This window comes from Silene latifolia, chromosome 2 (genome assembly GCF_048544455.1).
Source record: "Silene latifolia isolate original U9 population chromosome 2, ASM4854445v1, whole genome shotgun sequence".
Taxonomy (NCBI): Eukaryota; Viridiplantae; Streptophyta; class Magnoliopsida; order Caryophyllales; family Caryophyllaceae; genus Silene; species Silene latifolia.
The window spans coordinates 99,168,160-99,240,248 of NC_133527.1; the positions used below are offsets into that span (position 1 = coordinate 99,168,160).

Below are 72,089 nucleotides of genomic sequence, written 5' to 3' on the forward strand. Positions count from 1 at the left end.
CCGACCCCACTCACCCCGGGCCGAGGGTATGGATGAGGCCGACGTGACAAAGCGGCTCGTCTTGAAGGACGATCTGCGTCGGGGGCATCCATCCCTTCGGCGTGCCATCCTTCTCAGCCTCGAACATGTTCATTGCCCGCACTTCGTCGTCCTTAAGATAGACCTTCTTAGCGTCCATCTTAATCTTATTACGGGAGACATATCTTTCATGCTCCCCCTGACTCTCACAGAGCAAATTGACGCGGCGCTGGAAGGACCGGGGCAGTGGATAGTCCTCCGGAACCTCGACATATACCCACCGCCCCTTCCAGTCTTTGCAGGATGTCAGCTTGGAGACGGTCACGTAACCCGGCTCGGTCTGAACGCTGTACCACCTCATGACGCCTTGGGTAGACAGCCGAAGATGGTGGAGCCGGCGGAAAAGGTTCACCGTTGGGGCCACCCCCTTAAAGAGACAAAACCATACGAAACCAATAATCGTCCTAACGGCCAACGGGTGCAGTTGTGCCACGGCGACATTCATGGCTTTGATTATGGCCGAGACATGTTCATTAAGAGGAAAACGGAGCCCATACTCCAGATGTCTAATATACACACCGATACAACCTTCGGGAGGGCAACAGACTGCCTGATCACCCACGGGGAAAATAATTCTATACCCCCTGCCGAAGTTGTAGTGGTCTTCAAAAAGTTCAGGCCCGGAGACAGAAGCGAACTTGTTCGTCCAAACGCGATCAGGTTTAATCGAGCAGGCTTCGCCGTGCCACAAGTAATGCGGCCTCTCTGAATCAGATTGGGTCTTTTCCTCATCATCATCATCAAAATCCTCGAGATATTTCTCGTCGATTTCAGGGGAAGACGACTTGCGACCCCCGAACCCTACCGGGGTGACAACCAGTGGCTCCTGTTCATCGGGACGCGACGGTTCGTCCCCCGGGGTTGAGGTACTAGGCGGAGCATCATCAGCAGACATGGTGGCAACAAATACTTAAAAAATAAAAGTTGGGGAAGAATTTGTTTGTTTACCTTGAAAGAAAGTGTTACGCCGAGTAACGCTCCAAAAATTAGAGAGAGAAAACTCTTCGAAAACTAGAGAGAGGAATTTTTTTTTTTTTTAAGAAAAAGAAGTTTGCACATCAAAATGAGGGGCATACTGCTCTATTTATAGAGCAAAGCCCATTCAGTGGATCAATCAGAGCAAAGCCCATGAAGCGTCCACCAATCAACACCAGGCCACGTGTCAAGCATGCAGCCACGGAATGTCAATCGACATACAGTGACCCATATTCTTCGACACGCTTCTTGGTATCTACTTGCCAACGGCCAGCTGATCAACCAAGCTTGGCAGCACCGGCCGGGGGCAATCAAAAGCACACGGCACTCCCAACCTTGGTCTCGGCCAGCGCCATTTTATTTTCCACATTCGATGTCCATTACACAACCATGTGGAGAGGGGATATGGTACGGCCTGAACAGGACCAAGCCGAGGAAGAAGTTCGACATGCGCAGAATACGCTCAAAACGCATCGAAGGTCCATACCACGGCATAGACTACGCTGGGGGCAAATTGATGGGGCATATTCTGCACCCGCTGACCAAGTCAACATATTGACCAAAGTCAAGGCTAAAAGACAACAAGTCAAAAGAAAAGCGACCTAACCGACGAAGCCTGTCGGCCTGTCACTTGGGTCTCGGCTCGTCAACTAGCCGGCCGAAAGGCATATCCGTATACTCACATCCGGTCCTCTCGGCATGGAGTCAACCAGGCCTGCCGGCCTGTCATGGGTCCCTCGGCCGAGGGTAAGATAGTCTTTCCACCTGCTATGCCACTTGGCCACTACGTGACAAAAGGTGAAAGTCTATAAATACTCCACATCTCTCATTGAGAAACTAACTGGAAATCTGGTATAAAACTCCCTTATCTCTCTACAATATACTTTGCCAAGTTAACATACAACTTATCTCTCTAAGTTTACTGACTTGAGCATCGGAGTGAGTACGTTCGGCCTCAAGCCGAGCCCTAAGTTTGTTTCATCTTTACAGGAAAGAGTGAAAGGAAGAGACGAGCAACGACATCATTCTACAAGCTTAAGTGGTCACAATCCTGCTCCGGAATTACACCCGGAACATATGTGTATATATATATATATATATATATATATATATATATATATATATATATATATATATATATATATATATATATATATATATATATATATAGAGAGAGAGAGAGAGGCCGGATTCGGTGAGGCCGTTAATTATGGCGAGGCGGCCGGCCTCACCAAATTCCTTCATTAAACTTGGGGCCGACTGAATGTGGACTGATATTAAACGGGCTCATTCAATGTGGGCTGTCAATTCATCTTTTCCTAATTCTTCATGTGGCCTAAATATTTTATCAATCTAAACTTTTCTACGCAAAACATCTAAACAAATTTTCTTCATCAACGATTAATATCGTGATTGTAGTGATTGTTCATAGATTCCAAACCCAAACTCCATAAATGAATCAACGATCCATCAATTGCAGCGATTGTTCATAGATGATTCCAATTGATGAATTCCGTGAGGGTTGTGAAGCGATTAATATCGTGATTCCAATTGCAGCGATTTGCCGATCAACAAGCTACAACAATAATATCGTGATTTGATCAATTTCAGAAGACTTTATTCGATTAATTTGAAGGTAATTTCATCAAAATAACATACAACAACGTGATTTCAGCAATTTCAGAAGAAGATTTCGAGGTAATTTCATAATTTTGATCAAAATTGAGCTCGATTAATTTGTGTTTCAGTTTTAGTTTGTAAAATATTGTGATTTTAGTGGAATCGAAGGATCGATTTTGTGTAATATAAGGCTCAATTTCGTATTTCGAGGTAATTTCATATGCTGAAAGCTGTGAGATATTTCTAGCCTCCCTGCCTGTCTGACTTAAAATCAAATCATTACTTAGACTGGTTCTGAATTAGCTGATAAGAGAATTCCTGAGGGTGAGCATACAGATTGTTTTAATTTTTTTCCTTCAAACTATGTTCTGAATTAGCTGATAAGAGAATTTGCGTCTGCAAGAAACAGATGAAATGTGGAATCGACTGAATCAAGCCGTATTAATTCTTGTGATATTTAAAATTTGGGAGTAAGTTGATTGAAAGTGATACTATTGGAATTATATGGTACATCACCCACATAAACACACCTGGTTATGCCTGCTACAGTTGTTACTATTATTAAAAATCCTCCCTTGCTAGTTGGCAGTTGCTACTATTATTAATTGATATGAAGCTTTCAACTTTCCATTTTGGCGATCGGAAGTACTACTGATGCTTAAAGCCGTATCCATCAGTTTTTCTTTTGTTCAGAAATATGTCAATTCTTTAGTGTTATATTCTTTCCATTGTAGGATCCGCTCCTCCTCCTCAAGCTGAAGCTTATGATGCCTGTGTTGTTCACTCTAAAGCCTTTCAAGACGTAATTGCTCTTTCGACATTAAAGTTTCATAATGTTTGTTTGAATGTGTTCCGCGGTGTCTCACTAATCAAGCTGCTATCTTATATATATGTTGCAGTGTCTAAACAGCTGCGGAAGTGAGATCGGCAAGTACCAATTCTACATGGATATGGTGTCTAATTGCCGACACAACTCCGGCTCAGCCATCAGTGCCTAGTTTATAATTACAATGTTGAAGCAGTGGAGCTCTTCTTTGTGTTTTCTTGCATATGGAGCTTGTTCCGAGTTAATTTTCTCATAACGACTTCGAAATTATGTTTAAGGCTGCTGAATCATGCACTTTAAAACTTTTTATTAGTGGTTTTTTGTTTAATCTAGGACCCGTTTGAGTGAATCTTAGACATTATCTTGTGAACCTCACAATAGTGAACAAACCCGAGTGCTTGGTTCGGGTGATCGTGCCTAAGAAACGCCATACAAATAATCAATAGTTAGTACTCTCTGTTTTAGCCGTCTATATGCATTTATTCTTCAATATGATTTTATCTTAAATAACTAAAACACTCAAAATATGTTACTAATGACAAAAATTTATCATCTGATTTTGAGGATTTTTTTTTGTTTTTGAGGATCAATTTTTGACAAGTTTTACCTTGTTTGGTGAATCTTAGAGCTTATAATGTGAAACTAAATGATAATATTGTGAAACGTGGTCATAAATGGTTGAAATTATTTATTTTGCTCTTGTTCTTATTTTGTGAAGCCTAGACGTTGTTTTGTGAATCCTACGGCTTGTTTCGTGAAATTAGAAGGTAATATTGTGAAACTTGGTCATAAATTGGTTGAAATCACCTATTTTGCTCTTGTTCTTATTTTGTGAATCCTGGAGCCTGTTTTGTGAATCTTAGACCTTGTTTTGTGAAATTGGAAGGTAATATTGTGAAACTTGGTTATAAATTGGTTGAAATCACCTATTTTGCTATTGTTCTTATTTTGTGAATCCTAGAGCCTGTTTAGAGAATCTTAGACCTTGTTTTGTGAATCTTAGAGCTTATATTGTGAAACTACAAGGTAATATTGGGAAACGTGGTCATAAATGGTTGAAATTATCTATTTTGCTCTTGTTCTTATTTTGTGAAGCCTAGACCTTATTTTGTGAATCTTAGAACTTATATTGTGAAACTAAAAGACAATATTGTGAAACGTGGTCATAAATGGTTGAAATTATCTATTTTGCTCTTGTTCTTTTTTTGTGAAGCCTAGACCTTGTTTTGTTAATCTTACGGCTTGTTTTGTGAAATTAGAAGGTAATATTGTGAAACTTGATCATAATTGGTTGAAATCACCTATTTTGCTCTTGTTCTTATTTTGTGAATCCTAGAGCCTGTTTTGTGAATCTTAAACCTTATTTTGTGAATCATAGAGCTTATAGTGTGAAACTAAAAGGTAATATTGTGAACTGTGGTCATAAATGGTTGAAATTATCTATTTTGCTCTTGTTCTTATTTTGTGAAGCCTAGACCTTGTTTTGTGAATCTTAGAGCTTATATTGTGAAACTAAAAGACAATATTGTGAAACGTGGTCATAAATGGTTGAAATTATCTATTTTGCTCTTGTTCTTTTTTTTTGTGAAGCCTAGACCTTGTTTTGTTAATCTTACGGCTTGTTTTGTGAAATTAGAAGGTAATATTGTGAAACTTGGTCATAATTGGTTGAAATCACCTATTTTGCTCTTGTTCTTATTTTGTGAATCCTAGAGCCTGTTTTGTGAATCTTAAACCTTATTTTGTGAATCATAGAGCTTATAGTGTGAAACTAAAAGGTAATATTGTGAACTGTGGTCATAAATGGTTGAAATTATCTATTTTGCTCTTGTTCTTATTTTGTGAAGCCTAGACCTTGTTTTGTGAATCTTAGAGCTTATATTGTGAAACTAAAAGACAATATTGTGAAACGTGGTCATAAATGGTTGAAATTATCTATTTTGCTCTTGTTCTTATTTCGTGAAGCCTAGACCTTGTTTTGTGAATCTTAGAGCTTATATTGTGAAACTAAAAGACAATATTGTGAATGGCTTGTTTTGTGAAATTAGAAGGTAATATTGTGAAACTTGGTCATAAATTGGTTGAAATCACCTATTTTGCTATTGTTCTTATTTTGTGAATCCTAGAGCCCGTTTTGTGAATCTTAGATCTTGTTTTGTGAATCTTAGAGCTTATAGTGTGAAACTAAAAGGTAATATTGTGAACTGTGGTCATAAATGGTTGAAATTATCTATTTTGCTCTTGTTCTTATTTTGTGAAGCCTAGACCTTATTTTGTGAATCTTAGAGCTTATATTGTGAAACCAAAAGATAATATTGTGAAACGTGGTTATAAATGGTTGAAATTATCTATTTTGCTCTTGTTCTTATTTTGTGAAGCCTAGACCTTATTTTGTGAATCTTACGACTTGTTTTGTGAAATTAGAAGGTAATATTGTGAAACTTGGTCATAAATTGGTTGAAATCACCTATTTTGCTCTTGTTCTTATTTTGTGAATCCTAGAGCCTGTTTTGTGAATCTTGATCTTGTTTTGTAAATCTTAGAGCTTATAGTGTGAAACTAAAAGGTAATATTGTGAACTATGGTCATAAATGGTTGAAATTATCTATTTTGCTCTTGTTCTTATTTTGTGAAGCCTAGACCTTATTTTGTGAATTTTAGAGCTTATATTGTGAAACTAAAAAGACAATATTCTGAAACGTGGTCATAAATGGTTGAAATTATCTATTTTGCTCTTGTTCTTATTTTGTGAAGCATAGACCTTGTTTTGTGAATCATACGGCTTGTTTTGTGAAATTAGAAGGTAATATTGTGAAACTTGATCATAATTGCTTGAAATCACCTATTTTGCTCTTGTTCTTATTTTGTGAATCTTAGACCTTGTTTTGTGAGTCTTAGAGCTTATATTGTGAAACTAAAAGGTAATATTGTGAAAAGTAGTCATAACTGGTTGAAATTATCTATTTTGTTCTTGTTCTTATTTTGTGAAGTCTAGACCTTGTTTTGTGAACCTTAACCTTATTTTGTAAATCTAAGAACTTATTGAGTGGCTGTCGACGTATATTAGCATTAACAAAGTAAATAAAAATCCTATATTTATATTTGTTCATCTATATGAGACTCGAACTCACATCTTGCGCTATAGCACAATGCTCTACCTTTTGAGCTAATAGATGATATTACTCAAAAATTATTTATGTTTTAATAAATAACAAACCTATCGAAACACTAGTGATTTGATGTACATTTGAAAACATCTTTGTAAATATTTACAATAACACAAGAAACAAAAATAATCACAAAATAAGGAATACGACAATTTAGATGGCTCAACTCTATGCACAGAACCATCTGATGTAAGTTTCCGTAAATTAGCATAACACAGTTACCACTTATGTATGAGATAAAACATTGGAAGTAAACTTACGTAGAAGTCTGATGGCGTTATCTTGTGGATCGATAATTTTCTTGCTCGTGAGAGATGGACCTATCTAGATGGTGCATATCTTGAAAATGGTCCGAGGTCGCTCTTTCACATTCCGATCCACCACAAGAGCTACCACTAATTGAAGCAAAATTGGTGGAGTTCACTTCGCTTTTTCGCAAATTGCAAATGGTTCTTTACAACACATTTCATTTCCAATGGACCGAAAACGCATTACTTTTAGGCTTTGGAATATGATAAAATAAACCAAAATGAGTTGTGAGGTCAATTTTAGTTTCATTGTCTTTCATTCGTTATTATGGGCTATACATTGAAGATTTTTCAAATTAGACGTACTATATAAACATCTATCTAAAACCCTCCGGGATCAGCAAGCCAAAAGGTGCCTCTGTCCTCTACCACTAACTCGTGTTTCTACAGTTTCTAGGACATGGAGAAGGATGCATACTCTGATCTCCCCTTACCCCTACCACAAGCGGGAGCAGTTGAAATACGGAGTAATGAGTAATGTTGTTATTCTTAGTCATTAGAACCTGATCAGTACCCTTGCACAAAAAAATTACCTTAAAAAATGTACATCTATTGGTCCCATCGCACTTCTGATTATGATGCTACAATGTTTTTCAAGATTACATAAATCCTGCACATAGATGAGGTAACAGTCACAACTCACGAGAGAATGAACTCCCTAATTTTCACTCCAATCACATCATTTCACCAACCTTTTCTGTGTCAGGGTCGGGAACTTCAAAGTAACTGCCTCGGGGAGCTTTAATAGCGAAAACTGTCTTACCCTAACATAAAAAAAAATCATATTGCTAAATGACTCAGGTAATCTATTAAAATAAGGTGGAAGAATTAGTATTTAAAAGTTACAAGTAACACAAACCTTCAAATTAGGGAGCGTCATTATATCTGAAGCTGACAGAAAGAGGTGCCTACAGAATACAAGACGCAGAAATCAATCAACAGTGAGCCAGGTATGAGACAGACTCGCCTGTGAGACTAGCTAAAAATCATTATGTACTCTTCATTAATAAAGAGCTAATGGGTTGGTCTCACATGTAAGACCGACTCCTGTAAGTTTTTGGGATCAAATAGAGAAATTGCTCGCAAAAATCTTGCAAAATCATAAAAATGGGAAGGTACTTTTTATAGCTCGAATCTTCGGATAAAGCTTTCATAAGCTCCTGCTTTTCTCTGTATGGCAAAAAAGTTGTCAGCCAAACGATCTCGAGGAAGTTGATATCAAACAGAAAAATTCTGTGAGGGCAAACCTGATGGATTTATCAATCCTGATGGATTCATAAAAGTAGGTCTAGAGTTCACATAATCATGTCTAGATTTCACAAAATCAGATCTAGGTTTCACAAAATGAAATCCAGGTTTCACAAATCAAGTCGAGATTTCACATAATTAGGACTAGTTCACAGTGAAAGCATGAAGTTGCAAATAGAGAAACAAGAGTTTGCAACTGAGTGCAAAACATAGAGATTCACTATAAAGATTCACCCGAGGGTGTTTCCAGTTCGAACGCATACAACTGCATTTGCATAGTCATGACAATATGCCCAATAACTAAAGAACCCCCACATAAGTTGAGCAATATTTTCTTTATTTGGGACCCCAAAATTGCCAAGTTTCTCAACTTGATCAAAGAAAGAGGAGTCAATGTGATCAAAGAAAGAGCAGTCAATGTGATCTATATGGGACTCGAACCCACACCTTGCGCAATAGCACAATGCTCTACCTTTTGAGCTAATAGCTGATAAGTACAAATAGTGCATCAACAAATAACAAACACATGAAACATGATACATTAACCTCATATAGTTATTTTTTACTAGGAAATTAACCAATTTAATTCCTAAGTTCACATAACCGGGGTCCAAGCTTCACAAAGTCAAGTCTAGATTTCACAAAGTCAAGCCTATGTTTGACAAAATCAAGTTTCACAAAATCAGGTCCAGGGTTCACATAATCTAGTCCAAGCTTCACAAAATCAAGTCCAGGTTTAAATCAGGTCTATGTTTGCCAAAATCAGGTTTCACAGAATTAGGTCTAGGGTTCACATAATATACTCCAAGCTTCACAAAATCAAGTCCAGGTTTCACAAAATAAGGTCTATGTTGAACCTTATTTTGTGAATCTTGGACCTAATATTGTGAATCTTGGAGCTAATTTGTGAATCCTGGACCTAATTTTGTGAACCTTGGACCTAATCTTGTGAATCTTGGATTTGATTCTGTGACGGGGCTCATCTTGTGAATGTTGGCGATTTTGTGAATCTAGGACCCAATTTTGTGAAACTGACTCTTTATTTTGTGAATTTAGGACATGATTTTGTGAATCTCATTGAAAATCAATGTTAAAGAATAGTCACACCAGCCACACTCATTTTTCACCATCATCGAAATGTAAGGACTAGGTGAAGATCAAACCAAGGATTACCTCTTGTGCCTCCATAGTGAGGTTGTTTGTCCCAAAATTCATCACGCAACCTGTTGACTTGTGCTCTAATAATAGGTTCAGTGTGTGCCCATAGCCTTGGCTTGCGGATCCTCGACCTATTACCTGTTGAGGAAAAAAGACTAAAGAGCATTGCCTTCAAAGAATGACTGTTAAACAATAGCATATACAAGTATAATAGTGTCGCATGTGATTTATACATTACTGCACAATGGATTCCTCGTAATAACAAAAATGAATTTGTTATATTCTGTCTAATTATGTTCTGAATAGTGATCCTTACCAGTAGCAGCAGGGGTTTTTTAGGACTCGAGTTCATTACTTCCTTTGCTTTGTCCACTTCAGGTGTCTCATATTGGGGTCTCGTAATTTCAGGTATGCTATCACCTGCATTGTTCACGTCTTCATCGTCAACATCTGAAATTTTTTGACCTCTCGTACGTCTTCTCTTTGACGCAACATGTTTTATCCTAATTACACCCCGACCCTTTTGACTCCCTATAGAAAACAAAATCAAATTAAAAGAGGAGTTATGATCTAAACTGCTAATTTTCACTGACAAAGTAATATCCATAAAAATTTATCGACAATCTCAATGAAAAGACGGAAATCATTTAAGCACAACATATATATATATGATACTGCATACTATAGGAAAAACCACAGACGGAGTCACAAGGTCCTTTTGGACGCTCACGGGTTTCTGAAGGAAATGTAGATTCAAGTACATATTTAACATACTCATATATGTCTAAATAATTTGTCATAAATTAAAACGGATCTTATGCATGCAAACAATAATATATTAGAAGAAGAATAATGTCCTTACATTGTGAATTTCGGCTATATAGGGCACAAAAGAGATCACCTTTCTCTTTTGTTCTTGAGCTTATTCCAATGGAAGAACAAAGATCTAAGAGTAAGATCTCTCCCTATGTATTATACCCAAGGCTCCTCTTAATTTAATTAATATTACAAGACTAGTATAATATTAATTATGGTAGAAAATTGAACCAAAAATATTGTTAACACTTTGAATATTTTCGGTTTTGATGAGAGATAAAGAGAGGATTTTATTTCTCTAGAAAACTTGTATTTTGGATGAATAGAATGAATGGAATAATACTCTAACTTTAGTATATTACTTGGTAAAAATTATAGGAAAAACAATGACATATTGCCTTCCCCAAAACCGTGTAAGAGAGGCTTTATGGGTGAGCCAATGCATGGAGAAATTGTTCTTCACAAGGAACAATAGGTATGCAAGGCTAGGGTTACCTTTAATCATTGTGTTTTCCCACTAATTATAAACAACATATAATTAGCTTAAGACCCTTCTAATTTTCGGCCTATTCAATAATATGGATTCCATATTATTTTGTCAATTTGTCTATATGTTACATGTTACATGTCACATATATTTGTTATGTATTTTTAACATATTAAAAATCAACGTATCAATAAAAATACGTCACATACAAAATCGACTTAGTAATTTCATAATTACTTGTGCCAAAACATTTTACCATTTATAAATTTCAACTGATTGAATTTATAATAATTCATTCATTTTAATTGTTACATTAAACAATTTATTTCATCCGAGTAATTATACAATTTAATTACTCAGACAGTATCTCATTTAATCACATTTCAATATGATACGTAAATTTCACTTCCAAAATCGTCCGTCAATTTTCAAGTAATTTAATTAACTCGTAACATTATACGATTAATTAAATAATCAATTAAGAGTGTCGCCCTTTAGGTATGACCTAGGGGTCAATGATCACCACCGTCACACGACAAGATAATGTCAAACTCTAGTCGACCAATCATTACCGATATATGTTGACCAGATTGACATAAATAAAATTACTTCCCAATTGTATTCTTTAAAATGAGATTTAATAATGATATTTAATCATGTGATCGCACTATTGTTGAGGACACATTTCCCAACAATCTCCCACTTGTCCTCGACAAGTGTGCGTCACCAATTCTCTTGTCCTATTACTATCTCCCACTCAATGCAAGGTGTCTTTCAGGTCGTACTTGCAAGTGATCATATCGAGAGTGGTTTCCTCGATCTGGAGAATAACTGATTGACCGGATTTATCCACACTGGATACCTTCCGAGCGTGGCCACGCATTTCCAGTTCATTACTCCTCGAGTGGCCCTGAGATATTGTTATAACCCTGACTAGGGATGGACAATTCCTATCGCACTCATTCCCTTCGACTAGCCACAGCCATCATAACCCAAAATATGCCCATTTGACCCCATTTACGAAGGTCGTAGTAACACAAATCAAAGTTAATCTGAAACTGTGTCATCTTAGGAGAATAGTCTTTAGTCAAAAGAATCGACTCATTTGAATACTATAGTAGCTCTCGCCACGACCAGGCTATATAAATTTGCCAGAACTCTATAAGCGGTCATAAGGCCCGACAAAATGTTCTTAACAGTCTGCCTATGTGATCGACTAGTCATCTCACATGACTCTATGGCACTTGAACTTGCCATCAATCGCCTCACACTCTAGTCACTTCGAGACGTCACCTCATACAAGTGACTATGGGCAAATACGATGTTAATCCGTGTTCACTTTAACGGGGTTCAATTGTCTCTACAACCCGTTTGGATGTAACAAAGTATAAATTAAAGATAAAAGACAAATGAGATTATGAACATGAACCAAAAACAACACTTTTATTTCATTTCAAAATCTAACAGAAATTTGGTACACGTCTAAGTCCCATGGACGTAACATGCCCATCATGTTTAGCCTGCGATAAAGGCTTGGTGAGCGGATCGGCTATGTTGTCATCCGTCCCAACCTTACAAATCGCAATTTCCTTTCTTTCAATGAAATCTCTTATTACATGATATTTTCTAAGTACATGTCTAGATCTATTACTAGACTTCGGCTCCTTAGCTTGGAAGATCGTCCCACTATTATCACAATAGAGAGTGATGGGATCATCGGCGGTAGGTACTACTTTTAGACCTTCCGTGAATTGCTTGATCCACATAGCTTCCTTGGCGACCTCGATGCTTTGCAATGTACTCACCTCCGTTGTTGAATCCGCGATTCTGACTTCCTTGAAGCTTCTCCAGCTTACGGCACCACCATTGAGCATGAAAACAAAACCAACTTGTGATTTCATGTCATCTCTATCTGTTTGAAAACTTGAGTCCGTGTATCCTGTAACACGCAACTCGGTGTCTCCTCCAAACACAAGGATAGAGTCCTTAGTTCTTCTCAAGTACTTAAGGATGTTCTTGATGCAATCCAGTGACTCTCACCTGGATTTGCTTGATATCTACTCGTCATGCTCAAGGCATACGAGACATCCGGACGTGTGCATATCATGGCATACATGATTGATCCAACAATGGAAGCGTAAGGGATCAACTTCATGCGTTCAACATCATGGGGTTCGGAGGGACATTGAGTCCGCTCAATATCGTTCCGGTTACCATTGGTACCAAACCCCTTTTGGATTTGTCCATGCTGAATCGTCGAAGAATCTTATCAACATAAGACTCTTGACTTAGTGCCAATACCCTCTTGGGTCTATCTCTATAGATCCGGATACCTAATATGCGTTGTGCCTCTCCTAAATCCTTCATTTGGAAGTGGTTACCTAACCACTTCTTAACAGAAGACAACATTGGAATATCATTTCCAATGAGTAGTATGTCATCGACATACAAGATTAGGAACACAACATTGCTCCCACTGAATTTCATGTATAAACATGGTTCCTCAACATTTCGAGTGAAACCATTCTCTTTTATAACATGATTGAATCGATGATTCCAACTTCTAGATGCTTGCTTAAGACCATAAATGGATCTCTTAAGCTTGCACACTTTGTTAGGATTTTTAGAATCAACAAAACCTTCGGGTTGTATCATGTACACCTCCTCCTCTAAATGCCCATTTAGAAAAGCGGTTTTGACATCCATTTGCCATATTTCATAATCATGAAATGCGGCGATCGCTAACAAAATCCGTATGGATCTTAGCATGCCTACGGGGGCGAAGGTCTCATCATAATGGAGACCTTGGACTTGGGTAAATCCTTTTGCTACTAGCCTAGCTTTGTAGACATCGTCATGTCCTTCTATGCCATTTTTGACCTTGAATATCCATTTGCATTGGAGGGGTCTTGCCCCTTTAGGCAAATCTACCAAGTCCCAAACTTGGTTTTCAAGCATAGAATCCATTTCGGACTTCATGGCTTCAAGCCATAAGGTGGAATTAGGACTAGAGATTGCGGCCTTGTAGGTGGCGGGCTCGTCACTTTCCATAAGCAACACATCGAGTGTTCCATCTTCTTCGATAAGTCCCACATATCGATCGGGATGGCGAATTACTCGGCCCGTCCTTCTTAGTGGAGGAGGTACAACCGCGTTAGACGACGAAGGAACATCTTCTTGCGTCTCTATCTCGGTTTGTGGTTCTTGAACTTCATCAAGTTCAAAATTTCTCCCACTCTGTCTTTTAGAAATAAATTCTCTTTCTAAGAAGACAGCCTCGCAAGACACAAACACTTTATGATCTTGAGGTTTGTAGAAGTAATACCCTCGAGAGGTCGAGGGATAACCTACAAAGATGCATTTTTCGGATCTTGGGGCTAGCTTGTTGTCGTTCTTAGTTTTGACGTAAGCATCACATCCCCAAATCTTCATATAGGATATATTTGGGATCTTACCCGTCCACATCTCACATGGAGTCTTTTCGGTGGACTTTGTGGGACTATTATTCAAAGATCGAATTGCGGTTTGTATCGCAAATCCCCAAAACGAGTTCGGTAACTCGGTTTGACTCATCATGGATCGAACCATATCTAGTAAGGTTCGATTTCTCCTTTCGGCAACACCATTAAGTTGTGGTGTTCCGGGTGGAGAAAGTTGTGATATAATACCACGACTTTTCAAGTGTGAATCAAATTCAAGGCTAAGGTATTCTCCACCACGATCGGATCGTAGTGCCTTAATCCTTTTATTCAATTGGTTCTCCACTTCATTTTGAAATTCCTTGAATTTCTCAAACGCTTCACTCTTATGTTTAATTAAATAGATATACCCATATCTACTTAAATCATCGGTGAAGGTTATGAAGTAGTCATAATTACCACGAGCGGTGATAGACAATGGTCCACACACATCGGTGTGTATGAGTCCCAATAGCTCACTAGCTCGTGTCCCTTTACCACTAAAAGGATTACGAGTCATTTTGCCAATTAGGCAATATTCGCATGTGCCATATGATTGATAATCAAATGGTGTAATCACATTAGTTGAAATTAATCTTTTGATGCGACTCTCGTTTATGTGACCTAATCGACAATGCCAAATGAACGCTTCACTTGGGTCACTTGTTTTGAGTTTCTTTGATTGAATGTTATAAATATCTCTTGTAGGATTTGAGGTCTCTAAAATGTAAATGCCATTGATGGAAGTTGCTTGGCCAATAACCAAATCATTCCTAGAAATAGTACAACAATTGTTCTTGATGGCAAAACAAAAACCGTCCATGTCTAGCATGGCGATTGAAATAATATTTTTAGAGAGCGTAGGAACATAAAAACAATTATGCAAATACAACTCAAAACCATTTGGCAAAGCTAGAACATAAGTTCCTTTGGATTCGGCCGCTACCCGAGCTCCATTTCCAAGTCGAAGATCCACATCTCCTTGCTAAGCTTCTCCACATCTCTTAAACCCCGTAAATGATTACAAAGGTGAGAACCACAACCGGGATCAAGTACCCATGTCGTAGTGGAAGTATAATTTATATCAATAACATAAATTTCTTTAGGAATTGTACCTTTTGGAGTAATGAGTCCCTCCCTTATATTTCGCAAATACATAGGGCAATTCCTTAGCCAATGTCCCATGCCATAGCAATAATGGCACTCATCATTAACTTGCTTGAAGTTCTTGATTTTCTTTCCCTTCTTCTTGAACCTCTTGCCCTTTGAAGCAAGAACTTGATTGCTAGAGCTCCCACTAGCTTTGGCATCCTTATCTTCCAGAGATAAAGACCCTATAGATCGTATGAGGTAGTCTTCCCGAGACGGACTCACACGAGGTCTAGTAGTAGTGGGTGGTTTAGAAGTGGTGATGAAATTAAGGTTTCCATCCGATCCTATCCCGAAATGAAGTTCTCTAGTTGTATCGAAATTATTGTTGGAGCATACATTGTCAAGAACATGGTGATATGACTCAATGGTTATCGGTGCGGTAGCATTTGATGGATTCATTGTAATGCACTACAAATATGGAGGAAAGGAAATATTAACATTTGTCTTTTTAAATCATACTTGCAAATTTAACAAGATATGAACATTTATATAGTGACCTCTACCCAACTATAATAAATGATTCCAAGACCCAAATTCATATCGACTTAGGCACGGTGGGGCCGATACATCCTTTATCAATATAACTCGGTGGATTAACGTTTAATCGATTCTACTTTTAGAACTCTTGGTCGATAATATTACATTAACAATTATCTATAGCCCAAAACACATTGACAAGGGCACGGTGGGGCCGATACATCCCTTATCAAATACTTTTGTTGAGTTCAATCCAAATTTCGAATAAATGTGTCCATGATCCAAACCCACATTAACTTGGGCACGGTGGGGCCGATACATCCCTCATCAACATGAATTCGGTGGATTAACATTCATCACCCACTTCCCCTACGTAACAAGGTTTGTACCCGGTGGGGCCGAGCGCACTCCCTCGCGAAATAGGTTTTCATGGTTTCTACTATTTGGTAAGGCTATGTCTCAATTGATAGTTTTAGCGAGAGGTCATGTCAAATTATTATCTATCACGTTTTAAGTGAACTAAAGCGGTGAACTACGATAATTATATTTGACACGGTCGATAAACTCGATAAAATAAGACAATGCATGTTTAGTTATGGCGATTTAGCGATGCATGTGACATAAAATAAAATGCAAGCATAAAAGTAAATAAATCCTAGTATGGCCTTTCCTAAAATAGAAAAACTATTAATCTATTACATATTCGGAAACCAACTCCATTGGTCCCTTGAACTTCGGTTGTGGCACGCATCTCGAGGTAACACCGTCTTTATGTATCGCCATTCTTGAAGAAATCCGTCTTTAGGAACTCCGGAATGAATAAAATTACATAATAAATTACATAATTTCCTATTATACATGTGTAACTAAAATAAAATAAATCTATTAAATTACAAAACGGTGATACGAGATCACAATAAAAATTACAACCGAATCGATATTCCCATACATTTCGGGAAATACCAATTAAAATCTAAGGCCATACTAAGTAAAATTACATAATTCAAAATTACATAAATTAAAATTATGACAATCATAAAGAAAAATGCAGCATTATAATATGTATGAACATGCTCAATTTTATGCTAAATCGCCTTTTAATTAGCCAATATCGTATATTACTCGGTTTTTACGGATTTGCGTGATTTCAACATTTTATAATCACAAAAATACATAAACTCATATTTATGCATAAGTTAATTACCCTAACCTCTTAGGACTCAAAATATAGTCTCCACTAGTAATTTGACCATAATTAACTTTTATTTACAAAAATTGTTCATAAATGGACCAAAATTACAAAAATAAGCTATTAAACTTCAAATAAATCCAAAAATTTCAAATAAATTCAAAATTTGAAATTTAAATTCATGAACATTCTGGAAAAATTCCATGACACTCATAATGTTCAAAATCTTAGGTTAAAAATTTCGAATTTTTTTTTTTTTTTTTTTTTTTTTTTTTTTTTTCCGGAAAAACAATGTTGCGGTTTATCGATATTTAATAAAATAATCATAAAAACATGGAAAAATTATTTTCATTAACTTTTCAATTTTAGATCTGAAAAATATAATAAAATGCAACATTAGACATTTTTCCTTAGTCATAGGTTATGTTTTATTAATTTTTCAACTAATAATGTCACTATTTATGCCATTTTTCTTCAAAAATTCATAAATCATGCTAAAAGACTTCTTTATAGCCAATTATTTTACACACATCTTGTAAAATTGCATGTGACAACATATTAATTTTCTATGACCAGATTCGAAATTTAACTCATATTAACCTATTTTTCTCTTAAATCCGAATTTAATAATGAAAAATTCATTTTTCGAGCATAACAAGTGCAAAAATTATGAAAATTTACAGGTTATCTCAAAATAATATATGTAACAACATATCCAAAAACCAAGTGAAAATTCGAAGTATAGCTAATTTTCGACCAAAAATGACATTTTTACTCATAAAATCACATTTAAATGTCATTATTATTAAATATGAACAATAAAAATCCGAAAAATTTACCAAAAAATCCTAAAACACTTTAGGACCAGAATTATTAACATGCATGTAATTATTTCGTGATATCTCATAATAACACAAATTTTACAAGTTTTATTTTGTTATTCATATAACTCGGAAAAACTTTTAACCAATTTGCATGCAAACAACCGTGGCTCTGATACCAATTTAAGGAAATGTAGATTCAAGTACATATTTAACATACTCATATATGTCTAAATAATTTGTCATAAATTAAAACGGATCTTATGCATGCAAACAATAATATATTAGAAGAAGAATAATGTCCTTACATTGTGAATTTCGGCTATATAGGGCACAAAAGAGATCACCTTTCTCTTTTGTTCTTGAGCTTATTCCAATGGAAGAACAAAGATCTAAGAGTAAGATCTCTCCCTATGTATTATACCCAAGGCTCCTCTTAATTTAATTAATATTACAAGACTAGTATAATATTAATTATGGTAGAAAATTGAACCAAAAATATTGTTAACACTTTGAATATTTTCGGTTTTGATGAGAGATAAAGAGAGGATTTTATTTCTCTAGAAAACTTGTATTTTGGATGAATAGAATGAATGGAATAATACTCTAACTTTAGTATATTACTTGGTAAAAATTATAGGAAAAACAATGACATATTGCCTTCCCCAAAACCGTGTAAGAGAGGCTTTATGGGTGAGCCAATGCATGGAGAAATTGTTCTTCACAAGGAACAATAGGTATGCAAGGCTAGGGTTACCTTTAATCATTGTGTTTTCCCACTAATTATAAACAACATATAATTAGCTTAAGACCCTTCTAATTTTCGGCCTATTCAATAATATGGATTCCATATTATTTTGTCAATTTGTCTATATGTTACATGTTACATGTCACATATATTTGTTATGTATTTTTAACATATTAAAAATCAACGTATCAATAAAAATACGTCACATACAAAATCGACTTAGTAATTTCATAATTACTTGTGCCAAAACATTTTACCATTTATAAATTTCAACTGATTGAATTTATAATAATTCATTCATTTTAATTGTTACATTAAACAATTTATTTCATCCGAGTAATTATACAATTTAATTACTCAGACCGTATCTCATTTAATCACATTTCAATATGATACGTAAATTTCACTTCCAAAATCGTCCGTCAATTTTCAAGTAATTTAATTAACTCGTAACATTATACGATTAATTAAATAATCAATTAAGAGTGTCGCCCTTTAGGTATGACCTAGGGGTCAATGATCACCACCGTCACACGACGAAAGAATGTCAAACTCTAGTCGACCAATCATTACCGATATATGTTGACCATTGACAAACAACAAAATTACTTCCCAATTGTATTCTTTAAAATGAGATTTAATAATGATATTTAATCATGTGATCGCACTATTGTTGAGGACACATTTCCCAACAGTTTCAAATGAGTATCAAATTAAGTGGCTAACAAAAACAGAAACATAAGAAATCTTGACAAAATCCAACTATTAATGCTCCTTCATTCCTGACAGGAAATAAAGGCGATACAACACCAAGTTCACAGTCACTAAAGACTCAGATGTGCAAATAGAAAACCAAAATGATTTCTGTCAACTGAAACTAACATATACATCTGAAACTAACATAAACCTTATATAATTAGTTCCTCGGCAAATCTTCAATTGAATTCTACAAATGCCAAACAAATCCAGAATTACGCATCAGAAACATGAAAACTCACTCAATTACGCATAATTCAACCGTGAAAACCAGAATCATGCATCGCAAAACACGAAAGCTCGCTAAATTACGCATAATACAAAGAGAGCAAACCGAATTGTGCATCGGAAACACCGAAATCAGCTAAATTATGCGTAATTCAAAGTGGAGAAAACCGAATTACGCATTGGAGATACCGAAAATCATTAGAGTGCATAATTCAGAAAGAACACAAGAATTATGCCCCGAAAACACCGAAAATCGCCGAATTAAGCATAATTCAAAGAGAGAAAACCAAAATTACACATCGGAAACACTAGAAATCACTGAATTACGCATAATTCAGGAGAGAAAACCAGATTCACGCATCGGAAACAGTAGAAATCACTTGATTATGCATAATTCAGTTGACATAACTCAAATTACGCACAATTCAGTTCCTAAAAAGTTGAATTATGCTCGAATTAAATGTTCGCTTTGATCAAGCATAACATATGACCTTGGTGCTGTATAAATCAATACGAAAAAAATGAATGGAAGGGCGTCATAATGGATAAAACTCAAAAGTTGTTATTATTTACATCTGAAACTAACATATACACTAGGCTAACAACAATACTACCATAGTCGAGCTTGAAGTCGATTGAAAGTTAGTGTGAAAAATATGGAGTGAAAGGTCAGCGATAATGGCGAATACGAGATTAATCGAAAAGATGGAATGAACGAAGATTTTCACTCAAATCGATCAAAACCTCCATAAACAAGAACGAATTAAACTACTCGATTGAGAATTTAACAAAGTAAATAAATTGATCGAAAATTATTGTGAAGAATGTGGAATAAAATCGGGTTGAATCGAAATAAAAAGTAGGTGATTGAAATTACCTAACTTCCGGATGTTAATGGAGGTCAAAAAGCTTAGTGATAATGGCGGAGTGAAGCTCTGCGATAAAATGGCGACGAAATCTGAGTGAATGGCGAAGACAGAGCTCCGAAGAATGGCGAAAACGGTGCTCAATGAAGACGAGATAGAGAGAGGGAGTGAGAGAGTGAGGGTGAGTAAATGATTTTGTTTGAGAGAAAAGGTGCGGTTAGTTAGGAATTATTAAGGGGACACGTGTCAATATCTGGTGTGTTTGTAATTTTTAGATCTAACGATTTAGAATGGGTACAGCTACCTCACCCTAAGAAGGGTGCCTCACATGATTCAATCTCTCTCTCTCTCTCTCTCTCTCTCTCTCTCTCTCTCTATATATATATATATATATATATATATATATATATATATATATATCAAAATAAGGCTATCAAATTTGAAACACAAATTTTCATTATAGACGAACACTATCCGTCTATACGTATAGATGGATACCATTTTCCCTCACAAAATACTCATTTGTCATAAAGTGGAAAGCACATGGGAGTGCCCCACCTTGTCCCCCTACCCATTTTATTAGAGGTCTTTACCCGTCTGTTCGCCCCACCCGTCTATATCAAGACCTATTGAATTTGAAAAATGGAAAATAATTGTGTTTCTACAATCATAAGAGAGCTACTCACTCTCTTTAACATCAAAACTAAAGCGCCCAAAACTTTAGATATGGAGATATTTCAATCAGTTGTAGTAGAAGACTCCGGAGATAGGAAGACTGCAAATACATTCACGCCAGCTAAAACACGAGCTTGTGTTCAGGAGGAGGTAAACATGAGGAAACTCCTGAGGTGCGCCCTCCTTTTATGCTTCCGATATCTCCAATTCCAGTTTCATTTGAAAATGATATTGCATACCCAAATTATATTGGTTGTGAGAATTATAAAAAAAAGGAAAGTTTGCATGGTTAATAATCATAAAATAGTTGAGGATAAATGTAATAGGAGACTGAAAGCTAAACCATCTATAAGCAAAGGAAAATGGTTGTCTTTGCCACCCTCTAAATGCAACATGAGCAGAACTAAATCCTTGAAGATAATAAATCGTATTGCTTCTGTTCCTTTGTCGTTTCATCACGTTCATTAACATGTAAGACCAAGTAATTGGAGCTTAGTAGGATTGGTATTATTGCCTCTAATCTTAAAATTAAAGGAAGATATATGACGTTTCATTGTCTTTGGAAATGGAAATTGTGTTGCGACATCATAAAGCTTTGAAGTTGGTGGACGGACAATCTCATTTGTGTTCCACTAACGGAATTCTGAATCTAGATGAGGTGGCGACCCAACAACGACCACTATGGAAGCAATGAAACTTTTGAGCTATAATTGTCAAGGACGAGGAGAGGTGGACTCCTTGATAATTCCGTGGTTAGTCCACTAACATCATCCTAGAATAGTATTTCTAAAAGAAACAAAAACCACAGTTACAGCAGCACTAAATTAGACTCATCGTCTCTAGTTCCATAACTTTTGTGGAGTTGCACGCTTGTAGAAAAAGTGTTATTGACATTGGTTTTTTAGGTCCATTTACATTGGTTTTGGGCGATGTTTGTCGGGGCGTTATTTATTGCATTTATAACAAAAACATCGGTTGTAAAACCGATGTTAATGGCATATAATTACATCGGTTTTGGACCAAAATCGATGTAAATAACACCTTTTTTACATCGGTTTTGGACCAAAATCGATGTACATATCACCTTATTTACATCGCTTTTGGACTAAAATCGACGTAAGTATCACCTTGTTTACATCGGTTCTTTTCTAAAAGCGATGTAAATACTTCCTCTCATTTGGGAAATACGAATTCAATAATTTATCCGTAATTAAATGTTACATAAAATACGGCAGCACTCTTCTCTGTAAATTTTATATTCTCACACTATTAAAGATATACAAAATCAACCAATAAAAATACAAACAATAACCCAGCAACAGTCACGGCTTCCAACAATTCAAAGACAACCATCTATATTATTCTACAAAAAAAATATCATATTACAATTCCATCCACCATGCAAGTAGTTCAAAACACTAGCTCTACGATGCAAAACGTTAAATGTTTTCAATTACAATTTCTAGGATATCTAAGCCAATTACATTATTACATTAGATGTTTTTTAAACAATAAATCGGCCAAGCTCTAGAACCTCGTTCAGTTTGTTCAGTTACCTCTATACCTGTACCTAGACCTGGCAAATGGGCCATTCGGGTCGGGTCACTTCGGGTCGGGTAATTTTCAGGTCAACAACTTGTCAGGTCACTTTCGGGTCGGGTCATTTTTGGGTCGGGTCACTTCGGGTCGGGTCATTTTGGGTCGGGTCGTTTGGGTCATTTCGGGTCATTATTTTGCCCTAATTAAGTCATTTCGAGTCATTTTGGTTCAATCGGGTCATTTCGGGTCACACAATTCGGGTCACTTTGGGTCGGATCAATTTCGGGTCGGGTCTATCGGGTCACTTTTAGGTTATACATTTTGGGTCATTTTCGGGTCTCGGGTCGGTTCATTCAGGTCGGGTCAGTTTTACGAGGTCTACCTGTACCTGAAACACGCTACATAAAATTAGACGATAATGGTTATAAAAGGAATGCAAAAGGTACAAGAAACTTATAACACTTACATCCAGTCACTGATGATATGGCCGAATCTTGATGCCCACTCTCCGAATCATCAAAAATAGTCAATGTGCATCTTAGAAATCAATTAAGAAACAACAATTGACAACCGAGAAAGCTTGTAACCCTACCTATACACCAAGATTCAAAGAGTTCATACGCCATAAAATTATCAACCAAGTATAATACGATATAATCAGTTGACATTTACAATTCACTCAAATGCGTCATTTTGCTCAATACATGTACCAAGTTTTTACTGGTTTTATTGCCTTTGAACTAAAATAGTAACATGGTTTGGTAAGAGAAAGACAAACATAAAGTTGCAACTCATACAATTTGCAATTTGTTGTAAACACGCACGTTATAAAATAAATACTCAGGAAAGTAAATTATGAACTGGTTTTATTATAAAGAGTAGATGGTCTTAAGTTAAGACTTATCACAATCCCCTTTTCATTTTGACATTATTTAAATCGGTTGTGAGTACTTCTTAACTTAAGACCGTATGAAACAAAAATTTGTGTACACCAATTCTTTACCTCTTATGAAAAGAAATTCAGTATCTCATCAATTAATATCACCTGTAAAAGAGAGACTCAAGGTGTCGGTATTCTGTCATAATTTTTGTACACAAATCATTTTCTCCAATGTCTTCTGAATAAGGCACGATGTGAACATCAGCATCCTCACCCCATAATATATTTGTTAACTGAAATATATAAGAGAGATTAATGATAGAATGTCGCAACCTAATCAAAGATAAATACCCTAGATACAAATGAATGTAGTAATAGAGGTTGAACACAAGGAGACGGGAGATGCTATACAAGTTATTATGGGGTGAATTCTATCAATGTTGATTATCGATTGATTTGGTTGGGTTTATGAGACAATAATAATAAAGTAAGAGTCTAGGGAGGTCGGGTCACACATGCAAATTATGTAAATGCTCAAGTTAAATATAGAAGTTTTGATAATATCGTTAATTCTCCTTAAAGACAACCACATCTCGGCCTTATTGTCAACCATAGAACGGGTCCTAACGAGTTCTCGCTATGGCTAGGTCATCTAGTAAAACATGCTTAGTCTAATTCAATTTCGTGCCTCTCGACTTATAAAAGTGAATTAACAAATCTAATCTAAGATAGTGGCCAACAATCAAAAACTAATCAAAACAATGCAAACATGTGATTGGAACTTTTAATCGATATAATTACATCCCAATTCAACAATTGCTAGAACTATTTATGCATGGCTTCCCTTAATCCCTAGAGTAGTGAACTACTCTTGCATAATGATGACTAATCTAATGACAAATGATAAAGTAAACATGATAATTAGTGAAAGGAAATGACAAAGGAGTAACAAAATAATACTAGAAATGAGATTACCTTTATAATGGAAATGTAACTTGAACATAGAAAAACAAATACTTGAAATGGAAATTGTTATAAAACTTTGAAATGCTAGAGGAAATTTTTTATAACATAAAGGAAATGCTTAAGGGAAATCTAAACTAAACTAAGAACTGAAATAAGAGTATGAAAGTGGTGTAGAAAGTGTGTAAGAGATGTCGGATCAACACCCTTTATATAAGACCATAAGACGAAACTTAAACATTCAATGAGGGGGGTAACCCCGATCGGGGACACCACACCCCGATCGGGGTCGTGGCATTTCCCATTTTTCTCTTAAATCCGTCTTAACTTTGCACTTAATGTTAATGCGGAATCCGATACTTGTTTCTTTATGCGTCCGTCTAAGGTATCTTAGGCATTATTTGGTATCCAATGCAAGCTCTTATCATGGGCTTTCATTTGGACTTCATTTATTTACATATCCGAAATTGGTTTCCTCTTGCTCGGGTTTTCCAATTTCTTCCCAAAATGCCCCTATGCTTCCCGAAACACCTTTGCATGGTCAAGACTTGCTCTCATTAGCCTCGCGAACTTGGGTGAATGTTAATTTGACGGGAAAAAGCTACCGAGTGCTTTATTTCCTACAAAATGCAATGAATACGAGCAAAAACACTTAGAACACGGAATTAGCTCACAAACGCTAATAGAAGTGCAATAATCAAATAAACCGAGCTAAAAATAGGGGGTTAAACTATATATAAAATTGATCTATCAAACTCCCTCAAGCTAAACCCTTGCTTGTCATCAAGCAAGCACATAATATATAATGTATGACAAAGAAAAGGGTAAGAGCAACAATCATCCCAACCGAATGCAATTTCCGTCAAGTAACTTTAAAGTACAATGAATCAAATCCCGAAACAATATGGGCATAGGGAAAATACAACAACATGGATGAGATTTACATGACGGCGTAGCACAAAGGAATTCACATGGACATTTCGACTCTTGCATGATCTTATATGACATTGGGCTCCTCACGAGAAAACACTCACACTCATATTATGAATATGGCAAATATATGTGAATGTGACACTCTCCTATCTACGACTCAAGAGAATGCGCCCGCAATCTAGTATGGTAGACATTCAAAATCAGCAAGATAATGCTAATCATGATCAAATATGCATAAGAAAAGAAGCCAAGAACAAAGAAGAAGGCTAGGGGAAATAGGTAAGAAGGTGGACAAATGTTTTTGGTCATGTGGAGCTAATGTCAAGCTAGTAACTAACTTAAAAGTGTTAGGATGCTTATTCTGAACCTTAACCTTTCCCAAGAGCAAAAACTAGAGCCAAAAATAGGATGATGACTCATTTATTCATTATAGAACAAGAGACTACTTCTCAAAACAATACATTTCAAACATGGAAGCAACTCTTATTTCTTTTGCTTCTTTGTTTATCATTTTTCTCATGCTTCTTTCTTTTCATTTCTTTTCTTTTTTTCTATCTTTTTTAACTCGCTTTTTTTTCCTTTTCTTCACTACCATTCACCAAATTATGCGAATCAGAAATCCCGTAACAAAAATGCTCACAATAGTGACAAATAACCATATCCCAAATAAGAGAGCACCCTAATCAGTAATCACAAGTAACAAGTCACTAGCTCAACAAAGGTAGGCAATGTTATATGTGGCTAGGAAAAAGGAGTAATTTTTGGACAATATACATGGTCGGTCCGCTTTGAGCTTAGATTTAGGTTACTTGTCGTTAGGAGCACCTAGACCAAAACAATATTTATAACTTCACAAATAACTCTACTACTAGTAAAGAGGCAGGTAAAGGTCGGATCCCAAGGGACGGGTATTGATGTAGGATTTTCGATTGCAAGTAGTGGTGTCTAGGGGTGTCACAATTTGGGTTGAGATAAGAAGATCACTAAACTAAATAACAATAAAAGTAAACAAGCAAGATGGCTAAAATTAGATGTAAACAATTGATTAAAAGCACTAGGGTGTCATGGGTTCATAGGGGATTCATGGGAATTGATCATATAAACATATTCTCAAATTATAAGCAAGCAATTATTGTTGTGATAGGATCGAGTTGCTTTGTATTTTACAATCCTAGAAAGGTTTGGGTCCCGGATCCGAATCGATTAGATTGTACAACACCTACAAGTCGACCTAATCCTCCTCACTCAACTATATGCATGGTCTAATGAGACTCGAGTTGGTTTATGTCTTACAAGTCTCATTGAAAAGGTAAGTGATGGGTAAAAAATGCAAGGATTCATAGGCTCGCATTTCATCAAACATAACATGTGCATAAGTTGAGATCACAACAAGCAAGCAAATAAATTATGTGAACATATTAAATTAAGCATGAATCATCCCCCATGTTGGTTTCCCCTATTTCCCCATTAACCCTAGTTAAGGAAACTACTCACTCATTATCAAGTTTGACATGTTAACAAGGTTGTCAATCATATTAACAAAGCAAAACATGATGAATAAATGAAGATGATTAACAATAATTAAAAAGGGATTAAGAGAATTATACCTAATGATGATTCCAAAATAATAATGCAAAGAATAATAGAAGTACTTGATGATTGATGGAAGGTTGTCAATCTCCCAATAAACGCAAATAATCTTCAATTACCCAAAATAAAAGATGAACAATAGAGAAATTAAGGAAATGAGAATTGTATTAATACTTGATTAGAAGTTGATTACAAGATTAAAGAGAGATTAGAATAATATAAACTACACAAAGATTGATAAGAAGAACATGATAATCTAATTAGACTAATGTGGTATTTATAGTGGGAATTAGGTGCACAAATTAGGGTTACTAAGGGCTTAAATGACGATTAAGTCCTTGAGGAATCGCTCCTCTCAAGAAAAGATGCGGGTCTCCTTTTAGCTAGTCTTCCAAAAATATGCGCATCTCGAATGAAGAAAGAAGGGGACGTGTTGCTCTGGAGGACAATCCAAGCGTCCAAAAGGTCGGGACGAGCGGATTGTATAGCTTCTGGACGAGCGGCCTGGCAGCTTGGACGAGCGGCCTGTGGAGCTTCTGGACGAGCGGCCCGATAGGTGACACGCTCGGATCTTAGTTCAGCTTGCCATTACTTCTTTTCTTCTTTTCTTCTTCCAACAATCCTCCGGGATTTTGTCGGGGATGCAAGGATCTTCTTCATCATTGCCCATCTACTACATTATATACAAAGGCCTTCTAGTCTTGTCTTCTCTTTGATGCTTGGTCATTAGATTCGATCAATTTAGCTCTATTTTGCCATGAAAATGCAAGGTTTGCACTCCTCTCCTACCAAGGAAACAAAACCTCAAAGAATATACAAAACAAAGGACTAAAGATAGTAAATGACCCAAATATGCACTAAAAAGCATAGGAACGAAGCTAATTCGGGGACTAAATATGCTCAAATATTGATCACATCAAATATCTCCAAACCGAACCTTTGCTCGTCCCGAGTAAAGAGGTGACAAAACTAGGACCCTTATTTAAACTATCATACTAATATAGCAGATATGAGACAATTAGCGGGTCTCACTCCGCCCCTTCAACTCACAACAAGACAACCATGAGGTAGGATGCCTTCTCGCAAGGCAAGGTGGGTCTTGCCAAAATGGCGACACATCCAATCATTAAAGCACACAAAATAAGTAATGGATGCATCTACAAAAGAATAGCCACTTTCCTCATCTAAGTGGCGAAAATTATCTAAAGGGGAAGCAATTCAAGGGTACACACTCCTTCATAGATATGGTTTCTTTAAACTACTAAGCCTAGAAGGATACCAATAAATCACCTCCAAGTTGTGTCAAGTTAGGGTACCTTTGTCCTCAATCGTTAAATGCTTTTGTCAAGAATAGACTCTCTATGGTGTTAGAAACACTGGAGGATCGCGGAATTCCCCTTCTTGCCTAGACAAGAAGAAGGGTCGTCCCCTCTCTACCATGCACAAAAATGAATACGATGGATAAAGGGATCAATAGTATTTGAGTTTCATGTGGGAGTTTGCTTTTGTTGTTGTTTTTCCCCCCAATTTCTTGTAGCATTTGACATTTGAGAACGCTTTCTTTTTGCCATTTCTTTTGATTTTTGGCATTTCAATACTTAACAACTTTCAACTTTTGCATTTTCTTTTGAACATTTTCAAAGTCACCCCAATTAGTAACGAGGGTGCCTTATAATTGAAGCAGAGGAGTCTATTTTTGCTCCTCTTTTCTTTTGATGCATTTGCAAACTTTATGGCTTTTCATTTTATTTCTCAAATTTGAAAATTTTTTGTGCCCATTCCCTTTGATGACAAAATGTATGGTAGAACATGGATGAATGATGGTTGCATGGTTTCAAGGGTCACCTTAGAATAAACGGTAGCCAAGGAGTTATCACACCACAAGGTACTCTTGACTAGGCCTTAATCCATGGGTCAAAGGATACTAGCATGACACATCTTAGGGTGTTTTACAAGTATTCTAACAAGCAAAGTTTTAAGAAAAAAAAGCATCTACTAGGGCCTATGTACACTTGTCAAGCTTCCCAAATAGACGGTTTCACAAAATTTTTCCTAAATGCAACTTTATGCCATGATGCAACTAACATATATACATTCTAATGCATATGCTTCTACCAACTAGTATGCCAAATAATTTAAATGCAAGTCCTAAATTCACATTGTTTATACCGCATCAATCAAAATAAAGCCACATAGTCATTAACATAAAGAGGAAAATGGAGATTGAAAAGATCATACCATGCGGTCTTCAATATCCTCATGTCTCGGATGTGGCGTAGTCAATCAATGTGAACAAGGATGAACAAACACAATATATACAAAACAATATATACAAGACTATACTACAAAGGAAATAAACTTGTTTTTGGATTTTCAATTTTTTAAATTTTTTGGATTTTTCGAAATTTTTGATTTTTTTGGATTTTGAATAAAAGTCAAGTTAGAATTTCTCATCCCCACACTAGTATGGGCATTCTCCTCAATGGCCAATACGATAGGAAATTATGCAATGAAAATGCATGATTTCTAAACTAAATGCAAACTATACTAAGCTACACTACATGATGCATGTGTTTTTGTTATGGCGAAGAGCATAATTTAAATTAGCTCCTAATGCATATGCATGGACTTCCCCAAATCAAAATAGACATTATTTCTAATGTCATGAATTTCGGGGGAGTTTATGCACATGGAATGCAATGCATGAAACTAAAGATTGTCATTTTGGATTTTACAAGTCGGGAACAATAATAATGAACACCTTAATGAAGCCAAGGTGTTAGTCCTCCAATGTTGCTAGGACTCCACAAAATGATCAAGATAAAATAAAAAACAAGAGAAGTAGACAAACCATAAGGGAGGTGTAAGAGCCTCCAAAGTTTTCTAATCCTCACCCATCGTATCATCATCATCATCATCATCATCATCATCTCTTGAGGCATCATCAACCTACATATATAGATGTGGAATCATGTCCACTCTCACTTTCACTTGCTTGTTCTTCCTCACTTTCCTCTTCCTCTTCTTGGACTTCTTCTTCTTAAACCTCTTCTTCTACTCCTTCTTGGTCACCACCCTCTTCAACAACCATCTCCTCTCCACCCGGTCTACCACCACTAGGAATGCTAGGAAAGAATACTTCGCTATCCACCCAACTAGGCAAAGGACAAGACGGATCAAGAAGTCCTTTCCTAGCTAGATGTAGGAGGGGCGGATATTGGGCCTTGTAAGCATCTACTCTATCATTGTAAGCTTGCTTATGCATTTCCCTCATGAGTAGAGTCAAGTAATCATTTCTCACTTTGACATCTTTGGGTTTGAACTCGTGGTATTCAAATCGGTAAGGTGGGGTGATAATGGAGGAGGAGGGCTCGGCAATTTCGCCCCTTTGTTGTTGAATGATATACTCGGTCTCTTAAGAAAGTGGGAGAAGGTAGTTCGGTCGGTGAACATTAAATCGGCAAATTTTGGAAGGCAAGGTGAAGGATCTAGCTTCATTTGTTTACCACCCATATTTGTTGTCAAGAGTGTCGTGCTTGACCCACTTAAACTTGTGAATCATGGTGTCCATATCAACAAGATGGCCTCCTTTAACCGGCACATAAGTGTTGTTTTTTGTTGAAATCCCGGTTAAAATGCTTAGCCAAATGGGTAACTAGTCCTCCATTGACAATAAAGGCGGTGCCTTCTTTGCCACAATCGACATTAAGCCATCGTATGGCTTGGTAAATTCCCTCCCAATGTTCAAGGCCGACTCAAGAAGAATACAATCAAGTTTGGTAAGATGATTTGTGCCATTTCTAGCTATCAAAGTATTCCCAATGACCTTATGCCATGCTCTAATGCCCGGATGGTGGACTAAGAGAGCACGACAATCATGAAAGCGTATGAATTTCTTTCCGGAAATTGCCATCCAAAGAGGAGCGGGGTCATACTTGATAAGAGTCTTTTTTATATTTCGGGTTATCACTAAGGCCTAATATCTTACCCAATTCGCCATAAGTTATGCGTCTATCAACATTTTCAAGACGAAACTCGATGTTGGTTCGAGTCTCCACCCTTGTGACTTTCAAAGAACTTAAAAATTCCAAGGTGAGGGAGGGGTATGTCAATTCTTTCATTGTAAACAAATTACCCAACCCCATAGACTCAAAGAAGGTTTTGGTTTGTTCAAGAACACCCAACTTTGACAATGCATTTTCACAAATTAACTTAGTAGGCATGATGGTTTTCTTAGCAAAGAGAATAAATTTCTCCCTATGAGAGTCGGAAGTGAAAATTACCTCCGGATAATTGGATAATTGTTCAATGACCGGAGTTGTTGATGTTGTAGCTTCCATAGGGGGATCTTGTTGTTGAACCTCCAACCTTGCCTCATGGATTACCTAAGCCTTTGACAATTGTTTTGCTTGAAGAGCTAATTGCCTTTTGGAAAGTGTCTTCTTTTGGGGTGCCTTGTTGCCTCCTTTAGTTCTTGTCATTCTCCTTTGCTTGATTACACCAATAAAAGATTGAAAATTTCAATTTTTAGTGATACTCAAATCGATTTAGGATGAAAAGAATGTTGCTTTGTATCCTAAAAATCGACTCAAAACTTGAAGATTTTGGTGTTTGAATCACTTTTTGTTACAAAAGGAGTGGTTAATTTTTGTTTTTAGGAAGTTTGGATTTGATTTGGTTGAGTTTAGTTGAGGAAATTTGATTTTGTTAATGGAGAGGATGAGGGTTTTTGGGTTTTGGGTAGTGTTTGTATGTTTGAAGAAATGAGAATGAATGGGAGAAGAGGGCTTTAAAAGACCCGTTATATTTGAAAATGCAGTGGAAGACAAGCGGACCAGGTGTCGGGACGCTCGGATTCTTCAAAATTTGGCTCAGGAAAAGACGCCACAGGACGAGCGTCTTTCTGGAAAGATGAGCGGATTCTTTGTGGAGGGACGAGCGTCTTTCTGGCTGGACGCTCGGATTCCTTTATAGAGAAAATCCCAAAATTTTTGCAGCAAAAAGACGAGCGTCTTTCTTGAAGGACGACCGTCCATAATAAGACGAGCGGATTCTCTGCTGAGACGCTCGGATTCATTGTCAGACCAGGTTTTTGATTTCTGCTGCTCTACCAGACGAGCGTCTGGTGACTTGGACGCTTGGGTTTCTTCAGGACGAGCGTATTGTCCTTTTGGCCGCTCGGATTCTTCCCTGACCACATGGATTCAGGTCCATCCGTGGGTACTTCGTAACCCGTGTCATTTTCATTCTTCAATTCTCGTGTTCTTCATTGTAGGGGCACTACAAAGGCATGAATAGCCTAGGCAATTTCTATCCCCACATTAAGGTAAAGTACTACACATCAATAAAATCCTAAGTCCCTCCCTCACTTCTCCCAAAATGATAAATATCTTGATCAAGGCACAAAAATATAAATCCAAAAATGACAAAAATGCAATGTAATAATTGAAATTCAAGTTAGGGAGTTATAATATTTACAAATGGTGGTTTAGGGAAGACTCCACCAAACTCTCATCCAATGTGAGATGTCAAGGGGGCATGTTTAAGGTGTTGTTGATGTTACTCAACACCTTGAAGAAGTAGTCGAAAGCTTGCTCATTATCATGATAAAGGTCCTCAATAGATTTTTGCACTTGTTGTTCTCCATGATGGTCTTGGTTCATAGCATTACCAATATAGGGATGGAATATCCCTTCAAACTCATCATCCCAAAAACCGCAAACTTCGTCTACTTGGTCATTAAAAATTTCTTGAGTTGATAGAGACAACTCTCCTTCTTTCTTGTCTTGGCCAATGAGGCCATCTTCTTCACTTGTCATGGGTGAGCTTTTCAAGCTCTCATTGTTGCTATTTCCTTGTTCTTTTGATGAAGCGTCATCCACTTTCTTTTTCCATTGAAATTCCAACTTCTTCCTATCATCCTTCCGGCTATAGTGATCAACCATAAAACATGGCTCATGCAATTGTGGAGCTCTCATGGTCTTGTCAAGATTGAAAGTGATGGTTTCATCTCCCAATTCAAGGGTGAGCTCTCCATGCCTCACATTGATCACCGCTCCCGCGGTGTGCAAGAAAGGTCTTCCTAAGATAATAGGAATGTTGGAGTCTTCTTCCATGTCAACAATAACGAAATCCACCGGGATGAAGAATTTTCCAATTCTCACGGGAACATCTTCCCATACCCCTAAAGGTGTCTTTGTTGATCTATCCGCCATTTGAAGCGTGATGTTGGTACATTTGAGTTCTCCCATTCCTAGCCTCTTGCTAACCGAATATGGCATGACACTAACACTTGCCCCAAGGTCACATAAAGCTTTGTTGATTGTAGTGTCACCAATAGTGCATGGAATGGAGAAACTTCCCGGATCCTTGAGTTTTGGAAGTGAACTTCCTTGAAGGATGGCATTACTCACCTTAGTGAAGGCAATAGTCTTAAGCTTCCTGATTGATTTCTTCTTCGGAAGGATGTCCTTCGTGTACTTTGCATAGGCCGGAACGTGATTGATTAATTCCGTGAAAGGAATCGAGACTTCCAAATTCTTTACAATTTCCATGAATTTTCCAAGTTGGTTATCAAACTTAGGCTTAGCTTGACGACTCGGGAACGGAAGTCTAATCACAATGGGCTCCTTCTCTTTAGCCTTTTCTTCACTTTTCTTTGAAACCTCTTGATTGGTGGGTTCTTCTTCCCTAGAGTTTTGCACAACTCTTTCCTTGTCACTAGCTTCCACAACTTTATCCTCAACTTGCTTCTTTGGCCCTTCATATCTCGTACCACTCCTCAAGTGAATGGCACTAACCGTTTCATGTCTTGGGGGATTACTTTGAGGTGGTAATTGCCCCTTTTGTCTTTGAGAGCTTGAAGATGCTAGTTGGGTCATTTGAGTTTCCAACATTTTTGTATGGGCTAGGATGTTGTTGATGGTGATGTCTTTTGCTTGGCTATCTTTTTGCATTTGAGTGAAAAATTCTTGTTGATTCTTTTGCATTTGGAGGACCGCTTTTTGAACATCAAAACCTTGGTCATTTTGTTGATTGTATGGAGTTTGATTTTGATAACCTTGGTTTTGGTTGTAAAAGGGTCTTTGATTTTGGTTTCTCATGGGAGGTGGGGTGTATGTTGGTTGAGGGTTTTGAATATTTTGGCTTTTGTATGAGAGATTTGGATGGAATTTGGTGTTTTCATTGTAATAGTTGGAATAAGGGGTACCACTTTTGTATGCTTGAAAAGCATTCACTTGCTCATTTGTTCCCCTACATTCACTTTGGTCATGTCCCAAAGTTCCACAATTCTCACATATCCCGCTTGGGATTGATGAAGATGCCACCATGGCATTAACATGATGCTTTGGCGATTTTGAGGCTTCTTCAAGCTTAGCCATAGCCTTCTCAAACTTCAAGTTGATGGTATCAATATGAGCACTAAGTTGAGCACCCAATTGAGTAATAGAGTCCACTTCATGCTTTCCTCCTCTAGTAGCCTTGCGAGGTATACTATATTGTGAATTATGGACCGCCATTTCCTCAATCTTGTTCCAAGTTTGATTATCGTCAACTTTGATGAACATACCATTTGATACCATGTTGAGAATGTTTCTTGAGTCTTCATAAAGACCATTCCAAAATTGTTATACCAAGAACCACTCGCTAAGTCCATGATGAGGACATGAGCGACAAGTTCCTTTGAATCGCTCCCAAGCTTCATACAAAGATTCTTCGTCCCTTTGCTTAAAACCCGTGATTTGAGCTCTTAGCATGTTAGTCTTTTCCGGAGGGTAGAATTTTTTGTAGAAAGCTAGAGCCAACTTCTTCCAAGAGTCAATTCCAAGAGCGGCCTTATCAAGGCTCTTCAATCATTGTTTCGAGGTACCAATTAGAGAAAAAGGAAATAAGACCCATCGAATTTGGTCTTGAGTCACTCCGGTTTGTGAAATCGCATCACAATAGTCACGTCTCCATGTGAGAATGAGGGTCTTCACTAGGCATCCCCCCAAATTGGCTTCTTTCGACTAATTGGATAAATGCGGATTTTGCAATGAAATTTCCGGTTAAGTGTTGTGGTGTGGGAGTTCCATTGGGTAGGTTCTCCTCGGTTGGTACGGAATGTGATGAAAACTTAGGCATTGTAGGGTGATTGTGTGGTTGATTTTGTGTTGGGTTCTCCTCACCTTCTCTTGCAAAAGGGTTGATGAACTCAATAGTATTTGGTTGAATATATACAACCTCACCAATACCTCTCAAAGTATTTCTAGCAAGTCTTCTATTGGTTGTCAAAGTCCTTTCAATTTCGTGATCAATGGGTAACAAGTTACCTTGTGATCTTCTAGACATGCAAAATATCAAACAACTCGAAAACAATTAGAACAAACCTTGAGGAGTTTTACTTCCCCAAGGCAAAGAAAGACACACTAATAACAATCAAAGAAAATCAAATCAAGTTAACACCGTCCCCGGCAACGGCGCCATTTTTGGTCAGTCCGCTTTGAGCTTAGATTTCGGTTACTTGTCGTTAGGAGCACCTAGACCAAAATAATATTTATAACTTCACAAACAACTCTACTACTAGTAAAGAGGCAAGTAAAGGTCGGATCCCAAGGGACGGGTATTGATGTAGGATTTTCGATTGCAAGTAGTGGTGTCTAGGGGTGTCACAATTTGGGTTGAGATAAGAAGATCACTAAACTAAATAACAATAAAAGTAAACAAGCAAGATGGCTAAAATGAGATTTAAACAATTGATTAAAAGCACTAGGGTGTCATGGGTTCATAGGGGATTCATGGGAATTGATCATATAAACATATTCTCAAATTATAAGCAAGCAATTATTGTTGTGATAGGATCGAGTTGGTTTATATTTTACAATCCTAGAAAGGTTTGGGTCCCGGAGCCGAATCGATTAGATTGTACAACACCTACAAGTCGACTTAATCCTCCCTACTCAACTATATGCATGGTCTAATGAGACTCGAGTTGGTTTATCTCTTACAAGTCTCATTGAAAAGCTAAGTGATGGGTAAAAATTACAAGGATTCATAGGCTCGCATTTCATCAAACATAACATGTGCATAAGTTGAGATCACAACAAGCAAGCAAATAAATTATGTGAACATATTAAATTAAGCATGAATCATCCCCCATGTTGGTTTCTCCTATTTCCCCATTAACTCTAGTTAAGGAAACTACTCACTCATTATCAAGTTTGACATGTTAACAAGGTTGTCAATCATATTAACAAAGCAAAACATGATGAATAAATGAAGATGATTAACAATAATTAAAAAGGGATTAAGAGAATTATACCTAATGATGATTCCAAAATAATAATGCAAAGAATAATATAAGTACTTGATGATTGATGGAAGGTTGTCAATCTCCCAATAAACCCAAATAATCTTCAATTACCCAAAATAAAAGATGAACAATAGATAAATTAAGAAAATGAGATTTGTATTAATACTTGATTAGAAGTTGATTACAAGATTAAAGAGAGATTAGAATAATATAAACTACACTAAACATTGATAAGAAGAACATGATAATCTAATTAGACTAATGGGGTATTTATAGTGGGGATTAGGTGTACAAATTAGGGTTACTAAGGGCTTAAATGACGATTAAGACCTTGAGGAATCGCTCCTCTCAAGAAAAGACGCGGGTCTCCTTTTAGCTAGTCTTCCAAAAATATGCGCATCTCGAATGAAGAAAGAAGGGGACGTGTTGCTCTGGAGGACAATCCGAGCGTCCAAAAGGTCGGGACGAGCGGATTGTATAGCTTTTGGACGAGTGGCCTGGCAACTTGGACGAGCGGCCTGTGGAGCTTCTGGACGAGCGTCCCGATAGGTGACACGCTCGGATCTTAGTTCAGCTTGCCATTTCTTCTTTTCTTCTTCCAACAATCCTCCTGGATTTTGTCGGGGATGCAAGGATCTTCTTCATCAATACCCATCTACTACATTATGTACAAAGGCGTTCTAGTCTTGTCTTCTCTTTGATGCTTGGTCATTAGATTCGATCAATTTAGCTCTATTTTGCCATGAAAATGTAAGGTTTGCACTCCTATCCTACCAAGGAAACAAAACCTCAAAGAATATGCAAAACAAAGGACTAAAGATAGTAAATGACCCAAATATGCACTACAAAGCATAGGAACGAAGCTAATTCGGGGACTAAATATGCTCAAATATTGATGACATCAATATATATAAGCAAACAAGTGAATGGCTTCTAAATTCAATCATGATAGCAAAACTCATACACAATGGAACAAAAAACCATACTTGTGCTTATAGATGTAACGTACACCAAGAGGAGAAACTACACAAACCTAGATGAGACCGGATAAAGATGCATCGGCCTTTTGGAAGCTCTACCTTACCATATATGTAGCTTACCAATGTCAAGATCAAGTCTATTTTGTCCAAAATCCATCCCTCACCCACTATGTCAAGACATCCACATACATGCAAACCCGTCAAAAGCGTAACTCATTAGCTTAAAATGTTACAAAATGGTAAATGCAAAGAGAAATGGCATTATGCATAAGACATAAGGGTGAAACATTTTTATGAAATTTTTCAATTTTTTCAATTTTTTTGGATTTTTGAAATATGTGAAAGCAATTAAATATCTAGATTCACTAAATCCCTCCCCCAAGTTAGAACAACACATTGTCCTCAATGTGTGACACAAAGATAGACAAACAAAAACCAACAAGGGGAGATGGGATGACACATGCGAAAATAAAGGAACGAAAGAAAGCATACTAAAGTGTACAAGCCTCCCCCAAGCTAGCTTGAAAATGGGGTAAGGTCCAATCCAAGTAGCAAAGTACCTGCAAAAGACAAGTTACTACAAACTAAAGCAAACTAAATGTCTTATTGTCCTAACTATTACATCAAAACCAAATGGGAATTGCAATTGTCCAAAAACTATAAATTATCTTAAAAAGCATAAATAAAACGAGTTTTCCCAAATGAGCACTCTTTGTTCTCTAAAAAGCATGTCAACGCCCTTAGGAGTTTATCATATTCATGCGCATGAACAATACACAAGCATAGGTAAGCAATTGATAAGACGTAAACATAAAAGAATAATGGCAATAAAGGATAAATGTAATACCCGTCCTTCTAGAGACCTTTTGACCGACGTTGACTGACCTTAGACACCTATCTTAACCTTTAGAAACCTTACGAGTTAAGCCTTGTGACGTTGTGAACCTTTGAGTTTGTGTTACTCGATCTAGCGGAGGCTACTCGATCGAGTAGCTTGGGAACTCGATCGAGTAGAGGTCACTCGATCAAGAAGTGTGTTACTCGATCGAGTAACGTGAGTTCAGCAGGGAATTATAAATCGTAAATCGTGAAACCCAAATCATTTCTCTACCTTTCTTCCTAAACCTAAATGTCGTCATTCCTCTTCTCCTTCACCATGAATCATCTCCTTGAGATCTTTGAGAGTGTTTGCACCATGGGGATGGGATGCTTGAGTCGGGTAGCAGTCTTGACGCCGGATTGCTTTGTATAGGTATGTTGTCATCGTCATCATCGTCTCTCTTGGTTTCAGTTATGGTTATGGTAGTAGTAATAGATGGTTATGGTGGTTGTTATAGGTGGTTTCGATGGTTAATTGTTATCTTGTGATCGGGCGTGGAATCGCTGCGGTTTGCTAAAGGTAGGTTCGCCTACTCAGTTCTGTTTATTTTCTAGAGGGTATATTGTTGTTGTATAGTTGGTTTAGCGTCTTTGTTTTTGGTTGGTTGTGGTTGATTTATCAGTATCGTGTTGGATTTGATAGTTGGTGATGATTGATTGTACAGCTGATTGTGAATGATTGTCTGTGGTTCTCGAGGTGCGCCCTCGGCTGAGTGGAGTCACTTGCGGGAGTGGCTTCACGCCCTTGATTCGCTTTCTGTGGAACCCGCCACAGAAGGGATGTACACATTAAGGAACATGGGTTATCGCTCGGATTGATGAGCGGGGCTTAGGTGGGAACGACTGCGGTCCCCACTGGCAGGACTGGACCTTCGGGCAGTCAGAGGTGTGTGGTTGGTTGAAGGAGGTGGTGTGTGTGTATTGTTGTATTTGTGTTTGAGTCTACTTTTGTACTTATTACCTCAGTTGCTGACCTTGTGTGGTTTTGTTGTGTTGTCTCTTTATTTTGTGTCTGCCGTGATCCACTATGGTGAGCAGTCAGACTTAGCAGGTTGATGTATGGATCTTAGCTGGGTGCTTGGAGGGACGAGTCTATCACGAGTCATGGCAGAGATAGTTTCACCTATTTGATAGTTATCACGAGTTGTATCTTTTGTATCATTTGTTTGGTTAAATCACTTGTAATTAATATAATTGTTCTTTTATCAACATTTGATTCTTACTGACCTCGGGCAACCGAGATGGTAACGCCCTTGTCTACTAGGGAAGGTCTTGTTAAGGCTCCTTGATAGATAGGGTTGTTACAAAGTGGTATCAGAGCGACGATTTTGGAACCTATAATGTGTATGTATGTTGGGAGCCCCAGCTGATGCTTGATTTTGGGTGAGTAGGCGCTCTCATTTCAAAATCACGGCCCCATTATGCTTAAGCCAGTCACTGGGTATGGGAATATTGAGTCGGGAATTATGTGCATAGTATGTATGATAGATAAATTAGAAACAACTGTGATGGAGTATATGTTAATGTTTAGTGCGTGTAATTCGTGATGATGAGCTGTGAAGGTTTGTGATTGAGTGGAAGTGTGTGTGGATGTGGTAAAGATGGTGAAAGTACTGATAGTTGCATGCTATTATTGGATAATGTGGTGATAATAATGAGTTGTAAATCTTTGTATGCGTACTAGTTTATAAAGGGATTTGTAAGTCTTTGTATATGATGATAATAACGAGTTGTAAGTCTTGTACTAGTTGATAGTGTTTGTCAAGTAGTAATTGGAATTGAAATGGGTGAATTGTTGAGTACTTTTGTGCTATGGCATAATTAAGTCGGATATTTGGTTGATGAATTGTTGTGACATGATTGGAATTTTAGCAAACTTGAGTAATATATGATGGTTTATTGATAGGTGGATGCCTAGGGTAGTGTGTACATAGGTTGGATAGTTGAAGTTGCAGACGCGTAAGTAAATGTGACGTAATGTGTTGATTGTGTATGCTATAAGTTGATATTATAGTGAATTGTCTTGCGTAATGTTTGTTTAGAATGGGATGATATGTGTAATGTTCGGACGAAGTAGTTGTGTACCTTTGAGTAGTAATAATGTGTCGTGATTGGATGAAATAATTTGTGACGGTTTCCAAATGTAATTTGGAATCGACACGAGTTGTTGTTTTGCAGAGATCGTTAACTAAACTCGTAACTTTTGGACCATGTACCTAACCTTACTTGACCGAGTACAAGTACCTACTCGACCGAGTAGACCTTACTCGATCTAGTTGAGGAGATATAAGATCGAAAAAGTTGGAACTGCCAGCGGAAACTCGATCGAGTAGCTCCAACTCGATCGAGTAGAGGCCACTCGATCGAGTACCTTACTTACTCGATCGAGTAAGTGCTACAGTGCACGGTTTTATACGGGATTCATATACCTTTCCCGATTTCTTTTCCTCTTCATTCTTTCTTTGACAAAACCCTAATTTCTTCAATCTCTCTCTCTCTCTTTGCTCTCAAAACTTGGTGATTTTTTGCTTGATTTCTTGGTGTTCTTCTTGTTTTATTCGTCCTTTTCACTTGCTAATCATTCAAGGTAAGAATGTTCATCCTTTTTTTTTTGTTTTTAATCAATTAGAACAATATAAAGTGTTGGATTTTTCTAAAAATTCAATTTATACACATGTAAACTTGCTTATAATTGTTGTAACATGGTATAATTGCTTTATATTGTTGATTAATGATGCTAGAAGTAGAAAACCCGAATTAATATGAGGGTATGTGGGAACCGAAATTTCTAGGGTTTGGGATTCAAATTGAATTTTTGTTTGTCTTTTGCATATAAAAGGGGGAAAATTGAGTGATGTATGTTATGGGTATCATGTTTAGTGTTGATTTTAACTAGTTGTACCCAAAATTTTGTCTTAAAACTCCGTCTTAAAACTGCCCCAAACTAAAATTCGCCCCAATTCTTTTGATGAATATCTATTTGTGAAACGCTTTTGAAAAGAGTAATGCTATAATTTGGCAATTGGTTGCTCTTTGATGTAACAAATTTCATATTTTGATAGCTATAAAGACCGTCTGACAAAAATTTTGGAAGTATATGTCTAAATCTTTTGGATTGTTTTGGTGAAAGTGTGTACCTAGTTGTTTCTTCTTCCATGAGCATGCATAAACAGTTTATTTTGTATCTTCAAATAAGTGTTGTTTGTGGGCCTAATGACATGTGTTGAAACAGATGCCGAGACCTGCAGTTGGTACCCGTCAAAGTAAGAGAGGGAGGGCTTCTGAGCCTGAGGTTGGTGAGGGGAGTCAGGAACCCACGGTCCCACCTGTGCTTGAGTACTTCACCGTTGTCTTTGCCGATTTCAAGCAAATAGAGGCTTTTGTCGAGTTACAAAAGCGTCGTATGAAACCAACCCGTTGTATCGGCACCACCATATTAGAGGACCTTAAGGTAGAGACGGATGTGAGGCACATATTTGAGACCTTGGGTTTGACCGGTTTGTACCGTCTTAGGAAACATTCCTATGCCTTATTGACATTGGAGTTCATGAGTTCTTTTCTTTATGATACGGCGGCTAAGACCGTCCAATTTTGACTCATGAACACTAGTTTTATCTTGACCATGGACTTGTTTGCTAGCCACCTTGGCCTTGCCCGACCGGAGAAGGGAGCCCTTCGGGACATCCCGACTGAGTGTAGAGCCAGTAGTTATATGCCTTGCTTTACCGGTAAGAACGCCCCCACCTCTAGCAACATGTTAATTAATGATGTGCAACATATCACCTTGAAGAACTTTCTTCGTGCCTTGACTTGCCTACTCTATGACCGGAGGGATGTGAGTAAGCTTAACTCACATGAGGTGATGTTGCTTGTTGTCTACCTTAACCCCACCCGAGCCCCGAGAGTCTCTTTCAGTGCCCCGGCCATAGTTTCTGCTAGCCTAGCTTTGATGGCCACTTCTGAGACCCGTTTCTTGAGCCGCGGTGCCATTGCCACACGGTTGGCGGAGTGGTTGACCACCTTTGAGGCCTCCTCGGCCTATATACCTTTGGCCCCGTCTGTGCCTTTCTTGGACCGCAAGTACTTTCTCGACTAGAAATGGTTGAGAACCTTGGAGGGTGGTGGGTTGGCCTGGAGAGTTTGGGGGATGAGCTGAATGAGGATACCCGACCCCGAGCACCTTCCTGCGACTGAGCCCTTGACGGCGGCGGTAGTGGCAGCGGATTCCGATGACGAGGAGGAGGCTCCTGCGCGGCAATTTTACCTCATTGGTGATGATCTTTTGGAGGTGATGCCAGAGCCGACAAAAGGGGATCAGGCTAGACCTGAGGATCGGCAACATAGAGTAGGGAGGGGTCCGAGACGGGTGAGGGAGAGAGTCGCGGAGACTCAACCACAGCAGCCAGTGCCTCCACAACATCAATTTCCCAGCTATCCTGCGCTCTTCAGTCCAGAGATTTGGGTGAGTGAGCTCACGGAGAGAGTGTCTGCCACCTTGACATCCGGATGTAATACTACGTATTTATGAGTCTTGGGGTACTCTATCGAGTAGGCCTTACTCTGGCGAGTAAGGGCGAGTTGCGGATTAAAATAGTTTCTGACCTGTTGGGTACTCGATCGAGTAACGTGGGTACTCGATCGAGTAAGGGGGCACTCGATCGAGTACCTTAGCTACTCGATCGAGTAGCCGGTTTACGGGGGTTATTTTTCTCGGGTTTTGTTAATAATGCGATTAGAGTATATAATACTTCCGTCATTGTTCCTAAATCACTTTTCAAAACCTAATCACTGTGAGAAGAGAAAGCAAACTACGTCATTAGCTTTAATCGCATTGTTGGCAAATCCCGGAGCTTGGAAGGTCGGATTTCACTTTCCTTTGTTCCGTTGTGATCCTTGCGTCGAGGGTAAGACCTATATACCATTTTTATGATGTTTCTTTAAAGTTGGTTAAACCCTAGTTTGGGGGATTTGGGGGTTTTGTTGTTTGTATTATTGGTAGTGATTATGTGTTTGTATATTAGGAGGAGGATTCGTAGAGGAAGCTTTTTGATAACAGCTGTGAGGTCGTCTGATTGTTGTGCTTTCCAGGTAGGGTTTCCCTACTCAGTATTACTTACATAACGTGTGGTGATTGTGCTGTAGTTAGTGTTGTTGATTGATTCAGACGGTTGTGATATTGTATTGTGGTTGTGATTGTTTGTCTCTGGTTCTCGAGATGCGTTCTCGGCTGAGTGGAGTCACTTGCGGGAGTGGCTTCACGCCCTAGTTTCGCCCTTCGTGGAACCCGCCACGGAAGGGGATGTGCACATTAATGGGACAGGGTTATCGCTCGGTATGATGAGCGGGGATTTGATGGGTACGGCTGCGGTCCCCCACTGGCAGGGCTGGTCCAGTGGACAGTCGGTGACGGAGATGGAGTGGAGTGGATGATTGTGTATGATTGTTTGAGCTGTATTGGTTACTGTATTGTTGTTTATATAAATTATGTAAATAGTACTGACCCCGTTTATTGTTTTAAAACCTGCGGTGATCCATTCGGGGACGGTGAGCAGATATTGAGCAGGTATGAGTTGAGTACTGGGATAGCTGGGATGTGCCACGGTCTGATGATATAAGTCTTCCGTTGTAGCTTAGTAGTTTTCATAAACATTTCAATTAAATCAGTAGACAGTCAGTTTGGGAACATGTATTCGTACTTTTGGTTTTGGTTTTGAGATTGTAACCTTTCACTAAAGTATTTCTATTTAAACGTTGTTTCATTATTGTTTATTTGATTATCATTGCCTCGGGTAACCGAGATGGTAACATCCTTATACCTGGGTGGTCCTGGTAAGGCACTTGGAGTATGGAGGTGTTACAAAATGGTATCAGAGGGGGGGGGGGGGGGGGGTTCATCCCACTTAACCTTTAAATGAAAATCACTAACTCCTCCATCAATGTCAAATGGGTCAACTACATCCCATGTGAAAATATTTTCAAAGGTTTCAAATGACTCGGGCAAAACCTTATCCTTTTCATGATAATCGGGCTCAACCTCATCCATGGCACGTGTGTCAACTACCTCCTCCACGAAATGGTTAATTGGAACGACAATAGGGGAAATTTCAACCAAGAAAATCGGACTATCGTCATCGTCATACAATAATTCAAAATTGTTAGGGGGAAAAGACTCACATTGGGAGGTTGGGAGAGCATAAGGAGAGGTAATAAGCTCACATTGGCTCGCTTTCTTTTGAGAAAGTTGTTCCAAACGAGCCTGAAGTACTTTGAGCTCCTCTTCGATACGCCACACATTGAATTGGCATGCTACCTCCCGCAATTGACATTGGCTAGCCATGAAATCTAAGAAATTCCAAAGTTCCGACCCGATCATGTAATAGACACCTCCATTACTCAAGTTTAGAGCCAATTCTCGGGTCTCAAAATCCATGTCATCAAGCATAAGATGACCCAAGGAATCCCCATTAAGGACATGTCCAAGGGAGATGAGACCATCGCAAAAATAGTAGAACCGGGAAAGATAGTCATGAAAAGGCTCATCTTTGAGTTGTGGGACGAATCCGTCATTCATTATGAAAGGCCAAGCTTTATTACCTACAAAATAGGCACTAAAACTACAAAGAAACCGTGACAAGAATACAAAGGAACAAGTGTTCCTTGGAACAAATAAAACAAGATAAAATTCAACAACTAATTAATTAGCAAACAAAACCGTAATCCCCGGCAACGGCGCTAAAATTTGATAGGATGTCGCCATCTAATCAAAGATAAATACCCTAGACACAAATGAATGTAGTAATAGGGGTCGAACACAAGGAGACGGGAGATGTTATACAAGTTGTTATGGGATGAATTCTATCAATGACGGTTATCGATTGGTTTGGTTGGGTTTATGAGACAATAATAATGAAGGAAGAGTCTACGGAGGTCGGGTCACACATGCAAATTATGTAAATGCTCAAGTTAAACATAGAAGTTTTGATAATATCGTTAATTGTTTAGGCTTAAAGGCAACCACCTCTCGGCCTTATTGTCAACGATAGAACGGGTCCTAACGAGCTCTCGCTATGGCTAGGTCGTCTACTAAAACATGCTTAGTCTAATTCAATTTCATGCCTCTTGACTTATAAAAATGAATTAACAAATTTAATCTAAGATAGTGGCCAACAATCAAAGACTAATCAAAACAATGCAAACATGTGAGAAAAACTTTTAATCGATATAATAACATCCCAATTCAACAATTGCTAGAACTATTTATGCATGGCTTCCTTAATCCCCAGACTAGTGAACTACTCTTGAATAATGATCACTAATCTAATGACAAATGATAAAGTAAACATAATAATTAGTGAAAGGAAATGACAAAAGGAATAACAAAATAATATTAGAAATGAGATTACCTTTATAATGGAAATATAACTTAGAATATAGAAGAACAAATACTTGAAATGGAAATTGTAATACAACTTTGAAATGCTAAAAGAAATTGTTTATAACATAAAGGAAATACTTAAGGGAAATCTAATCTAAAAACTAAGAACTGAAATAAGAGTATGAAAGTGGTGTAGAAAGTGTGTAAGAGGTGTCGGATCAACACCCTTTATATAGGACCATAAGACGAAACGTAAACATTAAATTAGGGTGTAACCCCGATCGGGGACACCACAACCCGATCGGAGTCGTGGCATTTCCCATTTTTCTCTTAAATCCGTCGTAACTTTGCACTTAATGTTGATGCGGAATCCGATGCTTGTTTCTTTATGCATCCGTCTAAGGTATCTTAGGCATCATCTGATATCCAATAAAGCTCTTATCATGGCCTTTCCTTTGGACTTCATTTCTTTACATATCCAAAATTGGTTTCCTCTTGCTCGTGTTTTCCAATTTCTTCCCAAAATGCCCCTATGCTTCCCGAAACACCTTTGCATGGTCAAGACTTGCTCTCGTTAACCTCGTGAACTTGGGTAAATGTTAATTTGACGGGAAAAAGCTACCGAGTGCTTTATTTCCTACAAAATGCAATGAATACGAGCAAAAACGGCTAGAACACGGAATTAGCTCACAAATACGCTAATAGTAGTGCAATAATCAAATAAACCGAGCTAAAATAGGGGGTTAGATTATATATAAAATGGACCTATCAATTAATTAGTCTAGCGCCAAATATAATCAATCCATCATGCTGAAGATTAACCAGACACAAATCATAAATTATCCTGATCAGCCACCATTAAGTTTTGTCTCTGGAAAACAAAGTAAGGAGTAGCCCACTTAATTATAAACTAGTCCCCTTCACTTCCATCCTACAAGGCAATTAGAGTATCCCAACATAGGAAATTGAGGGTAAAACCTCAATACTGTAATATAGTTTAACCCCAACATCTTGGCAGGTTATTCTAAAGTTTGAATAGAATTTCAAGCATGAAGGAAGTCCATTTACTAGTCCACTGATAGTGAAGGATAAAAATGTCCATTCTTCAGCACTGAAGTTTCATATGTCAAATTTCTGATCTATAAAATGAAAATACTAAATAAATGATCCACTGATAGTAAAGGATAAGTTTCATATTTGGAGGCAGGGGGCAGCAGGAAGAATTATAGCATGTAATTTCACACTAAATCTCTTGTAGAGTCCTAAATTAATAAAGTAGAAAAAGGATGATAATAAAATGAAAGTACTAATGGCAAAAATGCAGCATTAGTCGCATGCAAATAAATGACACCCTATGCTGATCATGAACATTAACACCCATTACTGATAGGGCGCCACCAGGTGACGCCCAAATTGGGTGCCACCCTCTCACAACCCTTTTTAATTGAAGGGGTCCCCACTCACCCAATGTGAGAGGGTGGCGCCCAAATTGGGTGTCACCGGGTGGCGCCTTTTCATTTTCCTTACCGAAATAACTCGTGAAAAGTTTACCTCGCATCCACTATCCCTCCCAAAAGAAAAAGGGCCAAATGGTTTCTGTTACCATCCCTAACTCTAGTGTGGAAAAACATATGAATACATATGGCATCATAGTCGATTTTTGAAGTGGAAAATGGCGGAGAATCAAGCTGGCGATACTTGGCAGTTCCTGAAGCAGAATATGGACACCGTCATTTTTCTCTTGTGAAAGCAAATTAGATGTTTGGGTTTTTTCAGAAAGAAAGACCAATTCAATTGCTACGCAACTGAAAATAACTAGCTTATTGGGCGCTTTATAGAGAGGTGTACTTACGACGTCAGCGCGGCGGTAACAGAAGCGTATTGTTATTGCCATGACAGCCCTCGAATGGACATACAAACCATTTCATTCCCTATCAACATATTAAGATAGGTGGCATCAATATGAGAAGGCAAATCGGTCCAATAATAAAACTAAGCTTGTTTTTTGTAGGGAAATTTCTTTGGTTTTGACAAGATGCAATCAAGTAAATAAATGGATATAATTATCAGCCTAGAATCCACAAGAAATTAGACTAATAATTTGGGTTTTATTGAGCTTAAATTCAAGAGCCTAGAACAGGAATAAAAGTACAATAATAAAAACAGCAGGTGTAACTTAATTCATAGCCTTGCACAGAATTAAGCTATCCTTACCAACAGTCTTTGATTAATTACCTACAGCAATGCACAAGAGAATTATCAGCCTGACTCGTAACTACAGACTAAGCACAAGTTGAAAATATTTTTGTTTGAGAAGACATCTCATGTTTTTATATCATTTAATCATAATTTGCATTTTACAATGGACTAAGAGCTCCTTATATAGAGCATTCCTTGGTGTAAGATAAAACCTAAGAGAAATCTAACCATTGATGTAAAACTACTTTAATCTTAGGGCTTAGTGTGAAAGAGAAATAAGATAAATAAAATAAAGAAAATATGACTTTCTAATGTATTGGACAAGGGGAAATGGTTGTTGCTTCTGCTTTGTTTGGTGGCCTATGGCTGCACTTGTATAAGAGGTCAGCAAAAGAGGAGACAAGAAGGAGATAAGGACAAAGTTTTCGCTTTCCTTGTGTTCCTCCCACATGTAAGCTTCATATTATTATTTGTGGAGCTACTTTTTTGTCTCCTATATGACTTTATCATCCATAGAATAATTTAGGGACCAATTTAAGTCCTTCGACGTGCCCTTCAAAAGTGTGTGTGATAATGTTAATGCCCTTACAACACACAGCTCCAAAATAGATACTTTGCCATTGCATTCTAGAATCGGGTCAGGCTTGCAACGTCCATAACTCTTAGCTCATAATGGAGTAGAGTGCCTTATATGTGTCAAATGAAAGCTAAGGAAGTTAGATTTTATTTCCAAAAAGAATCATCTGAAAATATGACCTAAAAGTCGAGATTTTGAGGCTTGAGTGCTATCAGGTCATTGGCGACCTGATGCTGTAACAGTTCAGCATCCAGGGGCTTCTTGCAGGGGCTTTATCTTTCTGATCAAGGGGAAATGGAATAACCATGAGTAGCCAAAACGAAACTAAGTGAGTTGTCCTCCAAAGCAAATTGGAATTATGTAAGAAAATGGCTTGGATTGAGAGATACAGAGCTTTGAATAAGTTCAGGTCAGGAATGGATGTTCAGCAGCTTTCGTGTGCATGAGCACGAACTTTGAAAATCATATCTCCTAGCTGAGGTTGGCTATACTCATAATTGCTCAAATGAAATATAATGAAATTGGCTTTCACCTCCAAAAATAATCAAGCTTAATCATTAAGTGAATCTTGAGTTATTCAATTTTGAGCATTGACAGGTAATTTTAGAAAACAGGATTGCATTCCTGCGTGACAGTCTTTGAAGCCTTCTTGTGAAAAATATACTCAATTAATCTTTCTGATTCTAAAGCCATAGGAAAGTAGAACTTTTCAAGATTTTAACCATATAAAGAACATAAATTTTAAGCAAGTAGAACTCCAGATATGAGGAGTTGAATTCAGACCTGAAATTCAGAAACTGTTGGAGTATTTCAGATTTGTCTGGCTCATTTGGAAATGGCATTTCATTCAAAATAAAATAGCTTTTGGTCTTATTTCAAAGCTCATAGCTTGTTAACATTTTAAGATTTCTAAACATATAAATACCATGACATTTGAGTAATTAAAGTGGGATATATGAACTCTTGAACACGGCCCATATCCTGCCAGAAGAACAAGAAGAATACTTCGAGCTTTGTTCATTTTGCCAATGAATTTGCATCTGAATTATATGAATGCTTGGACTTTCACTTGTTATATTTGCTTGGTGAGAGAATGAAGGACCCTTAGTCCTTGGTCTTGCTGCAACCTCCCAGGTTGAAAAGGATTTGTCCTCAAATCTAGAATACTTAGGGTGGTTGAGGGGATGAAAGCTTTTATCACATCAAGGAATTGGTGTGACATACTTCCCCCTGGATCATATACTAGAATAAGATGCTTTTCTTTTGGAGCAAGCACATCTTCAAATTAGATTTTTTTCCTAGGAAAACAACAATTTCTTCACTTGGATCAAATGTTAGGTTCATCGCATCCTGATTGTTGTTCATCATCTTTAACATCAAAAGATGCTGCTCTCCCATAAAGTTCCTCCTAATGGGTAGACCATATGCATACTCATAGTCTCCCTGATCAAGCACCATACAGAAATATTTTTTGCCTCAAGTAAAAAACAGGCCCATATGGACAATGCAATGCACTTAGTTCAGTTTTCAGGTGAAAGCATCCATAATTCCCTACTCCTCATGGATCATAAATTAGAATCATGTTGCATGGCCTTGGAGTTAAAACAATTCCAAATTCAGATTGTTCACTCATCCAAATACCCCTAATCCTTCCTGGATCAAAGATTTGGTTGCTTGCCTAAGTTGGATATGAGTGCCAACACCAATTTCAGCAAATAGAATAGGAAATTGCACATCCAAAAAAGGTTCACTGCCACCATTTATGCCCATTCCAATTTCTCTTTCAATTGAGCTCATGTACTCTTCATTAAAAGGCCAAGGTGGCTTCACTCCAAGATTAACATCAACTACATCACATTGAAAGACCTGCAGCATATACCTACTTAAGCTTAATCCCAAATAAGGAATAACATCACTATTAGGACCTAATAATGCATCTAAGGAACTGTTGTTGTTTTGATGTGTTAATCTCAATATAATCATCACAAAATGAGCAAAGACTCCTTCAACATAATGTAGGGAACTTTCACTTGATGCCACAACCAATGCTAACAACTTCTCATAGCAATTTTGAACAAAATTCACCTCAGAACATAAAAATTTCAAAACTGGACAGTAAGGTGCCATGACATAGCAACTTAAACAACAACTAAGAAAGATATTTTAAACCTCTAAACTTTCCAAACCAATTCACAATTTCAACCCTTGTCAACTTGTAAATGTTACAGCTTATATCACCATTTCGCATTCATAACATGTATGAAATTGGGCTGGTTTGCAGTCTCATTAGCATATAAAAATGAAAGTGTGGAGTTGAAAGAACACATATTATACCTCCCAAACAGCTGGTTGTGAAACCCGGACAGTAGCTGGTGCAAAACTTCAGATTTTGGACTCTTGAGTCTTGAGCATGAAATAAAACAAGAACCTATTCTTGCTTCACCCTTTCTTGATGCCCAATGAATTTTACCATCTAATTGGGCCAATACTTGTCTCAAATTCGGGATCAAATGGTTATATAGTCTTTGGTTCACATACAATTCTATAGGACTTAAGTAGGTGCTCAAAAATGCACTTTTGACAGCATAACTTTCTTCCTCTTTTATGCCATGGACTGTAACAAGGCCACCATCAGTTTTTTCTTCCTCTATTGAGGGTGAAGGAACATGTCTTACATCTCTTTGCTCATAAGAATAATTTTCCATGGACTTAGGCTCAAGAGAGTCCAAGTACTCTTCCAATTTTCTTTGTGTTTCTGACTTTGACATCTCTTTTTTCTCCTTGGACATTCTTTTACCTCCCTCCTTGCTTCTTCTATGATAATCTTCAAGTGAAGATTTCAATTTGTGAATGGGAAAGGTAGTGTCTTGGGCAGAATAGGTTTCAATAACTCCCTAAGCTTGTTGACTCCTTCTTGGCACAACTCTACTGGTTTTGGTCTCCTTGAAACCACACACAAATTACTTACACTCTTTCCTTGCACAACATCTTCATGCCCACGACTTAAGGACTTCAATGTCTTTATAGCAGCCTTTAAGGAACCAGATATAGAACCTTGAATCAAATCAGGTGGCTTGGCATGGTTCTGGTCCTCGAACACAGGTGCGGCACCATTGCTGCCCCTTTCATTCTTGCATCCCATTGTTAAATCTACTAACTTCTTCGTGGCAGCTTCCAGGGACTTGGAAATGGAACCAAGGTCACAAGATTCTATCTTTGAGCATGGAACATAGGGAATAACATCAATTGCTACTGATTTTCCCATGAAAGAATAGAATGACAACAACTTCAGCAAGAACGGAGTTTTCAAACAACACACCAAAGCTTTGATAACTTCTCTTCACTCATTAGGCTGTTTTTGAATTTTTAAAGTAGTTAAGGATAATAAACTCACAATACTCTCAACCCAAGACTAACACAAAGGTGGAATTGTGTTATAACCTTTCTATTGGTACCAATTTGCAGTGTAATAGTAGGGGTTTCTTATAAGTTTAGGTATTTAAAGTTAAGACAAACAATCAACAAATAGATCTGAAAATTGTAGCAACAAACAATGAAAGTAAGCTTGTTTTTTTGTGGGGAAATTTCTTTGGTTTTGACAAGATGCAATCAAGTAAGTATATGGATACAATTATCAACCTAGAATCCACAAGAAATTAGACTAATAATTTGGATTTTATAAGGATTAAATTCCACAGCTGGTCGGACTAAATCTATTCGGTAACTTGTCGTTAGGAGTACCTAGACCAAAACACAATTTATAGCTTCACAAACAACTCTACAATTAGTAAAGAGGCAAGTAAAGGTCGGATCCCAAGGGACGGGAATTGAAATGAGATTTCTATTGCAACTAGTGATGTCTTAAGGGTGTCACAATTTGGGTTGATGTAGAAGGTCACTAAACTAAATAGCAATGAAAGTAAATAAGCAAGATGAATTGAAAAGGGTTGTAAACAATTGATAAAAAGCACTAGGGTATCATGGGGTCATAGAGGATTCATGGGAATTGATCATACAAACATGTTCTCAAATTATAAGCAAGCAATTATTGTTGTGATGGATTGAGTTGGGTTATATCTTACAATCCTAGGAAAGTTTGGGTCCCGGAGCCGAATCGATTAGATTGTACAACACCTACAAGTCGACTTAGTCTTCCCTACTCAACAACATGCATGGTCTAATGAGACTCGAGTTGGTTTATGTCTTACAAGTCTCATTAAAAAGATAGGTGATGGGTAAAAAATACAAGGATTCATAGGCTCGCATTTCATCAAACATAACATGTGCATGAGTTGAGATCAAAACAAGCAAGCAAATAAACCATGAAAGCATATTAATTTAAGCATGAATCATTCCCCATGTTGGTTTCCCCTAATTACCCATTAACCCTAGCTATGGAACTACTCACTCATTATCATGTTGAACATGCTAGCAAAGTTGTGAATCATACCAACAAAGTGAAACATGATGAAAAAATGAAAGTAATTAGCAATAATTAAAGGGATTAAGAGAATTATACCTACTAATGATTCCAATAATAAAGCAAAGAATAAAATAAGTACTTGATGCTTGATTGAGAGGTTGTCAATCTCCCAATAATAACCCAAATAATCTTCAATTACCCAAAATAAAGGATGAACAAAAGAGAGACTAAGGAAATAAAACTAGTATTAAAACTTGATTAATTGTTGATTACAAAACTAAAGAGAGATTTGATTGATATTAACTACTCTAATAATTGATAAGAAGAACATGCTCTTCTAATTAGACTAATGGGGTATTTATAGTGGGGATTAGGTGTAGGAATTAGGGTTAACTAAGGGTTTAAATGACGATTAAGTCCCTACTTAGGGAAACGCCGGTATTTTTGGAAAGATGGGCATCTTTCTTGAAGCTTGAAGAAACGAAGTTGTGCTGTCTTGGAATCCGTGCGTCTTAGGCACGGGACGGCCGGATTCTTCAATTGTTGCCCGGGCGTACTTGGGAGAAGACGGGCGTCTTCTGGTTGCTGCTGCCCGGGCGTCTTGTAAGGAAGACGCACGGATTGTGGCTTGGTGGACGGGCGTCTTCTTGAGAAGCCGCACGGATTTTCTTGCAGCGTGCTTCCTTCTTCTTTTCTTCCTTTTCCTTCATAAAATCCTTGGGTATTTCCTTGGGGATGCAAGGATATTTTCTCATTATTGCCCATCTACTATAGTATGTACAAAGGCCGTCTAATCTTGTCTCTCCTTGATGCTTGGTCATTGGATTCAATCAATTTAGTCTCGTTTTGCCATGAAAATGCAAGGTTTGCACTCCTTTCCTACCAAGGACACAAAACCTCAAAGAATATGCAAAACAAAGAACTAAAGACAATAAATGACCCAAATATGCACTAAAGAGCATGGGAACGAGGCTAATTCGGGGACTAAATATGCTCTAATTATGGTCACATCAAATATTCCCAAACCGAACCTTTGCTCGTCCCGAGTAAAGAGGTGACAAAGACTAGGACCATTATTTAAATTAACCTAATAACATATCCGATATGAGACAATTAGCGGGTCTCACTCCGCCCCTTCAACTCACAACAAGACAACCATGAGGTAGGATGCCTTCTTGCAAGGCAAGGTGGGTCTTGCCAAAATGGCGACACATCCAAACATTAAGCACACAAAATCAAATAATGGATGCATCTACAAAAGAATAGCCACTTTCCTCATCTAAGTGGCGGAAATTATCTACAAGGGAAGCAATTTAAGGGTACACACTCCTTCATAAATGCAATTTGTTCAAACTACTAAGCCTAGAAGGATACCAATAAATCACCTCCAAGTTGTGTCAACCTAGGGTACCTTTGTCCTCAATCGTTAAATGCTTTTGTCAAGAGTAGACTCCCTATGGTGTTAGAAACACTGGAGGATCGCGGAATTCCCCTTCTCGCCTAGACAAGAAGAAGGGTCCTCCCCTCTCTACCATGCAAAAAAATGGATACGATGGATAAAGGGATCAATATATATTTGAGTTTCACTTTGGGAGTTTGCTTTCATTTTTGCTTTTCCCCCCAATTTCATGTGGCATATAACATTTGAGAACAATTTCTTGCCATTTCTTTTTGATTTTTGGCATTTCAACACTTGACAACTTTCTTTGCATTTCTTTTGAACATTTTCAAAGTCACCCCATATGTAGTGAGGGTGGCTTATATTTGAAGCTTTAGGAGTTCTATTTTTGCTCCTCTTTTCATTTGATGCATTTTCTTGCAAACTTTCTTTCACTTTTCATTTCATTGAACTCAAATTGATTTCTTTTTGTGCCCATTCCCTTTGATGACAAAAATATGGTAGAACATGGATGATGGATGGATGGATGGATGCATGGTTTCAAGGGTCACCTTGGAATAAACGGTAGCCAAGGAGTTATCACACCACAAGATACTCTTGACTAGGCCTTAATCCATGGGTCTAAGGATACTAGCATGACACATCCTAGGGTGTTTTACAAGTATTCTAACAAGCAAAGTCTTAAGAAGAAAAAGCATCTACTAGGGCCTATATACATTTGTCAAGCTTCCCAAGTAGACGGTTTCGCAAAATTTTCTAACATGCAACTACATGCCATGATGCAACTAGCATATAGACATCCTAATGCAAATGATTCTACCAACTAACATGCCATATAAACTAAATGCAAGTCCTAAGTTCACATTGTTTTACCGCATCACTCAAAATAAAGCCACATAGTCATTAACATAAAGAGGAAAAAGGAGATTGGAAAGATCATACCATGCGGTCTTCAATATCCTCATGTCTCGGATGTGGCGTAGTTGATCAATGTGAACAAGGGTAAAACAAACACAATATATACAACAATATATACGTGACTACACTACAAAGGAAAAGAACTTGTTTTTGATTTTTCAATTTTTCAAATTTTTATGGTTTTTTCGAAATTTTCCAATTTTTTTGGATTTTTAAATAAAAGTTAAGTTAGAATTCCCCATCCCCACACTAATATGGGCATTGTCCTCAATGGCCAAAATGATGGGAAATCATGCAAGCATGATGCATGAATTCTACACTAAATGCAAGCTACACTAATCTACACTACATGATGCATGGGTTTTTTGTTTATGACGGAGAGGATAATTTAGATTACCTCCCGTTGTGTATGTATGTACTTCCCCAAACCGAGTTAGACATTATTTCTAATGTCCTAAGGTTGGGTGTAGTTCATGCACACACGATGCAATGCATGAAACTAAATTTGTCATTTTGCATTTTTAAAAGTGGGAACAATAAAGTAAGAACACCTCAATGGGGCCGAGGTGTTAGTCCTCTATGTTGCTAGGACTACCAATCATGATCAAGTTTAAATAATTAAAACAAAGAGAGAGATAGACAAACCTTAAGAGGGTAGGAGCCTCCAAAGCTTGCTAATCCTCCATCATATCATCACTATCATCATCTTCCTCAATAGAAGTGGACTCATCATCACTTCCTTTTTCACTTTCTTGTTCACTTTGTTCATCATCCTCTTCTTCTTCTTCACTAGCCTCTTCATCATCATCATCCTTATCAACCGCATCACTAACAACCTCATTATCACCCGGACTCTCATCCCTAGATGCACTCGGAAAGAAGACTTCCCTATCCGCCCAACTAGGCAAAGGACATGAAGGATCAAGTAGTCCTTGCCTAGCTAAATGAAGGAGGGGTGGATATTAGGCTAAGTAAGTATCTTCCCGATCCTTAAAAGCTTGCTTGTGCATCTCTTGCATAAGAAGAGTCATATAATCATTTCTTGCTTCAACACCTTCTTGTTTGAACTCTTGGTACTTGAAAGGATAGGGTGGTATGACAATGGAAGAGGAGGGCATTTCAATTTCACCCTTTTGTTGTCGGATAATGTATTCGGCCTCTTTTGAAAGGGGAAGTAGATAGTTGGTCCGGTGGACACTTAAACGACAAATATTCGAAGGTAAAGTAAAAGATCTAGCCTCACTAGTGAGCCACCCATACTTGGTGTCAAGAGGGTTATGAGAGACCCATTTGTACTTGTTTATCATAGTATCAATATCAATGAGATGACCACCCTTTTTCGCCACATACTTGCTATCCTTGTTGAAGTTCGGATCAAAGTATTTAGCCAAAAGAGTGACTAGACCTCCATTCACAATAACGGTAGTGCCTTGCTTCCCACAATCAACATTTAGCCATCTATCCACCAAAAGCCTTAGAGAGTTGAAAAGCTTGGTGAATTACCTTCCAACGTTCAAGGCCGACTCAAAAAGAACAAAATCGAGCTTGGTAAAGTGGTTGGTGTATTTTCTTGCAATGATGGTGTTTCCTATGACCTTGTGCCACACTCTAATGCCCGGATGGTGGACTAATAGAGCGCGACTAGCATGATAGTTCTCAAATTTCCTTCCGGAAATCGCCTCCCAAAGAGGGTCGGGGTCATACTTGCCAACATTCTTGAAATAACTATGTGAATCATCAAGACGCAATGCTTTACCCATTTCCTCAAAGGAGATGCGCCTACTAACATTAGCTAGGCGGAACTCGATGTTTTCCATGGTCTCTACCTTATTGACTTTAAAGAACTTAAGAATTCTAAGGTAAGGGAGGGGTATGTCAATTCTTTTGTTGTAAACAATTTTTCCAACCCCATGGCTTTAAAGAAGGCTCTAGTTTGCTCAAGGACACCCAACCTATCTAAGGCATCTTCACAAATAAACTAGGTGGATAGAGATGATTTTCTAGCAAACTTGGCAAAAGTGTCCCTATGGGATTTGGAAATGAAAATTACCACCGGATAGTTCGAAAGTTGAGCAATTTCCGGAGTATTAGATGTTGTTGCTTCCATGGGAGGTTGTTCTTATTGCACTTCCAAGTTTGAGCTAGCTACCACCATAGCCAATGAGGCTTTCTTTGCTTGAAGACTCTTTTGTCTTGTTGAGAGTGCCTTTGACTTTGGTGCCTTTGTTGCTCCTTTTGTCCTTGCCATTGATGCTTGAACCAAGAAAAGAGTAAAAATCTTCAATTTGCAAGTGTACCCAAATTGATTTAAAGATGAAAGGCTTTGCCTTTATAAATTCAAAAATCGACTCAAAGGTTGAAGATTTTGTTGCTTGGTTTGATTTTTGTTGAAAGAGGAGTGATTTATTTTTGTTAAAAGGATGTTTTGATTTGATTTTGATGAATGTATTTGAGGAAATCCTGTTTTTGTGATGGAGAGGATGAGGGTTTTGAGTATTGGGGTTTATGGGTAGTGTTTGGAATGAAGGAATGAAGAAATGAATGTGGGAGGGGGTTTATAAAAGACCCGAAAATTTTGAAATGCAGGGGGAAGACGGGCGGATTTCCTTCGGGACGCCCGGATTCTGTCTGTTCTGGGTTGAGAAATACTCGCCTAAAGACGGGCGGATTCTAGCAAAGACGCACGGATTTGTAAGTGCGGGACGGGCGTCTTTCAGTGAAGTCGGGCGGATTCCTTTCCAGGGATTTTTCTTGTTTTTCTCAGCCAAGAAGAAGGGCGTCTTCTCTTGCAGAACAAGCGTCTTTCTGAGGACGGGCAGATTCTTTGCAGGCCGCCCGGATTTGCTAACAGTCCCAAAATGTCAAAAGTTCAGCTCATGAAGGACGGGCGGATTCGGACCAAGACGCCCGGGTTGCCTGAAGACGGGCGAGTTCTCTTGAAAACGCTCGGATTCTCCCCCTTTTACCCGGATTCAGTCCATCCGTGTACTTGCCTATCCCTTGTCATTTCTCATTCTTCAAAATCTCGTGTTCTTTATTGCGGGGGCACTACTAAGGCATGAATAGCCTAGGCAATTGCCATCCCCACACTAAGCTAAAGCACTACACATCAATTGAAATTATTAGTCCCTCCCTCACTTCTCTCAAACATGATAATTATCTTGATCAAGGCATAAAAATCCAAAAATGACAAAAAATGCAATATGAGAATTCAAATGCGAGTTAAGGAGTTAGAAATATTTACAAATGGTGGTTTAGGGAGGACTCCACCAAACTCTCATTCTTAATGTGATGTCAAGGGGGCATGTCCAAGGTGTTGTTGATGTTGCTCAACACCTTGAAGAAGTAATCATAAGCTTGTTCATTGTCGTGATAAAGATCTTCAATAGATCTTTGCCCTTGTTGTCGGTCTTGATCGATAGCATTACCAATATTGGGATTGAAAATCCCTTCAAACTCATCGTCCCAAAGACCATGCACACACTTCATCTACTTGATCACTAAAGATCTCTTGAGTTGATAGAGACAACTCTCCCATTATCTTGTCTTGGCCAATGAGGCCATCCTCTTCATTGCTTGACTTTGGTGAGCTTTGCAAGCTCTCTTTGTTATAATTCACTTGCTCTTTGAATGGAGCATCTTCAATTTTCTTTTTCCATTAGAGTTCCGACTTCTTCCTATCATCCTTCCGGCTATAATGATCAATCATAAAACATGGTTCATGCAAACAGGGAGCTCTCATAGTCTTGTCAAGATTGAAAGTTATACTCTCATTTCCCACTTCTAGAGTAAGCTCTCCATGTTTCACATCAATCACCGCACCCGCGGTGTGTAAGAAAGGTCTTCCTAGAATGATTGGAATGTTGGAATCTTCTTCCATATCAACAATGACAAATTCCACCGGGATGAAAAATTTCCCAATTCGTACGGGAACATCTTCCCATATCCCTAATGGTGTCTTCGTCGATCTATCAGCCATTTGGAGTGTGATATTGGTGCATTTAAGCTCTCCCATCCCCAACCTTTTACTCATCGAGTACGGCATAACACTCACACTAGCCCCTAGATCACATAAGGCTTTGTTGATCGTGGTGTCGCCAATGGTACACGGTATTGAGAAGCTTCCCGGATCCTTGAGTTTTGGAGGTGAACTCCCTTCAAGTATTGCACTACTCACCTTAGTGAAGGCGTTAGTCTCAAGCTTCCGGATCGACTTCTTCTTTGTGAGGATGTCTTTCATGTATTTCGCATAGGCCGGCACGTGATTGATTAATTCCGTGAAAGAAATTGAGACTTCCAAATTCTTCACAATTTCCATAAATTTTCCAAGTTGGTCATCAAATTTGGGCTTGGCTTGACGACTCGGAAAAGGAAGTCTAATCACAATGGGCTCCTTCTCCTTGACCTTGTCTTCATTTTTCTTTGAGATTTCTTCTTTTGATGATTCTCCATCTTTGGAGTTTTGCACAATTTCTTCCTTGTCACTAGCTTCCACAACCTCATCCTCAACTTGCTTCTTCGGTGCTTCATACCTTGTACCACTTCTCAAGTGAATGGCACTAACCGTTTCATGTCTTGAGGGATTACTTTGAGGTGGTAATTGCCCCTTTTGTCTTTGTGAGCTTGAAGATGCTAGTTGAGTCAATTGGGTTTCCAACATTTTGGTGTGAGCTAGAATGTTGTTGATGGTGGTTTCCTTTGCTTGACTATCTTTTTGCATTTGAGTGAAAAATTCTTGTTGATTCTTTTGCATTTGAAGGACCGCTTTTTGAACATCAAAACCTTGGTCATTTTGTTGATTGTATGGAGATTGATTTTGGTAACCTTGCTTTTGGTTGTAAAAGGGTCTTTGATTTTGGTTTCTCATGGGAGGTGGGGTGTATGTTGTTTGAGGGTTTTGAACATTTTGGCTTTTGTATGAGAGATTTGGATGGAATTTGGTGTTTTCATTGTAATAGTTGGAATAAGGGGTACCACTCTTGTATGCTTGGAAAGCATTCACTTGTTCATTTGTTCCCCTACATTCGCTTGGGTCATGTCCCAAAGTTCCACATTTCTCACATATCCCATTTGGGATTGATGAAGATGCCGTCATGGCATTAACATGATGCTTTGGTGATTTTGAGGCTTCTTCAAGTCTAGCCATAGCCTTTTCAAACTTCAAATTGATGGTGTCAATGTGACCACTAAGTTGAGCACCCAATTGAGTAACGGAGTCCACTTCATGCTTTCCTCCTCTAGTAGCCTTGCGAGGTCTACTATATTGTGAGTTATGGACCGCCATTTCCTCAATTTTGTTCCAAGTTTGATTGTAGTCAACTTTGGTGAACATTCCATTTGATTCCATGTTGAGAATGTTCCTTGAATCTTCATATAGACCGTTCCAAAATTGTTGTACCAAGAACCACTCGCTAAGTCTGTGGTGAGGACATGAGCGACAAATTCCTTTAAACCGCTCCCAAGCTTCATACAAAGATTCTTCATCCCTTTGCTTAAAACCCGTAGTTTGAGCTCTTAGCATGTTAGTCTTTTCCGGTGGGTAGAACTTTTTGTAGAAAGCTAGATCCAATTTCTTCCAAGAATCAATTCCGAGAGTGGCCTTATCAAGGCTCTTCAACCATTGTTTCGCGGTGCCAATTAGAGAAAAAGGAAATAAGACCCATCGAATTTGGTCTTGAGTTACACCGGTTTGAGAAATCGCATCACAATAGTCACAAAAAGCCTCCATATGAGAGTGAGGGTCTTCACTAGGCATCCCCTCAAATTGGCTTCTTTCGACTAATTGGATAAATGCGGATTTGGCAATGAAATTTCCGGTTAGATGTTGTGGTGTGGGAGTACCATTGGGTAGGTTCTCCTCGGTGGGTACGGAATGTGATGAATACTTTGTCTAGTGGTCTACCTGGATCTAACTTCCAATCTTTTGCACGAACCCCCATCCAGCAAGCATCAGGATGGCAGTCTAGATCCATCATTAACGCAGCAGCTCCAGCAAGTAGCCAATTCCCTAGTGGAGCATGGTTCTGAGGAACGTTCGTGCAGCACACACCAGGATGGTAGCCTGATTCCATAATCAGTACGAAACCGATGACCAGTAACCCTGCATCCAGCCAATTTCATGGATGATCCTAATTAGGAGGTACTACTTTTGGTTTCTCTCATCCTGTTTCTAACCCTCTTGCAGAAATAGGTAGCTTAATGGAACATCAGTACCAGGAGCTGAGGGATCTGATGTACAAGATACCAGACGTACCGCATCCCTTGGAGAAAGCAGCACGAGACAGTTATGCAGACTCCCCCTTCGTGGACAACATAGCCCTCGTCAGCGTACCTAAAGGGTGCGTACCACCAGCCATGACGCTTTATGACAGGATTGCAGACCCACTCGTTCACATCAACCAGTACAAGAAGAAGATTATGGTGGTGACCGCAACAAGATCATTGAAGGAGGCCAGCATGTGCAAGGGATTCAGGTCAACACTGTCTTGAGCAACCCTGCATTGTTTCGTTGGCTTACCCAACAAAAGCATAACCAACTTCTCCAAATTGGTCAATATATTCAACCAGCAGTTTGCCAGCAGCAGAAAGCCAGAGAAGCAGACCAGCGATCTGTATCGGATAGTGCAAAGGTTTGAGGAATCCACTCGTGATTTTTTTAACAGGTTTAACATGGAGAAGGTGGCGATCCTGAGGTGCGATATAACAACAACTGTAGAGGTCTTCCGTCAAGGTCTACACCAGGATTCAGACCTCTACAAGGAGCTAACCAAATATCCATGTATGACATTTGAGGATGTCCAAGCAAAAGCAATGGCAAAAATCCGACTAGAAGAAGACTCATATACATAGACACGTAAGCTGCATCTGGGGTAGTTTGTAATTTCGTCACTTTCTTTATACTTCGAGTAATTACTGACTTGAGTATCGGAGGACCGTGTTAGGTTTATTTACCTCTTATTAGACTCCTCTAATAGTGAACTAATTAACTTCTTAATTATTTGTTCTTTAGATCTAGTGCATGCATAACAAAATAAGAGATTTATAAGAAAAACAATGTCCCTTACATTGTAAGATGGTTCGAAATTTTGGGCACAAATAAGGTCACCTTCCATATTTGTTCTTGAGCTTAAAATATTGGATGATCCTCCAAAAATCCCAAAGTAGAGATCCTCCTTAGATTGCACCCAAGACTAATTCCTTAAAAATAATATACTAATTAACTAGATTAGTGTATTATTATTCCTTAAAATGTATTCTAATATGTTTATTATTACTACACTAGTAACCTTGTTGATATTAGAATTTATGAACAATTTATAAGGTTTCTAAAATCTTGTTTTAGAGAGATTTTGAGAGAATAAAGCTAGCTTTGCATGTAGAGATGTGTATGAATGATAATAGGAAAAATAAGAGAATAAATCTCTTATAGAAAGAGGGACAAAACCGGTGGAGGCAAGGAGAACAAGCCAAAAATTGGAATCTCCTTTATGCTTTTTATCTTCACAAGATCATAGTAGTGTAAGCTAGTAGGTATAGGCACCATTATTTAATTTTTATCACATAAAATAAAATAACCACAACCCACTAATATTCCCTCCATTTCGGTTCATTCACAAAATATGGACCACCATTTTATTTTGTCAATTTGTCATTTGTCACACAATATGTCACATGTAGTATGATACATATTATTAATTAATTTAATGGATATTTATCACATAAATATCATTTAATAAATCAATTAAATTACATACAATAAATTGACTAGTTATACTTGATCACATAAATAAAATGGGTCATATAATTATAATTCACAACATCTTGTAATTATAATTAACCATTCATTCTTATCTCTATTGTTTCTCAAACAATAAACAATTTTAGTAATAAAATATTTCAATTACTAAAATAAATCTTATTTAATCCCATTATAATAAGATATCAATATTCTATCTTGCAAATAAATTGTTCAATTTTAAGTAATTGATCAACTTGAATCATCATACAATTAATTAATTTATCTATTAAGGGAATTGTCCTTTAGGTGTGACCTTAAGCGATCAACTGATCACCACCGTCATACGACAGTAATGCCAATCTCTAGTTAGCCAATCATTACCGATTAATGTTGATCAGTTGACCATAAAATGAATCATCCCTTACGTATTCTTAATATGAGATTTAAACATGTGATCGCACTATTGTTGAGGATACATATTCCAACAATCTCCCACTTGTCCGAGACAAGTGTGCGTCACCAATTCTCTTGTCCTATTAGAATCTCCCACTCAATGCAAGGTGTCTCGCAGGTCGTAATTGCACTTGATCATATCTTGAGTGGTTTCCTCGATCTGGAAAGTAACTGTCTGACCGGAATTATCTACCGTAGATACCTTCCGAGCGTCGCCACGCATTTCCAGTTCACTACTCCTCGAGTGGCCTTGAGATTTCAAACAACCCTGACAAGGGCTGGACAATTCCTATCGCACTATTCCCTTCGTTCAGCCACAGTTCATCATAACCCAAAATATACCCATTTAACCTCATTTACGACAGTCGTAGAGCATAAATCAAAGCTAATCAGAATTTGTACCAACTTGGGCGAATAGTCACTAGTCAAAATAATTAACTCATAAGAATAATATAGCAGCTCTTGCCACGACCAGGCTTTATGAATTACCAGAACTCTATAAGCGGTCACTGCCCAACAGAGTGTCCCATACAGTCTGCCTATGTGATCGACTAGTCATCCCGTATGACTCTATGGCACTTGAACTTACCATCAATCGCATCATACTCTATTCGCTTCGAGACGTCACCTCATATAACTAACTAGGGGCGAATACAATGTCAATCCAGTTTACTTTATTGGGGTTCAATTTGTCTCTACAACCCATTTGGATATAACAAGGTAACGGGTGAGTTTAAATAACTCAAACGATAAATGCGATTATCACATATGAATAGTCAAGACACTATTACTACTTCATATCTTATAGTCTCTAGTGTACCGTTTACACAAGTTTAAAATGCAATAAAAGCTTGGCAAGTGGATATACCCTATATCCATATATTCCAACTTTATCAATTGCTATTTCCTTCTTTTCAATGTTATATCTAATAACATGTATTTATCTAAGTATATGTCTAGACTTCTTACTAGACTTGGACTCTTTAACTTGAAAGATGCTCCCACTGTTATCGCATAACTTGTAATAAAGTCATTTGTAGAGGGATTCACCCTTAATCACAATTTACTTAGATTCCTTTTGTAGAATTTGCAATGCGTGAAACTAAAACACTTTTCTAGTCTCTTACTCCCACGTCATTAAGACATCCTAGGATTTCAGCAAATCCCTTTTGGTTTGGAAACTAATGTTTGTGCAACCCTTCAACACCTAACTTAGTTTATCATCCAAACATATGAACGAATCCTTAATTCTTCTCAAGAATCTCCAGGATGTTCTTTAAGGCTTTCACAAGCTATATCACGGGAATTATCTTATTATTAATTTATCATGACCTAGGCATATATCACATCATGGCATGTGCGTCTATTGGCATACATGATCATTCTAATGGCGGAAACATAAGAAATCGATTTCATGTAATCAACAACTTAATAGGTTCAGTGAACGACTATGACTCCATCATAGTAATTCCACTTCCATCAACATGAATAAGCTATTCAACCTTGTTGGTGTTAAACAGATACGAAAGATCTTATCCTCATAAGACTCTCAACTCTATGCCAATATTCTCTCACATAGATTCAAAATCTAGAATACTTTGCATCCCTTTCCAAGTCTCCAATCACTCTTTCACAAAAGAGAGCATTGATACATTATTCTCAATAAGTAGTATGTTATCAATATATAAGACATGGAGAAACATTTCTAGCTCCCACTTAACTTCATGTATAATCATGATTCTTCAATCATGTGAATGAAATCATTCACTATTATCACATGAACGAAAAATATAATCCTTTAATGCTTGCTTAAGACCATTCTAGGATCACTTAAGAAAGCTACGCATAATATGTTAGGATTCTTAGATCTGTCTAAGGTTTTGTGTTCCAAACACATCCTTCTCTAAATTCCCATTTTAGAAAAGCGAATTTTTAATATCATTTGCCATCCTTCATCAAAATGAAATGTGGCGATTCCTAACATAATTTATCTTGATCAATATCTTTATGTGAATCTTATGCATTTGAGTACTCTAAAGCTCTACTTACTTTTAAAGAGACCCTCGCGTTAAAGTAAATCTACTCTTGAGTAACAATTTTCGGATTGTAATGTTATGGCTCGTATGTAACAAGGTCATAATACTATCACTTTCATAAAGCAATATTTTAACCAATAAGACATGTGCAATAAACTCCCACTGAACTATGCTCCCACTCTATAGTTCCATTACTTTCACAAAGTAACACTATAAGACATGTTTGTAATGATCCAATCTACTCCCACTCTATCTCTCAGAAATACATCTATCTTCTTGAGAGATAGCTTTGTGAGTTACAAACATATATATGGTGGAGTATTAGGAGTTTATCTAGACTATGCATTAGCTTTCAAAAGGCCATCCCTATCATGGCAGCTTGATTCATCTGATATGCGAGTTTATCCATGTCATCTGTTTAATAGACTCTCTATTTTAGGTATCTCCTGATTGACCATCCGTTTTAGAATAATGTGTCTGTAATGTATCGTAAATTCCCTACTTTATGAGTTCAATAGCTCATTACAACTTTATAATTGATTTTACATAAGTAAGTTGTTACTTATAGTAACAATGACATAAGGAGAATCAAATTCATAGCTTATGGACATATAATAATCTAATCAGTATATCTTGTCTATTTGATCAATTTAAGTTGATAATCTAATGTTTCACTATGCAAGTAGTATATGATGATTGTCTTAGAACAAATGATAAAATAAGTGACTTGGGTTGAAAACCAAATCACAAATATCCAAAGCACAACAATTGTTTAAAGGATACAAACAAATTTCCTAGTCACATAAGGAAATTAAAGTAGTTCTAATAAAAGTCTCAAAATACATCATAAAATTAAAGACCAAGCAAATTAAAGCCAAGCTTCCATAGATCCATCATCACGGTCGGCTACCTCTAGCTTCCCTCATGATCCACTAAGCTTGCTTTTCTTTGCCTTTGTCCTTGCTAGGATGCTCTAATTACAATAAAAAGGGTAATCATCATAACTTGTATCAACATACCAAAGTTGAAATCGAAACATAAAAGATAGGGATAGTTATATACCTAATGGAATAACCTTTCCAGCCTTAATATCGCCAAGATATTTTGAACAATTTCTTTTCCAATGAGCAACACCACAACAATAGTGGCACTTGTCCCAGGAGGAGGCACTGTACTTGGGCTTGGAGGTACTAGCTTCACAAGCTTTACCTTTGTTCATGTTTGGAGTTCGCTTCTTTCCCTTGTTCCCACTTTTCTTGAAAGTTCCCTTGCTTTTATGATTGATATTGAGCACATCTTTGGTGGAGCTAACACTTAGCCCCATATCCCTTTCGGCTTACACAAGCATTTTGTGCAACTCATCAAGGGAGACTTTCTTGTCTTGCATATTAAAATTCACCCGGAATTGAACATATGCCTTGATTTTGTTAAGGGAATGAAGAAACCGATCAATCACGAGTTCCTCGGGAATCTCCACCTTATGCATCTTTAAGGTCTCAACATGCTCCATCAACTTGAGCACATGAGGGCTAAATTTTTAGCCCTCCTTAATGTTGAGATCAAAGAATGCGGAAGCCGCCTCATATTGTATGATCCACGGAGCTCGTGAAAACATGTTCACAAGTTTCATGTAGATCTCATGAGCGGTGTAATCTTTATAGCACTTCTTTGGAGTTCGGCGTCCATTGAAAACATCAACACATTTTTGATCGTGGCCGACTCCTTTTGGTAAACGTCATAGGCTTGCCTAGCGGCGGCGGCGGACCTAGAATTAGGTTCGGCAGTAGATGCCTCGGTAAGGTAACGAAGTTTGTCGACACCCTCCGCGGCCAATTGAAGTTGCACGTCCCAATCGGCGAAATTAGACCCATTCTTTTCTAACTTACAACGATCCATGAAGGATCGGAATCATGACACATTGGTGAGCGTGATGGAACTAGTGATTGCGGATGTGATTGGAGTTGCCATTGTAATTGAGAAAACGATTTTAACTACAAAATAGGAAGTGAAGGAATTAATGAACATCTATCGTTTTGACAATACTTGTAAACATTTTAAACAAGTTTTAAGCATTTATATAGTGACCTCTATCCAACTATCATAAATGATTCCGAGATCCAAATTCATATTAACTCGGGCACGGTGAGCCGATTCATCCCTTATTAATATAACTCGGTGGATTAACCTCTTAATCGATTATACTTCTAGAACTCTCGGTTGATAAAAATTACTCTAATATTTATCTTTAGCCCGGAACACACGCGACTACGGTCACGAATACTTCCGTTGAGCCCAATCCAAATTTCGATGTAATAACATTTTATTACCCACTTACCCAACGTAACAAGTTTAGTACCCCGGTGAGCCGAGCCTACGTCCTCACGAAATTGGGACTCATGGTTTCTACTATTTGGTAAGCCTAGTTCTCAATGATTAATTAGTGAGAGGTCTTATAAATTTATTATCTATCACGTTTTAAGTGAACTAAAGTGGTGAACTACGATAATTATAATTGACACGGTCGATGACTCGATATGAAATGCATGTGTTGTTATGGCGATTTGGCAATGCATGTAACATATTAGAAGAAATGCAAAGCAATAATAATAAATTCCTAGTATGGCCTTCCTAAAAATAGAAAATCAAATAATCTATTACATATTCGGAAACCAACTCCTTTGGTCCCTTGAATATTCAAGTGGCACGCCTCCCAAGAACACCGTCTTTGTCGAGACATCCTCTCCGAATGGCACCGTCTTGAAGCAATTCCATAATTACAAATAATAATAAAAATACAAAACTATTCCTATTATAAATTTGTAAAATTAAAAAACTAGTAAAAATAAAAGTGATACGAGATCCATTAAATTACAACCGAATCAATATTCCCTTTCATTACGGGTAATATCGATTAAAACTAAGGCCATACTAAGATAAAATTACATAATTCAAAATTATATAAATAAAAGACATTCAACAATTGAAATATATAGCATTATAATATGTATCTATCATGCCAAATTATGTGCCAAATCGCCCTATTTAACTTATATCGTATATATAACCCGGTTTTATGGAAATGCGTGATCGTAACTTCTTAAAATCACTAATTAACACTTAAATCACATCTAAGCTCAAGTTAATTATCCTAACACTCTTAGGACTCAAAAATTAGTCATCACTCAATTTTTGACAATAATTCAACTTGATTTAATTTTTATGCTCATTTTTTACCTTAAAATCATAATATTTATGAAATAAATCCAAATTAAATTACAATTATTTCAAAATTTGAATTTTAAATTTTTGAAAATTCTTGAATATATCCATGACACTCATAATATCAAAAATAATGTTTAAAATTTTTGATTTAATTTTGAGAAAATATAGTTGCATTTTATCGGTTTTATCTCATAAAACATCTAAAGTATCCAAAAATTAATCCAATCAATTTTAAAACCATAGATCTGATTAGTGGGATATTTATGAAACCTAAAATAATTTTCACATGCTATGCAATTCGTTTTAGCTATTTATGCTAAAATAATCACTATTTATGCCATTTTTACACTAAAAATTCATAAATCATGCTAAATGAGATCATTTCATCTCAAAATTTACATACACTCTATAAATCATTCATATGACAACATATTAAAGTTTCATGGCCTAATTCAAAATTTAACTATTTTTAACCATTTTACCTCTTTTAATCCATTTTTATCTCATAAAAATCATAAATCAGGCAATATTAATCAAATTAAAACAATATTTTACACACAACTTGTACGATATTCATGTGAAGTCATATAACATTTTCAAGGTTAGAGAGTAAGTTTAACCATTTTTAGTCATTTAACCTCCATTTATGCTATTTTCACACTAAAAATTCATAAATCATGAAATATTAATCACATTAATATGATATTTTATATGAAATACATAAAATATTCATGTGAGGTCATACTAAAATACCACAGTCAGTAGTGAAGGTTAACTTATTTTAGTGAATAAAAGTTTATTTTACTCATAAAATGTAATAAGATGACTAAAAATCATTAAAATGAGCAATAAATTTCCATAAATCATAAAAATGACCTAAAAATTTTTTAGGACCAGAATATATAACATGCATAATTATTTCGTGACCTAATCTTATAAATCACAAATTTTTAGTTTTATATGTTAACATTTTAACTTGGAAAAACAATAACCGATTATGCATGCAATATCCTATGCTCTTATACCACTTGTTAGGTTTATTTACCTCTTATTATAGTCCTCTAATAGTGAACTAATTAACTTCTTAATATTTGTTCTTTAGATCTAGTGCATGCATAACAAAATAGGAGATTTATAAGAAAAACAATGTCTCTTACATTGTAAGATGGTTCGAAAATTTGGGCACAAATAAAGTCACCTTCCTTATTTGTTCTTGAGCTTAAAATGTTGGATGATCCTCCAAAAATCCCAAAATAGAAATCCTCCTTAGATTGCACCCAAGACTAATTCCTTAAAAATAATATACTAATTAACTAGATTAGTGTATTATTATTCCTTAAAATGTATTCTAATATGTTTATTATTACTATACTAGTAACCTTGTTGACATTAGAATTAATGAAAAATTTATAAGGTTTCTAAAAGCTTGTTTTAGAGAGATTTTGGGAGAATAGAGCTAGCTTTGCATGTAGAGATGTGTATGAATGATAATAGGGAAAATAGAATAAATCTCTTATAGAAAGAGTTACAAAACCGGTGGAGGCAAGGAGAACAAGCTAAAAATTGGAATCTCCTTTATGCTTTTTATCATCACAAGATAATAGGAGTATAAGCTAGTAGGTATAGGCACCATTATTTAATTTTTATCACATAAAATAAAATAACCAGAACCCATTAATACTCCCTCCATTTCGGTTCATTCACATAATATGAACCACCATTTTATTTTGTCAATTTGTCATTTGTCACACAATATGTCACATGTAGTATGATACATGTTATTAATTAATTTAATGCATATTTATCACATTGATATCATTTTATAAATCAATTAATTTACATACAACAAATTGACTAGTGATACTTGATCACATAAATAAAATGGGTCATATAATTATAATTCACAACATCTTGTAATTATAATTAACCATTCATTCTTATCTCTATTGTTTCTCAAACAATAAACAATTTTAGTAATAAAATATTTCAATTACTAAAATAAATCTTATTTAATCCCATTATAAGAAGATATCAATATTCTCTCTCACAAATGAATTGTTCAATTTTATGGAATTGATCAACTTGTATCGTCATACAATTAATCAATTTATGTATTAAGGGAATTGTCCTTTAGGTGTGACCTTAAGGGATCAACTGATCACCACCGTCATACGACAGTAATGTCACACTCTAGTTAGCCAATCATTACCGATTAATGTTGATCAGTTGACTATAAAATGAATCATCCCTTACGTATTGTTAATATGAGATTTAAACATGTGATCGCACTATTGTTGAGGACACATATTCCAACAGGCCGTTGGCTACGCCAACGGTTAACCCTAGCAACAAATTTCTTGCAGGACCATCATGAGATCATCCTGCCAGTAGGAGGGGTTACTCAGGCTCCAGGATATGTCATTATTCCTACATAACGGATCGCTCTTCCTGTAGAAATCATTTTGCGTGCAGGACAGATCCAGTAGATAACTATGCCAGACTTTCTAGCGAATCCATCAGAAGACTCTGAACCGTTCCCAACTCAGCTTGTTTCTTAAGCTTGTCCTCCTTGGCCGCATTCGCCTGCACCCAGAGCTCAGCGTTCTCTGTCTGCAGTTTATAAATGCTTCCTTCAAGATGAGAAATCCTCTATCGGAGAAACAATGCCATTTGTAGAGACATCCAGTTATAGCGAAAAAAATTCAGAAAAGGATAAAGCCAAGCAGGAGAAATGGAAGAATAGAAAATCACCTCAAAGGAATGCTCAGCAGCTCGGTTAACCAAACCACCCAAAGGCCTCTTTTCTAGCAATGATCTAGGGCCAGGAAGTAGCATCTGACCAAGGATATGCAAGTCCCATGAAGATTTGGACTTGCGAAAATTCCCTAGAAATATGAGCACTACCTCAGGAGGGGCACCAGCAGCAGAAGACCCAGGTACTGAAGTAAACCCAGAAGTAGGAGCAGTCCCTGTAGCGGGGGCAGATGGTGGAGAAGATCTAAGGGCTAGATGCACGGTTGCAAGTGGAGTGGTATCAATAGAAGTAGACTCCGTGGCCGAGTCAGTAGCAGCCCTCTTTCTGGTGCTAGATCCAGAGGCAGAAGCAGAGTCTTCCTTTCTCTTCTTAATAGGCTTAGTGTTACCTCCAACATCCATCCTCCTCCTCTGAGCCAGAATCATTTCCAAAGTAACCTTAGGCTTAGCAGATCCTGAAAGAAGGTGAGCAATTAAGAAGCATCAACACAAAAAATAACGCAGAAGCAGAGCAACATACCGGACGACATGAAGCCTTCTTCCTCTTCTACTTCTCCTACTTCTTCTTCTCTTCCTGAGGGAGGAGCAGAATCATGTACCAAGTTGGTGAAAGTTCTCTAAGAAATTGGAGGACCAACATAGAGGTGAGGAGTTCAGTAGCTGGTTGTTCGTTATCTTACTTTGTGATCCTTGGTAGGGTAGATATCTAGAGTCTGGGTGCAGTGCATGTTGGCGAACCACCAATGAGTCCAAACACCTGAGGATCCAGGAAATATGCGGCAACCAGAATGCTGTAGTACAACATTCTTGCAGGTGCAATTATAATCAGTCAGGGCCTTGAAGGTACCAAAGCAAAAAGTATCCAAGTGCGAGTAGTCCCAACTGG

At 37.4% G+C, this 72,089-nt stretch overlaps 1 protein-coding gene, 1 long non-coding RNA gene and 2 other non-coding genes across 4 annotated transcripts; 2 read left to right on the plus strand and 2 right to left on the minus strand.

The window, feature by feature from the left end:
* Window positions 1–7,336: 7,336 nt before the first annotated feature.
* On the minus strand, window positions 7,337–8,230 carry LOC141629985 (transcription factor E2FC-like). The gene is made up of 4 exons (XM_074442890.1): window positions 8,094–8,230; window positions 7,834–7,882; window positions 7,667–7,738; window positions 7,337–7,584 (listed from the first exon to the last, which is right to left on the minus strand). The coding sequence occupies exons 1-4, from the start codon at window positions 8,126–8,128 to the stop codon at window positions 7,504–7,506; spliced, it is 237 nt and encodes a 78-aa protein (XP_074298991.1). The 5' UTR covers window positions 8,129–8,230; the 3' UTR covers window positions 7,337–7,503.
* Window positions 8,231–34,608: 26,378 nt separating this feature from the next.
* Window positions 34,609–34,715, plus strand: LOC141644583 (small nucleolar RNA R71). The gene has a single exon (XR_012544196.1). It is a non-coding gene; the product is annotated as a small nucleolar RNA R71 (small nucleolar RNA).
* A 10,725-nt stretch (window positions 34,716–45,440) lies between these two features.
* LOC141642865 (uncharacterized) lies at window positions 45,441–48,018 on the minus strand. The gene is made up of 3 exons (XR_012543495.1): window positions 47,720–48,018; window positions 47,337–47,415; window positions 45,441–47,192 (listed from the first exon to the last, which is right to left on the minus strand). It is a non-coding gene; the product is annotated as an uncharacterized LOC141642865 (long non-coding RNA).
* A 12,396-nt stretch (window positions 48,019–60,414) lies between these two features.
* Window positions 60,415–60,521, plus strand: LOC141644754 (small nucleolar RNA R71). The gene has a single exon (XR_012544363.1). It is a non-coding gene; the product is annotated as a small nucleolar RNA R71 (small nucleolar RNA).
* The last annotated feature ends 11,568 nt before the right edge of the window (window positions 60,522–72,089 follow it).

Bases quoted from the DNA above. Each gene is read 5' to 3' on its own strand.
- LOC141629985 (XM_074442890.1), bottom strand. From the start codon at position 8,128: ATGAAAGCTTTATCCGAAGATTCGAGCTATAAAAA. The intron at 7,883-8,093 runs GTACCTTCCCAT...TGTATTCTGTAG, and splicing joins GAAGATTCGAGCTATAAAAA to GCACCTCTTTCTGTCAGCTT. The intron at 7,739-7,833 runs GTTTGTGTTACT...TTTTTATGTTAG, and splicing joins TGACGCTCCCTAATTTGAAG to GGTAAGACAGTTTTCGCTAT.